We start from the raw sequence: 72,089 nt of genomic DNA on the forward strand, positions 1-72,089 counted from the left end.
TCCTGAGCAATCACACTGCAGAGATGTGCCCAAAGATGTGGTACCACAAGGGAGCAGGTACTATGGAGGAGCAGAAGAACTGAGCTGCTTTCTACTGCTTTCAGGAAAGCTGTCCAGTATCAGTAGGAGCTTAAAACTAAATCTTATTATTAACAGGCAGTGGTGTCACCAAGAACAAGATAAGTGAGGAGGTTGCTCAGAACATTGGGCAGCCCAGATAGAAAAGAACCCAGCTTTATGAACCTTGAAACTTAATGTGCATAAAATGGCAGAGGGTCTGCTGGTGAGGACACAGACATAGCAGCCTCCGTTCAGCCATTGACAACAGATAATATAGTCTTCAGAGACTTGCTGTTCTTTTAGGCACATCACAATGCCTGCTAGACCCTGAGAATCAACGTTTGGGTCCTGTGTAGTGTCTGCAGTGTGCTTCAGCACATTACAGGATAGGTGTCTTGTGGTTTCATAGTTTTTCACTGGTATTACACAACATAACATCACACAATGCAGACGTATTCAGGGTAGTTCATATCCACCAGCTCAGATACCATTCACAGTTTGATGGCTTTAATGTGGCTGTACTGTTTGTTTTGAGCCATGGATGTCAGCTCGAGTATAAGCTGCTAGAGGGACCTAGACAGGGACCCTCAAAGCTCTCCAAGATCACAGAGGAAAGTACTGAGGATGCATGCATAGAATCACCAGGAAAACTGGCCATGAACACAGAGGTTTATTCTCCAGCATCACTGTGAATGGTGTTGCTTCACCCAGTTGCTCAGAGGGACTTATTCTGCCTTCAGAAAACCCTCAAGCTCTCCAATCAACCAGTTTTACCAAGTTGGAGGATGGTACCTGAAGTCTTTTCCCCACTTTCAGATGCAGAGTTAAAACTGGCACTACTGTTAACTCTTATCTGTTATCCTTTGCCTTATCCAGTAATCCACTTTTCCTGGAGCTCCATTTGAGTTAAATCATGTCCATGTTCCTGCTTTGGGAAAAGGGTTTACCAACTCTATGAGAGGACAAAAACACAGAAAAAGCCAAAGGGAAGATGTAGATCAAAATTAGCAGTCAGATTAACAGATTTTAGAGTTTCTATTTCGTTCTGGAATATATGGGGGAAGTAATAACTTGTTTTATAATACAGGATGCAGAATTCAAGATTATAATACAGGAAATCCCATATTAAATAGCATGTCTGGCAACCATAATGCTATTCTAGGAAAAGCAAATTTTATGCCTGAGCATGCCACCGAATTCTGTGATGCTGTGTAACAGTCAAAGCAGATTTTCACTCATTCTGTGTTCCTCGATTTTGCATCCTTCCCATTCCCCTCAGGTTGCCTCCATCTCTTCATTGCTAGGGCACCAGAAGGAAGAACAGCAGGAGCAGAGGATATTAGACTTGCTATTAGATGCTGTGCCATAACTGTACATGCTAACAGGCAGAGAAATTACAGGGAAAGTCATGTTTGTCTCCTGTAGCCTTGGGAAAAAGATGCCCAGTACAGATGGCATCTTCAGAACCTTAAGTGCCAATTGAACCAGCTCACTGCTGAGCAAATAAGAACTAAAGTTTCAAGAAACACATAACAGCCAAATCTGGGCACCTCCTTGCAGATAGGGAAAAAAAAACTGTATGCCATTAATGATTGAGTTTCAAACAGACCTCAGACAGAAGTCCCTACCCTACATGGAAAATATAAGTATGCTCAGGCCATTTGACATAAGTAGCTGAAAAATGGGTTCTTGTAATGGAAAACGTTAAACCAAAGAGGCTTTTACTTGCCTTGTTTACAATAATTATATTAAAATATAGGCCTTATACAGTACTTCTTATTTGTAGTTGAGACTGTGGTCAATTTTTAAGCATCATTAGACTGAGATTAAAGGGTGGGGGGAAAAGCTGCTGGATGAAGTAGTGAAGTAATTTACCCAAGATTTCGTGTGAGGTTGATGGCAAAACCAGACATAGAAATGATAAATGGAATTGTGCATTACGGAAAGCAAAAGGAAATTTTGCCACTGATTTCCACAGGATCAACCTGTCTGTACATGCTGAACCACTAATATCCCAGGTTCATTTTGCCATTCCATAAAGGACTGCTGAGTCTTACATGGAATGCCAAGGGTTTATTTGGTAGTACTTCTCAATTTAGGACAGGTGGAGATAAATAATGTATGTGTTTTTTTAACTGAAATGGCAAAGGATATTCAAACTGAAATGCAGCCAGCTTGCTATGGTTAGTGTCCCTCTGCTATTATGCAAAAACATTTCTCCCCTTTTAATGCTGGATTTGTCAACTCTAAATCAGAGGTACTAATTAAGTTATTAAGGAAGTAGAAATCAAAAACCTCAGAAACTAGATTTTCCTGAATTTCCTTTATAAAAAGGAACCTGCAGTGTTTTCAATACATCCAAATGTTTTTCTTGCATTCAGAGGGATAATATTCTTTTTATTTATGGAATTTGTAAGAGGTTCTAAAACAAATGCTCCATGCATGGGAAATGCATATGGTATGATTACTTTGGCATGGAACCAGAAGGTTTTTTTGGTTTGATCTTTACCTTCTCCTGAGCCTATCAAATGACTATTAAATTCTATTTCTAGCTAGTTTAACTCCTCTACTGGGTTAGAACCTATTTCTCACAATGAGAAATAAAACATCAGATAATAACTCATAATGGGCAGGTAATGAAATACTACTCTTCCACTACTGGAATTTGTGAGTACCTCCAAAATATTTGGCTGACAACCAAATCTGAGTAATATCTTATATGTTCAAAATGTTGAAAACTGTAGCCAAGACTGCTTTGAGATGAGTATTTTGAGTGCAAAAAAAACTTTCACAAAAAGTAAATAAATAAATAAATAAAACAATACACCCCCCCCCTCTAGACCATACAGACCTTTTTGATCTATTCTGCTGCTGCCACAAAGCCAGAAAGCTGAGCCTGGCCCCTGCCTATGTGGGAAGGTAAAGACCTCAGTACAGAGCTCTGGGAACTGCTATGTTGAAATATCTGGTTATCTGTAATCTCCGCTCAGTGCCAGGGACATGCCCAGGAAGAGGGGGTGGCTGGCACAAGGCTGTGCTCCTGCAACATCACTCCAGTGTAAAAACTGCCAAAAGTATTTGCTAGCTGGGGAGGAGCAGGAAGGCCCTAAGCCAACCTCCATCCTGCCAGGTGCCCTAAATCTGCGAGAGCAACAGTATCCTACAGCCTTCTTCACCCAGGAAATGTTGCAGGCATCATGACCTTCAACTGAGGAGCTTTCCTAGCACATTAAAGACAGAAAGCTTAAAGAACTGACTGTCATGAATCTAAGATTGTTTAGAAAAGCCTACCAAAAAAAAATCTATTCCTAAAGGCACTGAAGTGAAATTAGATGGATTTTCTCCCTTTTAAAAGATGAAGATCTGGCAAATGATTTACTCATACTCCTGAGAGGAACTTGAATTATTCCTTCATGTTATAGGTGAGGAACACCATGGATTTATTAATATTAACATATTAACACTATAATAGTTAAAGAAGAGATAATAGTATGAAAAACAAAAAATAAAAAAAATAGAAAGAAAAGAACAATAAATATTAAGAATGGCAAATTTACAATTTATTCTTGTCTCTCTTGTAGAAGTATTTCTTCACTGTGTTACGGATTCTATATAAAATAATAATAATTTTGCTACATCAGCTCTTAGTTACTCTGTACTTAAACTTGAAAATGACAGAATCAAGGAAAAGTATTATCCCTTCTTACTCCAGGTAAGACGAAAGGAAGCAGTGCTCTGAAGAATAGATTTGAAGAGAAAATGGCTTATTTGAGGTGAACATATCTGACACTGTCTGGAAGAGACTGTTGCTGCTTTAGCTGGAAGGTTTTTCTCCATCTTTACCGAAGAGCCAAATGAGAATTTTCATGGCCCACAATACAAACCCTTTATAGCTTGTAATGTTTCAAGGAAATCCACTCCATCATTTCACACTGCTAAGCTGACCTGCACTCTTTGCATACCAAAGCCCTTTCTGGGTCCATGGAGATAATCTCCTTGACTGATTTTATTACAAGCAGAACTTTCATTCAGGAAAGACATAATTGGCACACAACGATCAAACATTTTAAAACTATTTGCAGGGAAAGAAAAACTCCATATAGAAACTATGGGAAGATTATGTAAATAATTTATTTTAAGACGAGTCAGCGAATGTTATGGCTGAGATCAATAGAGGAAATATGATTCCAGGAAAGCAAGATGACTAGAACCAAGAGGGGAAAAGTATATTCTTTTTTCTCTATATAAAATGAACAGTAAAGTTGAATCAAAGTTGAGTTAATCGTGATAATAACACAGCAGATCTGGCAAGTAGCATATGATATTTTTTAATGCTAAAAGGCCATGCCACATTGCCTTTTATTGCTCAAAGAAGATTGTAGATTTGTTCAGGTTGGAGTGGATTTGGAAGATTTCTAGTCCAATTTCCTGATCAAAGCAGGATAAAGTCTGAATTCAGACCAGACTGCTCAGGAGTTTTTCCAAATCTTGTTAACCACCAAAGATGGAGATTTCTCAACTTCACAGTGAAGCTTGCTCCTGACTGTCCTGACTGTCCTCATTTATCTTTTTCCATTGCATACAGAACAATACTTCTTTCAAGTTATATTTCAGTTTCCTCTAAAGTCACTTCTGCTCCAGGCTGAACCACTTCAGCTCCCTCAGTCTCTTCTCACAGAGCAAGTGCTCAATATCCAAATAGGTAAAAAGAAAAGCATCTTGGGTGAAATCCTCAGTGCCTCTTTTTCTTTCCCTCAGCCTTCAGTATCAATAACTACTTTTAAAATGGAATGAATGGGTTACACACATCCACATAAATATGTAGCGTAGAAGCTTTCTAACTGTTGGATAAAATAGCAAAATAAGATACAAAACTTCATAGTTCATAGTAAGGTTCATTACATCACTGCTATGCCTGCCTTCTTCTTCATAACTGTTCTGATCACAAACATGTTGGTGCTGCAAAATATTTATGAGATTTCTTTTTAGGTAAAAGATACAGGGGAGAATAATGGGGGAGATTTATTTTAGATATAAAGAGAAAGCTTTTTACAATAAGGGTAGTGAGGCACCGGCACAAGTTGCCCAGAGAGGTGGTAGATGCCCCATCCCTGGAGACATTCAAGGTCAGGCTGGACAGGGTTTTGAGCAACTTGATCGAGATGTAGGTGTCTCTGTTCCCCTGTTCATTGTAGGGCAGTTGGACCAAATGACCTATATGAGTCCCATCCAACTCAAACAGTTCTAAAAGGCTCTCACACAATTCAGTGGTTCTATACATAGCAGAAGTACGCCTGCAGACAAACATTCGTTTCAAATGTGGAAAGCAATGTCTCAGTTTTATATCATTTTTCAGTCGGTCTCCTGTAGACAGTACAAAATGGGATGTATCAATCCATTTCCAAAGGAAAGGGAAGAAAAGGGAAGGAAAGGGAAGGAAAGGGAAGGAAAGGGAAAGAAAGGGAAGGAAAGGGAAGGAAAGGGAAGGAAAGGGAAGGAAGGAAAGGAAGGAAAGAAAAGGAAAGGAAGGAAGAAGGAAAGAAAGGAAAGGAAAGGAAAGGAAAGAGAAAGGAAAGGAAAGGAAAAGGAAAGGAAAGGAAGAAGGAAAGGAAAGAGAAAGGAAAGGAAAGGAAAGGAAAGGAAAGGAAAGGAAAGGAAAGGAAAGGAAAGGAAAGGAAGGAAAGGAAGGAAAGGAAAGGAAAGGAAAGGAAAGGAAAGGAAGGAAAGGAAGGACAAGAAAAGAAAAGAAAAGAAAAGAAAAGAAAAGAAAAGAAAAGAAAAGAAAAGAAAAGAAAAGAAAAGAAAAGAAAAGAAAAGAAAAGAAAAAAGAAAAAAGAAAAGAAAGGAAAAAAGCAATCATAACAACTATCACATTTCACTGAAACATTCAAAAATATGGATCAGCGGCTTTCTCTGCACAAAACAGAAGTGGTCTGAATCAAGATGGCCTTTTTATGATAAAATATATATTTCAAGAGTAAGAAATGTCTATTCAGAAATCTTTTTCTTCAGTCCACTTGGCTTTTTGCAAAAGACGGACTCCATAAAAATCAGCATTATATCATAGTTGTTCCTGATAGCCAAGTCTGCACTGTATACAAGGTGTTTTGGACACACTTTTTTTTCTCATCCTCACTTGAAATGGAATCTCATTATAGTTTATGATCTGTGATTTACAAGTTTGAACTGAGTTAACATCAATTTCAGCCTATCATTTCTGATCCAGTATAGGTACTCTGGTTCATATACGTCCCTGCTGACATGGGGCCAAGATATGCAATCATTCGTTACCTATGCCATCACCACATTGACTGATTACTACAAAAAAAGTTGGCTCCAGGGATCTTAAAGAGGCTCCTTTTGGTCAGGGCACTGTGGGAGTCAGGGGCTTGAAGGGGCTGCAAGCTGCGGGGGATTGCAATGGCAGCAAGGCAGGGCCTGGTATCCAAGGCCTGTCCCACCTTACCAGCCAGGAGCAGCCAGGGGCAGCCACAGCCTGGCACACTGGCACCTCTCTGGTGATGGGGATGTGCTGGCAGCCTGTAGGTGGCTCTGGCTAAGTCGGGCCCATGGCCAGGCAGGTCAGGGATTATAAAAATGTCCCTCTGTATTGCCTCAGTTCACATTCTAATTGATGAAAGGATGTGATGTCTGACACTGGATTTTCAAATGTTTGGGACTGTTTGCTTGTCCTTTGATTACTCCACTTTCTGGTGGATTCTATTCCTGAACTACAACTCCCATGGCTGACACAGAACTTCCCTTGCCAACTCTTAAGTGAAAACCCTCTTGCATAGATTTTACTTGGGCTTTTTCTTCCTTATGTTCTCCTATGTCACACCTATACGATATACAACTTGTTTATTTTCCCCTTTTTGCATGTTCCCAACAGATGTGGCAGGATATAGGTGACCATCTGAGCTGCTCCCTGCTGGTGTATCAGCAGTACAAGACAGTTTCCAGAAACACTATCATTAGTTGGTTCTTTTCTTCAGTTCGGCACAGAACATGTCTGGGGAGGTAAAGGAATGGTAAATGCAGGTTTTTTTATTCTCCAAAAAATTAGAATGTAGAATCGTTCCTGTACTGGATGTACTTGCCATGATACTTTTGAGCTGATACAGTGGATCTAATAGCTGCTCAAACATCTTTGCAGGAAACATGGTAGGAAACCCTTCAGAGATGTCACTAGCCTGCTTCTGTTTTAATCAAGACACAGACCTAAAAGAAAAGAATTACTAAATTCCCACTATCCATTCATCCTTGGTTGAATCGTCACCAAAAGAAAATTTTCCCACTAGAGACTCTAGTAGACTAGTAGACTACTAGAGTCCAAAGGGCTGAATCTTGCCACCATTCCTACACCATCACCCACAGTAGCTACCTGAATCCAGAATGGTGTTTTTTACCCAATTCTCTCTTGATTAAAAGCAGACATCACAGTGATGGAGAGGAACAATTTCTAGCTATCATGTCAAAAGCAAGTTAAAAGACTAATTGATTCAGCAAGAAAGTTATACTTCCATAGACCAGAGCCGCTCCATTCTTACAGCTAAGCTCCCCCTCAAGATGTTAAAAATGCCAAGAGAACTAAATGAATACTACCAGAATTAAAGGAAGTACAAGTCCTAGCAATATTTAACTCCACTGTCCATAATGACTGGATACGTGCTTCTGAATGACCACAAAATGCAATCATTTATCACTGGGAAAAAAACATAAGAATATGACTTAACATCAAAATAAAGGAAGAATGGAATGTTCTTTGAAAGAATGCAGTAAAAAATGCCACAAAACATCAAAATAAAAAATCACTGAGCCTAGTATCTGCTCCTCAAATATGCTAATGTGAAGCAGGAATATGTCTGTCGGGCCAGAGGTAATTATTAACAGTCACCACACAAAGGCTTTTAGTGAATATAACTGGGCTGGTACTACATGCACAGAGTTCATCTGTCTCTGCATTAGAAACTTTGGATAATGGAACTAGCAAGGACTGGCGTTGTGTGAAATAAAGTGGGGCAGGAAGAGGACAGAGTTTGAACTTTGTCGAGTTATACCATTTCTATTAATTTTCTACAAAAATTGATATTCTTGATCTTGCAAGTTCCTCAGTTGAGTGTTACAATAATCAAAATCATAAATGTTTATATCTATGCTCCAATTTGTCCAAACACCTGATTTAAGGGGAATTTGATATGCATGTCTTTGTCTTTTGGTTTTATTTGCATGTAATCTGCAGCATTCAAATCTATAATATGTATACACAACAGTTCCTACAGTAATTTTTCAAGTTAAAAAAGATCTCTGCTGTCCACGTATCTACACTACAAAACTCCATCACAAGACTTTCACTGAAGTTCAGATCAGTCACTTTTTAGGCCCCACACCTTCCAGATGAACCAGACCTTGTGGAATTTCAGGGCTCAAGATTTGAATATTTCTCTTTGATTTTCTTGATTCTTCAGGACTCTTCTTCCTCTTAGAGTAATCTTGCAGCAGATGAAACTTGAAGACTAGTATGGGTTAAGCCAGTACACTGTTCTAAATGATTCATTCCATAATTCATTAGCTTCCATGTACCCCTCTTGCATGTGATAAGCTGGGAAGACCATTAGATCCTTTTGAGCTTTCACAGTTCACAGATCTTCAACCAGTTACTTCCCTGATGAGTTTAGTATCTTGACTAATGTCTATCTTTCTGAAAAGCATCTAATTTCAAACCCACATAGTCTGCTTTTCTTTGATCTCAGTTTCCAGGTGAGGGTCCTTGTCTTCACTTCACTGAGAAGCAGACAGAATTTTCCTCCTTTGAGGGTGCTAACACACCGAAATCAGGCATCTCACAAAATACATTTTGGAAAATGCATTGATTTTAGTCTCTCACTAGAAGGTCTTGTTCCCCATCCCTCTTCACTCCAGCCTCTGCAGTCTTCCTATTTTGAACATGTACATTACAAGACTGCACAAGTTATGCAGTTAGTGGTATCTGTTAACACATACGGAAATAAAATAACCTCCTTTTTCCTACTTAATCATCACTTCATTATTCATATAGGCAAATACACCATGCCTTTTCATCATACCACATTGCAAAGAGTGGTGTGGCCCAGAAATTATTGGTCAGATTTTCAGCTTGTCAGGTTATAGTCTACTTCCTGCATATAGTGCCTGCCATCTTTGTTGCCTTACTCTTGACTACATCAAAGCACTTCTGACTGAATTTCCTACTGGATTCAAGTCTATGTGACTGCAGTCTGGAGTAATTAAGACTCCCACAACTTTTAGCAGGAATTTGGAGTCCTGACTAATTGTGTTAGTGACAACAGATTTTCATTCAACAAGATGATTGTTACAATCGTTTAGTGGTCTGACACACTACATAAAAACACAGGCCATGAAATCTCACTCAATAATTCTTGCATTAGACTTCACATTTCAGATTTACTTCTTCTTCAAAATTTAATCTCACTTGAAAGCTTTCAGTGAAGGAGCATCTGCCATGTCCTTTGCTGAGTTGTTACACTGTTTTGTTAGACTCATTCTACTTGATTCATATTTTCTTAGGCTGATGCTAAAAATATATTTTACCACCATTTTGGATTTGCCTATCTACACCTCTGAGCTGTTTGACATAATTCAGTGTTCACTGTGCGCCCTTGCATTTCATTTTACAAACACCATGTAATATTAAAGTCCATAAATGAACACAGAATAGGGAGAAAGAATATAGAGCACTGTATTATGACTGTTACTGACAGAAACATTCATGAAGGAAAAAAAAACAATTAGTATATATTTACCATGATATGAAATCAAAAGGCTAGGCAAAGGCCTTTCTTTTTATGTCATATTTTAACCAAAACCTGTAGCTCAATTGGCAAAAACAACATGCTTCTTTTTTAACTGCAAATAATGATGCTTGCCTTTTAGAGTATTTTTAAATGAAAAAAAGAGAAATGTCTGAGATTTGGAATATAAGCACATGTTTCTTAATTTCATGCATCGGTCTCAAGCCAAGAGAGCTGTCAGAATATTGTGGAAACATTCCCGCAAAACGAAAAGTGGAAGTTTTTGTCTTTGATTTACATGTGCTCAGGATCAGACTTCTCATGTAAAATTAAGACAGCAGTTGCTATTCCTGATCAACCAAGAAAAGAAAGATCTGAATTTAGAGCCTGGAAACCTTACCATTCTGGCACTTTGACATCAATACATCAACTAGAAAGAAATCTTATACCAGCTTACTGAAAAAAACATATGGACTAAAGCCTTGATGCAGGATGCATTTATTTAAGTTCATTGTTGAAGTGCATGCTTAATTTGAAACACTAGCCACAGGCTCTGTAGGCTGTGATAGGATTTAATTAGCTACTTAAGTGTCACTTAAAACCTGATTTAAAATAAGGTTGTGGCTCAGAACAAAAACTGTAAGAGGAGCAAGTCTTCTCTTCAGAAGTAGTTTAAGAGTTGTCCTGCCTTGACCATGAGAATCAGACATGGGGAGATTTAAAAGTATTACTCTTAAAGATAGAAATGTTTAGTTAAACCTCAAGCAACAAACAAGGTCTGAAGCATGTGACAGATAACACAAAACAAGAGCTTTGAGAACAGTTTCACAGACGTGTCCCCACCAGGCTCACAGCAATGTTCTTCTCTGGACATTCTTATCTTTCTAGTCTCCCCACAGACACAAACACACCAACCTCCCACGGAGATCCTCAGAGTGCCAGCGTAGGGAATATTTCCAGGCACTGCTGACAGGGAAGAGCTATTTGCAAGGATGTGCTGGTGGGCTGTGGATAAGCAGTGTAGGGGCCATGTTGGAGGGCATGTGGGCAGAGTCAGCGGGCTCTTGTATTCCAGCCTGAGGAGGTGGAGGCAGCAGAAGGACCCTCCTTGAGGGAGCAGTGAGGAGCAGGGCTTTTTAGGTATGTTTTGTAATAGCAAGGAGAGGAGATGGCTCTAATTTCAACAGCTAGATATCCCAGCTCTCCCAACACTTCATGTCCACTAACAAAGTGCATTTACTTCATTAAGTCTGAGGACCTACCTGCATCATGAGGCCTGTCACACATATGCAGAGGTGTTTATTTTGCATCACTATTGTCATGAAATAAGGCCTTAAAAAAGGAATTAAACCATGTAATGAAGAGGTTAATTACTTCCTCTGAAAGCCCCTTTTACATTGCCAGTTTCTGTTAAAGACCTTTCCTATAAACACCAGTCTCATTTTGAAGAAAGGGTCAGACTTGTAAAAATAATATAAATGAATTTCAAACCAGGTAAGTATAACCATCAGTCATTACTACTTCACTATGTAGTCTGTGTCCCTTATCCTATTCTTAAAGAAAGAATTAGAAATATACCTTTTACCAGATCTTTTTGAAAACTTCCCGTTTCAGAATAAGGATGATTCTGAACCTCTTATTCAAATCTAACCTATAATTCAGTGCTCCTACATTTTCTCTTGAGCCCTTCAGTTGGCTTTGTGGTAGGGGAATACTGTGATCATGGAATCGGATGTGACCATAATTTCAGGGAAATAAAAAAGAAAAAGAAAAGATATTGGAAGTTCGTTAGTTGTCTCTGTGATCTTTACAAATGCTCTTTGTGCTACAGCAATAAATCACGCGTAAATATCAATCATTATAAATAAATATGTATGTACTGGATAATACTTTCTCACTGTCACCTACTGAAACTAGTTCTTTTTTAGCAAATGGTATTAATTCCTGCTGTGGGTTAACCCCAGTAGATAGCTGAGCATCACACAGCTACTCACAGACTCAGTCCCACTGGGATGAAGAAAATAATCAGAAGGGTAAAAGTAAGAATACCAGAAAACTGGTGTGTTATCAACACTCTTTTGATTAGAAAACCAAAATAAAGCAACATACAAATAACAGTAAAGGGAATTAATTATCACAAACAGAAAATCTCCAATACTAAATATTTCTATATTGCAGCTCTCAGTTAATCAGGCCACGTATGTCATATTAGAATAACACAAAGATCTATCTGACTTTACTCATTAGAAATATAATGCATTTTCTGCCACTACCTTGCAATTTTAACTATTCAGCATTATGATCAAACAGATACCTTGTGTATAATATGAATTTCTCTGAAGGCTTTTTATCTTCACATTTACATTATCCACAATGTAACCATCTTTTTTTAAAGAACCTATTCATTGCTGGTGAGAACTGTACTTTAAGATTTCGTTAACTGTTCTCCATCTACTGGACGTGTGATCAGTTCCGTTACAGACACCTACAGGTATTTGTACTGGATGAGTCCACCCTTCTGTGCATGTGGAGACAAAGTTCAAAAACATACTGAATAAAGGAACAAAGACATGATTTGCCATAGACTTTAATACTACGGGTATTTGACAGGTTCCTGGACAGCATACTCCTCTCTCCTGCCTAGGAAAGGTTCTGTGCTGCTACTGTATTTCTCACTGTACCAGAGTGATGAAGTTCTTAATTACAGTCCTTACCCTCTGTCATTTGCTTTTTGGATGAGAGGAACTAAGCCCATCAAACCTTTTGAAAGCACAACCGAGACCTTTGCCTTAACCTACTGTTGTACAGAGTAGGAAATGGATCAGTCAGAGGTTCACAGTGGGGAAGAAACACACTCCTGTGTTTCAGGCTTCCTTTGAGCTGATATATTCCAAACAAGGAGGACTAGTGAAAGATAATAGTTGTTTATATTCTTCACTTCATAATTTAGTTTTATTGTTACTAGTTTACTTTATTAGTGGCCATCTTAGTTTGACCTACAGGGAATTAGTGGACCATTGATTATTTTGCAGTCTCCAGTGTTTTTCTACTGCAAATGTAGTTAATAGATACATGCTGTAAAGAGGGCAAACCTAAAATCTCCTCTCTCTTGCTGCTGGACTGCTTGTGGGTGGACTGCCATTATACCAGACTGTTGCCAGCAACAAGGAATTCCACCAACATGCTTGAAATGTTCTGAATGTCCAATCTGTTTAAGCGGAAAAAATACCACAGGAGGGATAAGAGGAAGAATTTGACAATATTTAATGGGCCATGATAACTATTCTTCATGTGGATATAAGATCTTTATTTTCTGTCTGCTGTAACCAGAGTCAAATAGTGGTAAATTCTGCAGCTTATATAACTGGTACACAGCAAACTCCAGAGAAATTGTTTGCTTCCAAATAAAGTGACACATTAAGTAGCACATGCATTTTTGGAAAATACTTCTGAGATTAAATGGACAGAGTAGTAATTTAATAGGCTTGAATTAATGCTTTCAGAAACAGTAAAGGTTTCTGACCTTTTGTTCTCAACAAAAGGAAAAGGCAATTGTGACACGCAGTAACCAAGAGTAACTATCCATGACTTGACTGTGGTGACTGCCCATCACTACACCTGAAAGATGAGCAGCCATTTTAAGCTGTACCCAAAATCAAAAGTGAAAAATTACTTTTATGGCCAAATCTGAAAATTAACGCTGAATTTCTTCTCAACCTGCAGTACGGTTTATTCTTTTTCTTCTTTAGCTGGTGATGGAAACAGGGCAAACTAGTACATGACCAAGCCTGTCCTCAGGTAAAAACTTTCATGAGAACCAGCTTGTTTCTTCTTCAGGATATTACTGTCTGGTAAGAAAAATAGAAAGTATGGTGTTTCCCATGGTGTTTTGGCACTATTGCTTGTAGTCTCAGCTGCAAGTCACAAGTGTACAAGCAGATGGAAGTGGAAATTAAAAAAACAAACAAACATGCACACAGTAGTAGAAAGTTTCTCAAGCCTCAAGAAAGGATTTGATTAAAATGAAATGATCGTTTTGTTTTCTTCCTTATCTTGTCTCTTCCCTTCTCTGTGCTTGCGAGATCCTTGGAAGCAACTGACCCATAGCTGTGGCTAGAAAATCCTCTTGTTGAAGTTTCTTGCAAAACCAAGCTGCTTTGCTTCTTGGAAAAGTGACCATGTTGACTTGTGGAGATTTCTAAGACTGGAGGGAAAGAGAAAGAAAGAGCGAACAGAAATTTGATATTTTGATCCAAGAGTATATTTTCCTTTTCAAATACATTCTCAGAAAATGCTCAGAAGGTTTTGTTTTCATTCCAATATAGAATAAAAATCAATTCTGAAACCTTCAAAGTTATCATGAAGTGGAACTGCTGTTCTCTAGCCAGCTCCAAATGCGTCATTACTGGACTTGGTTTTGATCTTGCTGCACAGGTGCTAAATTGGCAAGGTTCCATTGTCATTAGTGAGTTACCCCAGGCTAACACCTGGCTGAAACGCGATTAAGGCTCACTAACCTTAGACTTTCTCCAATGCACTGCATATATTAGAGCACATAGTGCCTCACTCTTGTCTGCAAAGTAGAAATTGAATATATTTTGCAACTGCACGTCACCACCTGACTTGTACCTAAAGTTTAGGTGTATTACTAACCTGTCCTCCGAAAGAAAGTGTCAGATATCCTATATTGTTAGTAGAGAGAAGGAGGTGTTTGTGTCTGCTTCCAGAAGGCAAATGTGTCTGTCTCTGCCTGGAAATTTTACAGGATTTCGGGCTCTCTCCCTTGACCCATAAGAGAAATCAAGCAGTAAACTTTAGGATGATTGCTTCATTGGGTACATAAAAATTGGGTACATAAAAAAATCAGGTCTTCCTTTCAATGAATTGGACTCCATCTACTGTGACGCTGAAAGTATCAGTACCTTTGTACTATATCTCCTTTGTTAACACTACCATTAAAATTGTCACTGAAGCAAACAGCATAAAAGAAGTGTAAAATAATATAATTCTAAAGCCTGCTTAACTTCAGAAGTTTCTGTATGCTTTGAACCTGTTTCAAAGCTTTTGAAATTCATGGTATTATACCCATGCCCATTTCCTTGCCTGGTGTGGATTACGCTGTTACTGAATAGACATCAAGTTCAGTATAATGCTGAAAAGTCTGTGCACTTAATAAAGGGGTGTCCTTTGATACACGCTGATGAAGAAGTTTCTATCATCTATACCACAAATACCAGAAGAAAATCTCTAAAGAAATAGCAATTCCATGTTCTTGAATCTGATCAAAGGAAACTCTCATTTCAGATGTGGGCTCAATAATCAATAGTTATCTCCTCCGGTACATTGTTTATTTCTTGACCATCATAAATCTTCTAGAATTACTTGTCCAGTAAAAATACTACTAGAAAAAAGGAATGTTTGAAAATATTGAAGTCCATCACCTGAAAAATATGAAAAATCCCTTTGTTACATATTTGCCTGTAAGCCAAGTCCACCTGGTGCTCAGCAGCTGCATGATGCATTCTGTCTTCCAGGAGACTGGACTGTTTTGTAAAAAGTGTACATGCATCATTTGGCTGGCCTGACTGCTGATGCTTGTCAAAGGTACTCTGCAGTGGCTGAGGATGATGATTCCTCTCTTACAGCCTTCCATCACCATAAATCATCACAAACATTTTCTCCATCCCCAGTACCATGTAACTTCATCAAACCTCTTCTAGAAGAATCATATTAATCTTCAAGTAAAGTTACGTGTAACTTAAGTAGTCTTTGAATGCATTTGCTTCTCATCTTTTTTTCTTGCATCATCTCAGCTTCAGCCAGCACTGTCTTTATTTAATCTGACATAGAATTAAAAATAAATAAATAAATAAATAAATAAATAAATAAATGTTAAAAGGTTAAAAGAAAGCTAATACTAATTTATCACATTTAAGTGTAATCGACCTCAAGTCTGTGTTAAACCAACATCAACTGTTTGGTAAATGTGGCATGCTGAATTACAAAGCAGTAGTATTATCTAAATACTTACTCCTTATTAACAACTACTTGGAGTCAGAGTCCTACTGGAAAATCAGCCTATTGAAGACTTTGATAAAGGATACCCAGAAAGAGTATGAGTAGAAATTCCATTGACAGTACTCATTTCTCTATTTCATAAGTTCTGGACACTTGACTTAGCAATGTTATTTTTTTCTTCACAGATTTCATAGAATCACAGTATCATAGAAAGGCAAGGCTTGAGTTGGAAGGTACCTTAAAGCCCATTCAGTTCCAACCCCCCTGCCATGAGCTGAGCTGCCATCCATCACATTAGGCTGCCCAGGGCCCCGTTCAACCTGTCCTTGAACACCTCCAGCTACAAGCCCTGTTTGTGGGGTATTTGGTTTTGACTCTGATCCCTGATGTACCATATTCCCCTCACATGCATACCCCACTACCACCACAACATGCCCCTCCTCGTCCTGGGGAGGCTTCTCTTCACAATCACAGTGTTCAAAGCAGCAGCAGCAGATGGATTCCTGGGCAAGATCTTTGTCTCCTGACCTCTGTTTTTATATTCTTGTTGCCACTGAAAACAGAAGCACATAAATAAGTGAGGTTACACACCCATTAAGTGTGTATAAAATGTAGTTTTGCTACTTCATACTACATTGGGAGGGCATTTCAAGTGTGGTCCTACCAGGTTCTGTAATGTTTAGTCTATCTGATATTTTTGTTAATGATTTGGATAATGGAAAAGAGAGAAAATGTGTAGAATTTGCAGATGATGTCAAGCTGGAGGGAGCCGAAAGCTTTTAAGAGGTTAGGATAAGAATTCAAAATGACCTTGATAAATTGGAGGCATTGTCTAAAATTAACTAAAAGAAATTTAGTAAAGACAAATACAACGTTCTATGCTTAGGAAAGAGACATAAAATGCTAATAAAAATAGAAGAAAATAAGCAGGCAATGATACCAAAGAGAAGATTACAGTTCATGGCAAATTGAATGTGCATTTATAATGTGATGCTGATATTAAAAAAAGGCAAATTTCATTCTGGGTCAGACTGGAAGGAATGTGTGGGAAGCAGGAGATGTGGTTATTCTGCTTTACTGCTATTGTGTCCAGTTTTGGGTGCTGTAAAGTAAAAAAAGATGTAGATATACTGGAAAGCAGCCAGAGGGGGAGTAATGAGAATGATAAGAGGTTTAGAAAACATGACCTATGAGGAAAGGTTGAAGGAATTGGGTTTGTTTAGTCTAGAAAAGAGAAGGCTGAGCAGGGACATGATAACAGCCTTCAAATACATAAAAGGTTATTCTGAAGAGGACAGTGATCAGTTGTTCTTTGTGTCCACTCAGTATGGCAGAAGAGGAATTTAGCTTATTTTGCAGCAAGGAAGATTTTAGTTAGATATTAGGAAAGCCTCTTTCACTCTAGCGAGAGCTAAGTACTAAGACAGGCTACTTTAGGAGGCTGCAGAGTAGCAGCAGAGGTTTTTAACTAAAGGTTAGGCAAACATCTGTGACCTTGTGATTTGCAGGGGCTCCAAACTGAGCCAAATTTGAACAAATTTTCTCAGAGATAGCATAAGGCACACCCCTGGCAGCAGTGCATGTTTCCTGACAGAGTCCTGGTCTCTGGCACAAAGCGGGAAAATGCAAGCAATTGTCAGCAAAAGCAATTCAACTGTTCTCGTGCAAATGGTTTTCATGTGAGTTATTTGTTGCATTTTTTTTTTCCCATGTATTTTGTTTTGAGACTCATTTAAACATTTTTGATGAAAAAATTATCCATCCCAGGCAAGCACCTGAGTAATTTCAGACTAAATTGTTAATCTGGCAAATTATATGCAACAAAAACAGGATCTTAAAATACAGAGGGTTAGGAAACCTTAATTATAGGTGATGTTACCAGGCTCCACACATCATTTTTATTACAGTATCAAACTAAAGATCTGGCCAGGGTCACCATCTGGAGAACTCATCTTAAGGAAACAGATGAAGGAGATTAAATAGGCACATGTGTTTAAGTATCAGTCAATAATCTCACAACTCTTTGTCAGAAAATAAGTAGACTGTTCTATCTCTTGGTATGGTCAGCCTTTAGCCTTCATCTGAAAGCAGTCTTACTTCATAAACTTAGTTCAAAATCCTTTTTTACTATTTTTTTTTCTTTTTCCTTTTCTTTTTCTTTTTGCTTTTCTTTTTCCTCTTGATACCACTGGATTACTTGGCTTAAATTTGAAGGTTTTCTTTACAAATTTAGGAGCTCGTAACACACCTTTGAAAGGAAAAGAAGTTTTGTTTTTGTTTTTTTAAAGAAATGAGAGAAAAAGAGAAAAATGAAAGAAAGAAAGAAAGGGAAAAGGAAAAAAGGAAAAGAAAGAAAAGAAAGAAAAACAGAAAGGAAAAAAGAAAAAGAAAGAAAATAAGGTGGAACTTTTGCCCAAGCGCTGTCTTTGAATAGTCAGTACTTCAAGAAAAATGCCACGAGACTCATAATAATAAAACAAGAGCTGGCAAACCTACTTCAGGATGGAAATTCCATTTCTTCTATGCCGCCTTTATATAAGAAGACTAGTCTCCTAATATTAGGACTGATCTAGCACTTTTGCATTGAAAAGTAAACTTCTTGATAGTTCAATCTTGAGAATGGAATTAAAGGGTGTCTGCAATCAGTGAAAAGATTCCATATGATCTTCCTTTAGATATCAGGTGCAGAGGCTGTCATCTGTGGAAACATATTTCTGTACACTATGGAAAGGAAAAGGCCATATTTTTCTTACATGCTACATTAAAAAGACTGTAATAAGGCAGGGGAGCGATACAGGGTAGAAAAATGTCTGAATACATGAGGCACACTTCATTCTGTATGTTTGAGCTCTGGCCATGAAAAGCCAGTAAGTGCTTGAGACTTGTTAGAGCTTGACCCACAGAAAGACAATAAGTACAGGTAAGTGCATACCCCATGGAGCCAACATGGGCAAGGTCTCTAAGGGGCATTTTGGTGCTTTGTAACTGGGTATTTAAAGAAACTTGTGTGTCATGCTCATTGACTGCTGGCTTAGGAAATCTTTACCCATTTTTAGATGGAAATTACCGTAGAACAGAGCTGATATGAAGGATGGTTCCAGAATCTAGAAGCAGTGTCTAATTTGAGTCATATAAATCTAAATCTTCATTATAGCAGATTTAATGTTAAAATGAGCTTTAAATCAACATCTTAGGACATGGTTAGTGGGCATGGTGGTGGTGGGTTGATGGTTGGACTAGATCTTACAGGTCTTTTCCAATCTTAATGATTCTATGATCTTGAAAACAAATGTTTTCATCTTTTTTGGTCAAGTTCTTGAGGCCATGTATTATTCATCTCAAATGGAAAATTTTCTTTCACATAGAATCATCAAATTTTAGGTTTATCAAGTCCAACAACCCTGCTAAAGCCTGTTCTCTGCAGTAGATATATATAAAATAAAATTTAATATAAAATAAACCCTGTAAGGTTTATTTTAAGTACTCAGCATCTAAGTAGGGTGTCGCTGTTGGGAAGGATAATGTAATATCTTCCAGCTCTAAATATTCTCTGTGACTGCAAGCTATGAAATTACTACTGAAATTTTCAACCTAACTATTATCTTTGCTGGATGAGCAATTATTCTTCTTTTCCTGTGAAGAGACCTGGAAGATTGTAAGATTTCATAGCACTCTTCTGACATTCTTTCTCAACTCAGTGTTGTGCTTCATCTCCATGCAGATGTTTTGAGATCTGGTCCTTCTACACACATAACTGAGTTTAATTCCTGATAGCATGCAGCTGTATTTTATTTTAAGGCTATATGTCTTTACCGCTATATTAATGTTGTCTGATACCTATTGGTTATTTGCATCATGACAAATTCATTTTTGATGGAAGATGAAATTCATTTGGAAGGACCTGCTCCTGCTATTTCAACACAACATGTACTCGTATTACTGTCAACACTTGCCTCAGAACACCCCCTCTTCCACTTGTGTTTCACTTGTGCAAGACTTTCAGGACATCATGCACTGAGGTTTCTGTTCTGTATGTAACTCAGTGCACATCCCTTGGCATTTTGCAAGCATGAAACTTTTCTGATGTTAAATATCACGTTATACACGTAAGTCTATCTTCTGGAAATAAACAATTCCAAAGCAATCCCCACAAGGTCCATTGAGATTTTTCAGTGCTTTTAGATCACGTCTATCTTCTCTGTAAATAAGCCACACTATTTCTTGAAATGTTTTGTTTTGGAAAATGATTTTCACTAACACAGAAGGAAACCACTATGAAACCGTAGATCCCTTCTTAAAGGAAACTTTACAGATTCAACTAAAAATACTGAAAAAGGAGAATTTCTCCTTCACAGTTTTCTATTTCAGCAAGAATTTTTTCCTTGTCCTTGAGCACAAGCAAGATATGAATCTAAATGAGAAGAATCACCTTCCAGGTTTCAAAACTGTTAGAAATTGCATATGTAATTCATTCAGGAACTTCAGAGACGTAAAATATTTAACATTCAGAAGCAAAACATGAAAGTTTATCATAAATTCTCGGATTCTTATAACCTGCTGTACGTTTATTGAATAGGGCTGAAATCATTTCTAGTCCTGTGCTTGTTTCTACTTCCTCAGCTCACACACTGCAAGGAAGCATGGAGATGTGCTGTAAGATGAGACAGAGAACACTGCTGATAAGTTATGATGAATTCTTTGTGCCTTCTTTGGGCTGCTTGAAGCACGGGAGAGATTTGGAATCAAGGCTTCAAGTGGTGGAAGATCCCCAATAGGGATATAGAATCCTAGAGTTAGAAGGGGTAAGGATAGAATCCTTTGAGTTGGAAGGGGCCACTGAAGCCCATCTAGTCCAACTACCCTGCGAGGAACAGGGGCGTGCACAGCTTAGTCATGTTGCCCATGGCTGCTCCAGCCTGGCCTTGAAAGTCTCCAGGGCTGAGGCATCAACTGCAATACAAGCACTGTTCCAGTGTTTCAGCACCCTCACTGTAAAAGATTTTCTCCTTATACCTAACCTAAATCTCTGCTCTATAAACTTGAAACCATCTTCGCTGTCCTATCACAACAGACCCTGCTATAGAGTCTGTCCCCTTCTTTTCTATAGCTCCCCTTCAGATACTCTCAGGTCACCCTGCAGCCTTCTCTTCTGCAGGCTGAACAGCCCCAGCACTCTCAGCCTCCCCTCGTAGGAAAGATGTTACATTCCATGGATCATTTCTTTGGCCCTTCTCTAGACACACTCCAACAGCTCCATGTCTCTCCTGTACTGAGGACTCCACCTTTGGATGTAGTACTGCAGGTAAATACTCAGCAGTGCAGAGCAGAGGGGCAGGATCGCCTCTTTCGATCTGCTGGCCATGCTTCTTTTGATGCAGCCCAAGATACAGTTGACTTTCTGTGCTGTGAGGGCACATTGCTGACTCATGTCCAGCTTCCCATCTACCAGTAACCCCAGGTAATTTTGGCAGGGCTGTACTCAATCATTTCATCCCCCAGTTTGTATTGGTAGTGAGGGTTGCCTCAACCCAGGTGCAAGATCTTGCATTTGGATTTGTTGAACCTCATGAGGTTCACCTGGGCCCACTGCTCAAACCTGTCTAAGTCCCTCTGGATGGTAACCCATGTGTGTGTTGACAACACCCTGCAGCTTGGATTTCTTAAGAAGCAGGAGACACATATTGAAGGAAAAATAGATGTGTAAAATTTACCTTAGAGAACAAGCAGTTTAATAAATCATGCTGACTGTGCTGACTGTTCCAAGCCATGTGGGTTTGCTTACATTTAAAATAATGAGTTTTTCTAACCTACAGCACTTGAACATCTTTAATGCTCATAGAGGATTACAGTAATCATTACCTATCCAAGCATATAGCTGCTGTGTGAGTCTTGGACCCGCAGCATAGGGATTATCTTGCTTCACAACACAAAGAGCTGCAACATGGTGCTCATTGAGCACAAGAGTTAACAAGTTTATCCAGTTAGCTGGATACAAAATTATCAACGGAAGTGAAGGATCTTTCTCTTTCCTTCAGAAGCTTTTTCTCCTGAATTACTTTCCCTTGCTTGTTTTTATACTGCCATTTTAGATAAGATCTACAAAGCTGATTTCTCACTGACTGCCACCCAGAAATACTACCTGCAACATGGGATCTGGCCTCACCCTAGCTGCCTCTAAAATTACTAGGATTTACTTTCATTTACTTTGCATTAACTCCCTCTAGTTTCCTTCTAGCATGGGAATATGTCTTAGAATTACTTCACTAACTAATAACAGGAAATAAAATACCCAATGCTGGTGACACACCTGGGCAAGGTGATTCCTTTCTCATCCTTACAGCAAGCAGAAGCCATGAAGAAAGAATGGGTAGGCTTTTAAATTCCTGCCCTTCCCCTTAATACAACATACAGTGAAAATATCAGACGGGCACACAGACTCCTACAAAGTTCCGACTACTCTGTCCTCTGCAAAGCTCCTGGGACATTTCTCTAACTAGGGGGAAAAAAGAAAAAGAAAAAAGAAAAACAAGAAAAGGAATGGAGAAAGGAAGGAAATATATATCCTACTGCTGTACTGCCATCTTTCCTGGCAGCAGCACTCTGTTTCTGAGAAAGTATTAAGTCTTGCTTCTGCCTCCTCAAGAACTGGCTCTCCCTGCTCTCTCCTTGTATTTTGCATTAATGAACATGCCCTTCTGTTCCTCTCCCTTGTTGCAACCTTTCAACTCATCCATCTGTCACTTGGCAGTGGCTTCTGGAGTGTTCTTCCCAGGGACATTCCATGTTTATTCAAGTGTTGCTGTGCTCTGAGACTACAGAAGCAGATCTGTTGTTTCCAGCTAGATCTGCTTATATCCCAACATCACTGAACCACATATTCTCATACCAGAGGCAGGAATACAGATGCCACACTTAAGCAAGTCAGAGGACTATTTTCCTTTCTCATGTTCCCTATATTTGCACATGGTCCTTTCTCTTCAGATAGTTCATAGTAAATTCTACCAGGGTTTGCAGAATCCTTGTGAAAACAGCCTCTTTTCCTCCATGCTATTGTAGTTAATTTGCTGAGCATAATGTATGGCAAGAAAGTGCAAATGTACAGGGCCAGCCCTTCATCATAAAATGGGACCTGGGGATTCCATTTTATAAGCTGGATTTGCTGCTCACCAATAAGCTTAAATGAGGTCCAGACAGAGTATGAAGAGCTGTCTATACATTGTGTGGATACAGTGGGATTGAGGTAGGAGAGTTCTTTCTCCTTTGTTAAATGTTGGTGGTGGTTGCTGCTGCACAACCAGAGATAGGACACAGGTGTTTTGTTCTGTGGCCTGGCTTGTCCTATTTCCCATGCTAGAAATGAAGCCTACCTAAGGAACCTTCTTTGAAATGATTTGTTATTCTAGCCCAAAAGGAGACAAAATGAGTCTGCAGATAAATGAAGAAACTGATCAAGAGTTCTTGTTTCTTCAGGAGGCTTTGCAGAGGAACATAACCAGCCTCCACTGGCTAACTGATACCATGGCAGATATGCTAAGGGACATGCATAGGCTGCTTTGGGCTGAAGTACCAACACAGTAATCTCAAAGACTACATCAAAACATATCTATGTCTAGACAAGTAAAAACTGGAGATCAGCTTTAAAATTCGAGACCATGAAACGTGATTGCTGACACTCTCTTGTTGACTACAGAATTCATATTAAGAAAAAAGTATGCTTGATTCAAAGATGGGTCAGCTGGCTGTGAACTGATTATCATGAGCTCTAGCCAACAAAGGGGTTAGCTAAACATTGTCTTCCCCTATGTTTCATTAACATGAATACTAACTTTGAGGATGCAAATGTACAGAAGTAACAGTACAGGGAAACTCACAGGGCACATTTCCTACCCCAGTATCAACTAAAGGAGCTCTGCATATTAGATATGGTTTTGTGTACAGGTTACAGAACAGAAAATTTGCTATTGTAGTAGAAAAGTGCATTAAATCCTTCATGCTCACACACAAAATCAACAGGAATCTCTCAAATATTAGAAAATAATAAATGATATTTTAAATTGGCCCAAACAAATCGTGATGTGGGAAAACTGGCACGTTGCAGACATAAAAAGTATGGTCAAGTCAGTGGAAAGAAACAATTTTAGGATCACAGGAAGAGATGTTTTGTAGAAGAAATTCAGCAGAGGTTAGCTAACAGGAAAAGATATGTGATCTTTCTGCATTGCAATTCTTTCCTCCTAAATGGATTATCTTCAGATAAAACCACAGATACATAAATGGAGATGCATGCAAATTGTTGTTATAAAAAAAACAACTGATAAACAAATGTCTGACAGGAACCCATAGGTTACAATGCACAAATTGAAGCTGCTGGTTTTGTAGTCTGCTACAAAGTTAGTATCTGGCCATTTCCAGGGGGTTTGTTTGCTGGACGAGCATCAAAATAAAGAACTTTTGGGGAAAGGCTGTAAATCAATATATTATCTGCATTTACAGTGATAAATTACAGATTGAAATAAATAACGATATTGATAAAATGAATGGCTACAATAGCTGGCTGTTAAGCTGGTCGCCAGGCAGTTATTTCAGAAAGCCATCAACAAATCCAGATAAACCCAGATAAATACAAATTTTCTGTGGTTTTCTTTTCATGCATAAGAACAGGCAGGGTATTATTTCTGAACCTGAATGTCTACAACTCACTTTAAATGAATAATTCTTCTTCCAGTGAGATGCCATAAAAATGTTGTTTGCTCCTACTGTTTCATTTACCAGGATAGCTATCGTATTGCACTCCTTACATTCTGCTTGTCCTGTTATCTGCAGTCCACTCCAGGATACCTAGCACTGCTCTGAGCTAAACAAAGCCAATGCTTTTTGTCATCTTCATTGGCAGGAAAACAAAGTGCAAACATGCAGCTACACAATGTAGGAACCGATGTGTTGATTCAAACCACAGGTCAGTCTAGCTCATTGTTCTTTCCCCAGCAACAGATTTGTAGGAAATACCATGAGAACAAAGAAGTATGAAGTGAGAATTCATTCTTGATAGACCTCAGAAACTTAAAGGTGGAATTTCCTTGCCTGGAAATATATCTATTTAATATCTCTTTATAAATCTTTTTCTTCTATGCAAAGAGTTCCATAGTGTTTTCTCAGTGAAGCCGTCTCCTTCTGTCTACTTTGAAGCTAATTTTATTTAATGACTCCTTGTATTTTATTGTGAAATGAAGCAAACAGCTGCTCCTTACCAATTGAACTATCTATGTTCTATCATCTCTTCCTCTGGTTCATATTTTCAACAATAATTAACTAAAAGATTCATAAGCAATTGTAGCAGATAGTTAGTTCAGGAAAGCTCTATAAGAGAAAGTTTAACACAAAGACTAAATCTGATTCTACTTAATCTCCACATAATCAAAGAAGAAATAGTACCTCTCACCATCTCCCTGTAGGGACCAATTCTAACTGAACTCAGCACCTTTCAAGACCAACCTTTGAGGTAATTAGTGTCTTCCACACAAGTCTCCACAAAGCCTTACATCTATTCAGGTACATCTCAGTCTGACCACAAGCTCCAAATCCTGGTCCCAGCAAACAGCAACAGTTTGGGTTTTCTGGTCTGTGAGTAAAATATTTTCCCATGTTTTTGCTGCAGTGATAGTAAAGAACCATGGAATTTTAAAGATATTTGTATGAGTGCCACATTAGATACCCTTTTGTATCATCTGATTTGCAATGAAAATACGTAAATGAGAAGAAAAAATCTTAATGGAAAAAATAGTTCTGTTGTCTAAAAATAATATTACACAAGTTTCTCTTTTTGGAATTTATCCATTCATTTTCTTCATAAACATTTACTAAGGAGAAAACTATTTTATGAACATATGGCACTTGTCTCTGTTTTGGATGTAAAAACGTCTGGTATTTTGCTGACTTCATTTCATTGTGAGTCACTGTGCAGCTTTGTATAAACACCAGGGTATTTTCATCAATTAGAAATAACTGAGATTTTCATCATAACATTCCCATATTTACTTGTGCTTGAATAGTTCTGCTAATATTCTAGCACACATAGGATTGCTGCTCCTATGTGTGCTAGACACATAGGATTGCTCTGACTGGAAAGTCAGAGAAATAATACCCAAGGAGCCATGACTTTGATCTGAAATCCCACTGTATCCACTGGCAAAAAAAAAAAATCCTACAGATTTTCTCTGAGACTCGTTATTTTTCATCATTTCGAATGACTGTGATGAGAAAAAAAGAAATAGTCTTCGAAAATCTCATTCCGATGGAACAAAAGACTACTGTCAAATAAGTGTGCTCTTTCTTAAGATAATAAGGGCATATACAGAATCTTATCTGATTGTTCCAGCAACCTTTAATTATAACACGCTTCTGCACGTTGTTGGCTAACTGGATACCCAGAGTGAGGAAAGTAATTGCTCTATCAGTACTTCAAGAATGAGACTGATCCTTTCCCCATTGTGGAGTATTACAGAAGACAGATGACACTGTAAGTGCTGCCCACCTCAAGAAGCTTGTACAGCATTCACTATAATCATGCTTCCAATTGCTGGCACAGTGGAGAACTCAGACAGCAATCCAGGTCACTGCAGCAGCATCTGTGGAAGTGGCAAAGCTATGACTGTGTGTGGCAGGCCATGCATTTGAGAAATGTTAGAAATGGGAAGCGATTATCTATCATTGAAGGAACTTACGGGAGACAGATGTATTCAAATCCCTTTAGGAGGAAAGGTAGTCTATAGACCAAGTACCTGGTTAACTGCTCCAGTCATTGGACTAGAAGGCAAAATGAGATAAGAGCCGTATGAAGCAAGCCAGCCCTATGGCTGAAATCACACTTTCTTGTCAGTTTACTTTACAAGGCCAAACAGAAGCAACCTCCAATCTCACCATGGTGAAAACAGCTGCAAGGCCTGCTGTTCGTCCTCCCACGGGGTGACACTAGATGGCAGCAATTAAAATGGCAGCAGGAACTTCAGATCTCTCTGGCTCTAGGAGTAACTTTGGCAAGCAGCTGGCCTGGTGTTGGTGACTCCAGTTGGCTGTCACCTCTTCTCTGTCTGCCATAGTGCCACAGAGGTTGCTGCAGTGCTCAGGCAGCTTGTGAGCTGGGTGCAGGCATGCAAATGAAATCACCCACACTGTAGCTGTTACATTCACTCATGCTTTTCTCTAAATTGACTTGCCCATATCTGGTAAGCCAGGTTTACACCTGAGGCCTCTTCGTAAGCATTTCCCAAACTAGTATGATAGAATCTATTAACTATCCTGGTGTTCTGATTGCTGCTTTGGAGATGAGCAGATTGGCTTCTGCACAGCATTTTAGAGATGTTGATAGTAAAGACCTTGGTAATATCAATTACAGAATCAACAAGCACAATAGATTAATAATATCAAACCCACTACTTGGAGATTTTGTTGCACAGCCTCCCATTTTTGAAGAAATATGATGAAGGAAAATAATGAGACTCTCCAAAAAACGAGTAGTACCAGTGTAGGATACTCTATTCTTGTTCTAGTATAACAAGCCAACAAAATCACAGACTGTTCACAGTTTAACAATGATATGTCAAGAAACAATGAGTAGCAATCAAGACAAATATTTCCTTGGAATATTCATGTGCCTCATTCTCTCTTCACACTGGTTTTGCTCAATAGCTCTGCCACAGTTTGAGTCTCACTGCTGTTATACCTGTAACAACAGGGGAGTAATTACCAAGTTCTGAAAATATGTTTGGGTATTAAATCTGGAATTCAAGCTTTCAACTGGGGGGGGAAAAAAAAAAAAGAAAAAAAAATCAACCTTTACAAATTAACTCGGATGCTGACTTTGAGTTACCAAAGATGAAATCCAGTGCTTAGTCATTGATGAGAACTACAATCATTTTATTTAGGACATTAGGACTCAATTGTTTGATGCAACTTCTGGTGCTGCAATGTAAGGTAGTTACCTAAAGATAAGTGCCTTATATGACAGCCAAAGCAGTGACTTCTTTGGTTGAGCAATTCTGGCAGTGGCCACGCTATCTGTCTGCCAAGCCACAAGGAAGTAGAAAGGAGGGGCAGAGATATTAATTGTCATTGTGCATAAGAATACAAGAGGTGAGAGCAGGGACAGGTGACCTAGGAGGAACAGACACACTGCTGAAGCACAAGATTTGGGAAATTGAAATCCTCCAGGAGTTTAATCAAGGAAAGGACACAAAAGGCAGCAAGAAAGTCTTCTTTGAGCATAAGAGCAGAATAAAAAAAGGAAGTCTGATAAAAATATGGGCCAGCTGCTAAATGGGAGAGGAGACTTGGAGAGAAAGGAAATGGAGAAAGCCAAACTTCTCAATATTTCTTTCATCTTAGTCTTTACTGGTCAGAGCAAGCTTCAGCAATCCCAGGCCCTGAGACAGAGGAAAAATCTGAAGCAAAGGAAACTTACACTCAGTAGAAAAGTATCAGATTAGGGAACATGTAAGCAAAGTGGACAAAAAGAAGTTCATGGGATGCATAAACAAACATTGAGGGAGTGGGCCAACATCATGGCTAAGCCAATCTCGATTTCCTTTGAAAGATTATGGCAATCAGAAGAAACTCCTGACAGCAAATACCACTCCTACCTTCAAGAAGGACAGGAGGGAAGATCTGTGAAACTACAGGACAGTCAGTCCCTAGGAAAGGCAGAGGATCAAGACCTTGTGGAGCCTCTTTACATCCATGAAGGACAGGAAGATAATTGGAAGAAGCCAGTGTGGATTTACAGAGTAGAACTAATATCCAATCAACCTGATAGCTATACATGATGAAATGACTAGCTTGGATAAGGGGAAAGCAGAAGATGTGGTATCTTGATTTTGGCAAGAGTTTCAACACCATCTCCTGTGACACTATCATTGAAAAACCAAAGTATGGGCTAGATAAGTGGATAGTGAAATGGAAAACTGGCTGAACTGCCGGGTCTAAAGGACTGTGATCATTGCCATGAAGTCCAGTCACTGATGGATTAACTCAAGGGTTGGCTCTGGGGCCATTACTGTTTATCATCATTAATGGTGATAACGACAGGACAGTGAACCCTCAGCAAGTTTCCACATGGTACATTGGAAGATGATACTTTCATCTGACACAGATGGGTGTCTACCACCCAGAGGGACCTTAGCAAGGGGTAGAAATTGGCCAACAGGTGTTTCATGCTTAACAGGGGAAATGACAAATACTGTAGCTCTAATCCCAGGCAGCAGGACAGGATGGTGGCTAACTGGATGGAAATCAGTTTTGCTGAAAAAGACCTGGGGTTCATGGTGAGACAGCAGTGTTTATTACCCATACTGAATGCAGGCTCTAGAAAGGAGCATCTCAGCATGTTGTGTTCATAGAAAGTGTTTTTAGGATTCCTTCATAGTAATGCCTCATGGGCATTTCCTTGCTAACCTGCAAGTGCTGGAGGTGACCCCACTTAAGCTCCTTTTGTTGATTTTTATTATCTCTCTGTGTCACATAATCCCATGTCCTTTGTTCATCGACCCTGTGCATCACTCCTTCACAAGGCTACTGGTTACCATCTCCTTCCTCCTTTCTAGTTTAAAGTCATTCTCATAAGGTCACCTATTCTATTGGCGCCTTGTCTGCCCTGCTTAGTGAGACAAATCCTGTCTCCCAGCCAGACATCAATCCTCAAACAGGGTCCCATAGTCACATAATGTGCCCTGTACCTCTACATCACAAAAAGCCAGTGGTGTTCTTGGCTGCATTAGGAAAAGCATTACCTGCATACTGACAGAGGGAACCTTTTCCTTCCTCTCAGCGCTAATGAGACACATCCAGAGAGCTGGGTTTAGGTCTGGGCTCCTTGACACAAGAGATGGGCATACTGGAGTGACTTCAAGGAAGGACAACAGAGATGATTAACGCACCAGAGCATTTGTCATGCAAGGACAGGATGGAAGAAATTTCATACAAGCATGAAAAAAAATCTTTTTTTATGTGTGAGTTGTCGAATTCTTACTTGCCAGGTATAATTGCCCAGAAATGTTGATGACTGCCCACTTCTGTAGGTATGCAAAACCCAACTGGACACAGACCTGGGCAGTCTGCTCTACATGACCTTGCTTTGAACAGAGGCATTGGAGTAAGTGACCTCCAGAGGTCCCATCCAACCTGAATCCTTCTGTGTGTGTGTGGATATGTGATTCTGTGTCCAGCTTAGCCTTTAGATGTCCTTCATTGCCTTCTACACAGCAGAGACCTCACACCCTTGTCCAGAGGAGTGCTGCAGGGCTAGTACGTGTGTATACTGTAAGTATACATAGCTGTCTATACCTTACAGTCATGCCTGATTTCTTCAAGCTGTGATCACTGTACCAAACAGAGAAGATGCCACAAGAACTCCGTGCAGAGATATCATTTTTTAACAGTAGCAGGAAATGAAAAATCATCTTCACAGCCCAGGGACAAAGCATCTTTTCTGGCAGCTCTCTAGGGAGCTGGCTTTGGCTCACAGTCTCGTTTCCTCAGCAGAACAAGAGACTGTAGGATCAAGAAAATAACAGGAAAAGATTAGCAAGCACCTTCTGGAGTCCTGTCTGTAAGATATCTGGTGTTCTGTTTGAGTTGTACATATATGACATTTTAAAGGAATAATTGTGGTTATGAGGAAACAATTATTCAAACCTTACTAAAATGGAAGAAAATTGAGATTAGTCTGAAATTGATGCTCTCTGCCATTAAAACACCTTTCAGGATGAATAAACATTTGCTAAACTGACAGTACCTGTGTTCAAAACTAATTATCACCTGTACTTTGAAATTAAAGGCAGAAAATATCTTGGTTGTGACACTGTGACAGTTAAGGCTGACTGTGCCCGTTTGCACCAAATAAACACTTTCATCAGAAATACTATATTTGATAGTTGTTTTTGTTGGGTTTTTTTCTCAAAGTTACTGCAGCCCTGCTATTGTAGGGCCCAGTCATCTGTGCAAGGCCACTTTTTTGCCTTCTTTTTGGAGAGTCCGGTAATGAGTGTTCTTGCAGAGAAAGATGAAATTTATAGTCTCCATGAAAAGAGGGGACCAAGAGGTCTAAGAACCTCTTCTTAACATAGCCCAATAGTTTATTTCTTTCTTGAATCATATCCTGCTGTCACTCACTAACTGTATAAACATCATTATTTTTATTAATAAATACCCCATAAAATTTAGCAGCAGCTCCAGTGGCTCCATGTGTTACAGCTCAGATTTTCAACTTACTGTCAACTCTCAACTTTTTACTCATCATACCAAGTTGAACATATTAAAGTTTAAATAAAAATCACCATGAGATAAAAGTATTCTTATTTTTCAGATGGTGTTTTTAAAATGTTGTGATTGAGCTCTTAAATAGAATATGTTTGTTCCATTTTTTTTCCCTTTTACAAAAAGAAGTATGCTACTGAGATATTTTGAGAGCACTTTTGACTGCCGATGCACTATGAACAACAGGAGACCTTACCGACCCCACCAGAGATTAATGGATCAGAATCTGTGTCTTCCTGGAGAATGGAAGACGTCAACACTAAAAGCTCCCTTACCCCACAGATAGCTGACCCCAGTCCTGTTGTTTTTTCCAGTTTTCAGAAAAATCCTTGGCAAGAACTATCATTTTTTCCAGTCATCAGATTTCCAAGAATCTTTCTTTCACATCTCTCTTTTTCTTTTGATGGACTCTCATGTCATAGTAAACGCAGACCTCCTACAGGAATGTGGGCCAGACATGACTGTAAGCCAAATGGCGAATGCCTAGAACAACAGCAATGAGCAATGAAGTCCAGCAGCTAGAAGGAGAAAAAAAAAAATTACAAGGATCTCTTTTTTTTTTCCCATGAATGTTTCTCCATGTTTTATTTGATTTGACCTAACTGTGCAGTTAGCTGTGGCCCACTGCATGGCCATCTAATCCTGTGGGGACACCATGAGCTCTGCCTCTTTACAAAAATTTCAAATTGACTTTTCAAAACTGGCAGCACTGTAGACATTTTTTCACACTTTAAATGAAGGTAGAACAGGCAGGAGATATATTTCTTTTTGCTTTTCGTCTGAGTTCAGATACACCCAAAAAAGCTTGTTTCTTCTCATAGATGACGTGAATTTCTGCAGACAAGTGAGCGTGCTGTTGCTCGCGACTGACTGACCCATAAATACTGGAAATGACCTATTAGTAAGTCATTTCAAAAGTATCGTTTCTGTTAAAATGACAGTTTTGATTTTTTTGGCTCTTCTTTTTCAGGTGTGAGGCTCTGATTTGTACAATTAGATGCACAGGTTTTTTTCTTCCAAAGTCTTGATCCAACAAAATGTTTTAGTAAGTGTTTAATTTTAAATCAGGTGCACTGAACAAACTTTTAAACCTAAACACAGATAAAACTACTTAAATAGTTAGTCTCCTCATTTGGAGTGTATAGTTTTAAGCAATGGTAATCTAGCTTCCAGATATTCTAATGGAATTTGTCTTAGACAAATTCTTCACAATTTTTACCACTCCTCTGATGCTGCCTGGCCTCTAATAAGTTAAGAAGCAGAACATTCTTTGTCTTCTAGATATGGTTGCGTCTTGCTGCACGCATACAAAAATGCCATTATTTAGGTAAAGAGAGAAACTCTAAGGAACAGATAATTGATCCCTTAAGAGCCCTCTTATTTACATCTTAGTCCATGCTACTAAAATTAATTGTTCCCATATACGGAGAACATGATAATCTGGCAACACTAACGTTAAAAAAAAAAAAAAAAAAAAGAGAGGGAACTGCAAAATGGTCAGCATCACTGTAGACCCTGTAAAGAATGTGCAACAAGTCCTTACAGAAGCCATTTTCAGGAAGCAGAAGGTGGTGACTGCAAACAACCAGAACAGATTTACCAAGAACAAACTGGGCTGACCAACCCAGTTGCCCTCTGTAATAAGATACTTGATTCTATGGACAAGTGGAGAGCAGAAAATGCCACTTGCCCAAACTTTAGCTGGGTTTTTTATGTCATTTTCCATAGCCATGGTCCAAGTCCTCTCTGAAGCCAGACTGGGGGTCTTGGACCACAGACATATTCAAAGGGGAGTGGAAAACTTGCCTAGACTGTTGGTCTTAGAGGTCAATAGTCAGTGTCTTTAAGGAATGACTTGTTTAGAATGGAATCATAGAATCATAGAGTTGCTCAGATTGGAAAAGATCTTAAAGATCATCGAGTTCAACCACAACATTATACACAGTTGTTTATTATCAGTCTCTGTCAACAACAGATCCCGGGGCTGATAATGTCATCATCAGCAACTTCAGTAGTGCCATGGATTGCACCCTCAGCAGACTGACATTACCATGTGGGGAAGTGAGATTTTCCAGCCTGAAGAAGATCAAGGATGGGTCTGTTTGCTGTCTTCATCTGCCTAGAAGGAAGTTTTAGTGAGGTATTAGAAGGGCATAGTAAAGGACAAGAGGCATCAATCACATTCTGCAGCAAGGGAAAACCTGACCAGATCTGGCAAGGGTGGTGCAAATCTGAACAGGGACTCAGAGGGGTGGTGGCATCTCCACTCCTTCATGCATTCAAAATATATCCGGGCAAGGCTCTGAGTGATTGGATCTGGCTTTAATCTTTGCGCAGGAGTTTTGTCTGGATGACCTCCAAGGTTCCTTATGACCTGTTATCCTGTGTCTCTAGCTCTAAGGATATTTTAGGTACTGTTTCCCATAGCGAAGTATGGAGCAGCAGTAGTCACACCCAGGAGACCAAACAGTGTTAAGATACAGGACTTAACATCCTTCCTATCTATAGAAATGTTAGGAACCCATGGCAGCAGGGTTGGAAATAGAACTTTACACTTCTTGGGGGGAAAAAAGACAAAATGCATTTTAAAAGCCTGACTGCGATGTGCTGGAAGGAAGAATTCACCGAGGAAGAGAAAGGATGCTGTGATGCTGCTAAGCCAGTAAAATGACATTTTGCTCTTTCCCAATCTACTACCAAGATGGGACAAATCTAGAGAAGGATGACCAGGAAGCCAGGATGACCAGTAGCCCTCTTCTGTGAGGCCATTTTGTGTCACACCACCCATGGCCACGAGCAGGTGATTTGAGTCAACCCAACCCCTTTCTACCGTCACCATGCTTGCTCCCAATGCAATAAATAGAAAGGCTATTTTGTCGAGCCCAGCTGTTTTTATTCAGGAACTTCTCAGAGGAAGCCGGCATGCATAAACAGGAAAGCAGGGGCTGTTTTTACCTCACCCATCTATAGCCAGCACATGCGGGCTGACATCAGGCGAGGGCCAGCTGCACTGAGCGCACCCAATAATTTGCTCCCAAGGCAGCGGTGCCAGCACCAGAGGGAAACACAGACAGACAAGCAGACCCTCCAGGCATCCCTCCCACCTCTCCAGTCACCCCCAGTGCACTCAGAGGAGCACCCTTCCTCCTCAGTTGTTCTCTCCTACGTGAGACCCAGCCCCTCAGAGGAGCTTGCTGATGGTGAGGGGCCTCATCATGGGCCCCCAGCACCCATTTCCATGCTTGTTTGATGTTGAGTGAGCTAGGAGCACCGGACACCTAATTTTAGCCCCCATGGGCTGGAACTGCAGTCTGCACAATAGAAACATTGGTGGGAAGGAAAAGCAACACCACACTGTAATTTTGTCTCCAGTGATGGGGTTTTCTTTCTAAAACCTGAGTATCGGTTACATTCACTGCTCCAGGCTACAAGAAATATGCTTTGCCTGCAGCCATAACATCTCCTCTCCTGCCTATATGTCACTGTATAATAAAATGTGAACAGTTTTACAGTCACTACAGAGTTATTATATGACATATGTGTATAAAGCACACTGGCTTATATGACCACCCAAGCGATTAATAAAACCGGTTGCCTGCTAGAAGTGATCTTTAACTAAAGGTTCAACAAAATTGGTTTGGAAGCCTTGGGAGTAATTTGAAGTGGTTGCTTAAATCACGGAGACACAAAGCCTGCAGGAGATAGATCTTCACACAGCCCTTGTCGTTGGTGTTCTCCTCCCTAAAGACTCAACACCTTTAAATAGAACCCTGTTCCAAATAATATTGATGTTAATTTGTTTGTTTGCTACCATAGAAAAAAAGAAACAACCACAACAACACTGTTAAGGGAATCAGCATGAATAGTAGTGAAGAAATGCCTTGGCTATGAGTAATTTCTGCCTCTATTTTAAACATAGTGAGTAAATTCTGCCCTCATCTACACCAGCCAAAATTGGATAAAGGTGAATTCTGTGAGAACTGAGGATGAGATTTAGTCTGCAAGTTCAAATCTCACTTCAGAAAGTAGTCAAATTGAGCAATTAACTGTATTAATCATTGTCATCTTATTTTATGTCTTCCTTCCAGTGAGTTGCATGCTGGAATACATAAACTGAACATAAAACTAATTTCCTCTCACGTTTTACAACATGCTATTAACTTGAAAGCCACAACAGTAGTGATCTTAATTTATATCAGAGAGTAGAAGAGCCATGAGCTCTGCAACTGAAAATGATGGGAAGTGTGGAACCAGCAAGCACTACTCTGCCACAGCTGCACCACCTCATTCTCAGTTTTGATGCACAAATCAGGCTAAAGAGTGAGCGCCCCCAGAAATAGACTTAACCCACCATTTTCTGGCTCTTCAATTCACAATAAAGAAAATCACACTGAGGCCTGTTGGGAGGCATCCATTTTTCTCCATTTATCCCAGCAGTTAAGTGTACTTGCTCATTTCCCACTCTGTCTTCAGCCTGGAAAGGATGTGAAATAAGGAAACAGCAAGTGCCTGTGTAGATTCTTCTCTGCTATTAACCAGCTGACTCCCAGTTAACATCACCTTCCTTTTCTAAACTCCCCTTCTGATTTAACTCTAAGCAGGAGTACATGCATTCCCAAAAGTCCCTGGATGGACTTCAGAACTTACAAATTTATTTAAACTCATCTGGGACCTCTACAAAGAGATGTACAGAACTGACAAATGTGTTGTCAACTCATTTGATCCTGAGTTTAATGTTACAGCTTCCAACAAACACACAAGTTTTGGTAGACTTTCTCTTACAATGAAAATGCAGAATTTTCTGGTTTTGCCAGTGAAAACTGAACATGTAACAACAAACGTTGGCTGTTTTGGCTGAGTTTCACAGAATCATAATATCACAGAACCACAGAATGGTTTGGGTTGAAAGGGACTCTTAAGATCATCTAGTTCCAACCTCCCATAGGCAGGACACCTCTCACCTGACCAGGTTGCTCACAGCCTCATCCAGCATGGCCTTGAACGCCACCAGGGAGCAACATGGTCCAGCGTCTCACCACTGTTACAGAAAGAATTTCTTCATAATATCTATGCTAAATCTACCCTCTTCCAGTTTAAAACCATCTCCTTTCATCCTGTCTCTACATGTCCTTATGAAAAGTCCCTCCCCAGCTTTCCTGTGGGCCCTCTTCAGGTACCTGGAAGGCCTCTATAAGGTCTCCTTGGAACCTTGTTTTTTCCAGTCTGAAGAGCCCCAGCTCTCTCAGCCTGTTCTCACAGGGGAGGTGCTCCAGCCCTCAGTTTGGATTAGTTGAACTTATATTATGTAAATAAGGGACCTGAGACTACTCCTCCTAGATATTCAAGCAGCATAAATCAAGTACAAGCCACATAAAATTAATGGAGTTCCTTTCATGCAAATGAGGGTAGAGCCAGACTCGAGACAGGGAGACAGGGAGCACAGCTGTGATTTCTGAAGGAGATGGTGCTGTCCATTCATATGGACTTCTTGTGAGTCCCTACTAGATGATTTTAAGAGCAACTGCTATTTCACAGCTATTCCCAGTCAGGATAGAGCAATTTAGCAGGTTCCTCTTTAGCCGTGTTCATAAGTCAGAGTGCCAATAGAGAGGTAAGTGAACTTCTGTCTGGACAGCCTCCTTTCCTATTTCCTTCTGTCCTAGCCTTTCAAGAAGTACAGTTGTTGAGCCTTTCCTCATCCTAACACAAGCAGACATTATGCTTGTGTCCAAATTCATTTTCACATCTTCACAGATAACTTAATGCAACATTTCAACAGGCTCTGCTTCTCCCCCAGACCTCTGAAAGTCCAAGACAGGACTTTCACCTATACATGGAAGGAAGTCACCTTTTTCCCTGGCACTACTATGTGGCAGCTCATCGCCAGCAGATTTCTATCTGGATGATCCTGAAACCAACAGCATTTCAGTGCCTTATTTTGTAGAATTGCCTAGGCTAGAAGGAACCTTAAAGATAACCCAGTTCAGATCCCCCTGCTGTGGGCTGGATGCCACCCACTAGATCAGGCAAGCCAGGGCCCCATCTAAACTGGCCTTGAGTGCCTCCAGGGATGGGGCACCCACAGCTTCTCTGGGCAGCTGTGACAGTACCTTGCCACCCTCTAAGTAAATGATTGCCTCCTAACAACTAATCTAAATCTCTACTCTTTTAGTTTTAAACCATTCCCCCTTTTCCTATCACTATGATTCTGTGATTATTATTATGACCATATAGAAAGCTGGTCTCCCTCCTCTTCATAAGCTCCCTTTTGTTTCCCCCAGGGAGGCAGGAAGTTCCATTTTATCATGAAAAATCAATTTTTCAATTTGAAAACAAAAACAGCAAGGTAGATCAATAGATCTTGACTATTACACATATATGAACGACATCCATTTTTGAATGAGATGTTGGGAGGCTGGAAGGTGAAGCCTCAGAGTAAGCTGGAGAATTCAGGATGGAGCTGCTCGCTGCCCCCAACTTTAGATTTTGTAAACTCCTGCCCCTCCCCCAAAAGCACCTCACACGCATGTGGAAGAGCACAGAGATACATAATGGGATGGAGGATGAGCTACATACACACAGGCAGGAATCTGGAGCAGCTCAGTTGTTGGTTCATTCAAAAGAAAATGTAGTCACCTAGCATCTCCATGTCTGGGAATAAGAGAGTTGCCATTGTGAAAACAAAGGAAGGCATGGTAAAAAGCTAGGAGCTGTCCAGAGAATCCTGAGGTACCTGTTTTCAAAAACCAACCACTTAGAATCATAGAAACATAGAATCACAAGGTTGGAAAAGACCTAGAAGATCATCTAATCCAACCATCCTCCCATTACCACTGCTACCACAAACCACTAAACCATATCTCGTAGCTCCTTGGGCAGGCCATTCTAGTGCCTGACCACTCTCTCTCTGAGGAAAAAGGTTTTCTTTACGTCTAATCTAAATCTCCTCTGATACATCTGGTGGCCATTTCCTCAGGTCCTGTTTGTTGCCTGAGAGAAGAGGCCAAACACCCCCTCATCACAACCTCCCTTCAGGAAGCTGTAGAGTGAAATGAGGTCTCCCCTGAGCCTCCTATTCTCCAGACTAAACAACCCCAGCTCCCTCAGCCACTCTTCATACGACTTGTACTCCAGACCCCTCACCAGATTCCTTGCCCTTCTCTGGACACATTCCAGGGCCTCCATGTCTTTCTTGTAGTGAGGGACCCAAAACTGAACACAATACTCGAGGTGTGGCCTCACCAGAGCTGATTACAGGGGGATGATAACTTCTCTGCTGCTGCTGGCCACACTATTTCTTATACAGGCCAGGATGGCATTGTCCCTCTTAGTCACCTGGGCACGCTGTTGGCTCATGTTCAGCCAAGCATCAACCAACACCCCCAGGTCCCTTTCCTCTTCACAGTCATCCAGCCACTCAGCCCCAAGCCTATTGCGCTGCATGGGGTTATTGTGGCCAAAGTGCAGGACCTGGCACTTGGCCTTGTTGAACCTCATTCCATTCACCTCAGCCCAGCAATCCAGATTATCCAGATCCTTCTTAAGGGCCTCCCCACCCTCAGGCAGATCGACACCAACTCCCAACTTAATGTCATCTGGGAACTTACTGAGGGTACACTCAATCCCCTCATCTAGGTCATCAGTAAAAATATTAAACACTTCTGGGATACAAGGAAAAATAGAGAAGAAAAAAATTCCTGGAGATCCACTGCAGCATTCAGTACTGTACTCCATTGTAGGCAGAACAAATAAAATGTGAACTCAGTAGGTCCACACAAAGCATTTCTGAATAGCTTGCTTTTCCTTTTCCTTCTAGACTTCCCTTTCAAGTCTTTTTTTCTTGATTTCTGAATGAAATTTCTGCCTTGCCTTTGTGGTCAATCATGTCAGCCATCTAAAAGTCTTGAGTGGGATATTCTTTTTAAGAGTTAGTAAACATGCGTGAAGAATTTTCTTCATAAAAACTTCAGGGATATTGTCAAGAATATGATGCATCAGAAATAGTCAAGTTTAAAAAAGAAAAAAAACAGGAAAATTCAGAGGGTCACAGTAATTTCTTCTTCTACAATAAGCTGCTGGGCATATCCTCAAGAAACTCAAATCTTCCTATGTATTTTAACACATGTACAACCCATCTTTTATGAAATATCATCATTGCCAAGGGTAAACATCAACGAAATTTAAGAGCAACCATCTAGCAAACGCCACTGGCTTAAGCCTACAATCATAGTTTCTGAAATTACTAAATGATTTCTCTGTCTGCACTGATAAGGACTTGGTAGACAGCAGCAATGGTATGCCTAGAAAAACAATAGGAAAAGCACTTGTTGAGGCTGCCTTTGCTGGTAGTCTGGTGGTCTGCGCCTCACACACCAGTATGAATCATATAATCATAGCATCGTTTGAGATAGAAGGGACACCTAAAGGCCATCTAGTCCAAGTTCCCTGCCATGAACAGGGACACCTACAGTTCCGTCAGGTGCTCAGAGCCATATCCAGCTTGTCCCTTGAGTATCTCCAGGGACAGGGCATTCACCACCTCTCTGGGCAACCTGTGCCAGCACCTCACTATCCTTATTGTAAAAAATCTCTTCTTCATATCTAGTCTAAACCTCTCCTCTTTTAGTTTGGAACCATTTTCCTTTGTCCTATCACAGCAGACCCTGCTAAAGAGTCGGTCCCCTTCTTTCTTATAAGTCCCTTTTAGATACCAAAAAGAATGCCAAATGCATCCTTAAGACATCACTTCTCCTCTGCCAAAGTTGTTGCAGGGCTCCATGTCATCCTGCAGCCCGTGTGGCCCTTCCTAGTGAAAGCACAGTGTGATCAGGAAGAAGGACCTCCGTGGGAGCTGTCAGCCTTGCTGCAGTCCAGCAAAGTTCCAGCCAGAAGCCAAAAGCAGAGAGATGTTACATCTTGTTTAATGCTTGTCATCCATTAAAGAGCACTTTTTTAACAGCAGAGGTTCCTTAGGAAGGAGAAGTCAGTCTCTGAAGTCTTCTAAGAAAATCTTCCACATTGCTTGCCACAATGCAGGTCTCCTTTTCTGGACAGGTAGTACTTCATTTCTGAACTCTGCTGGATTTCTGCTTTGTATTAGTTTACAGAAACTCCCAAAGTAATTTCTGAGTAAAGGGCTTATATGAATCTCTCTGTTACAAGTGCTGTGCCTATCATTAATAGATGAGGCGGAGATTGTTCCCTCAGTTTGTTCATTAGGCCTGATGTTCTCGCTAAATAACATGTCATATAATAAAGCAGTCTGGTGCCCTCCCTCCTCCTCTCCTTTTCTTTTTAAACTATCATTATGAGAGAACAGAAGTTCATCACCTGACAAAGCTTCAGTGATTTCATGATGACTTAAGTCAGGTGGAAGAGAGAAAGGGCACTTACTGTTAAGGAGCACCTGCACACAGAAGTGTAGTTTGCACCTTGTCTCTGCCATGAGAGTCAATATTTAGAGGACAGAGCTCCTTCCCAGCAACCAGGGGTACCAAGTGAACTGAGATTCCCTTAAGCCTCTAAAGAAATAGACACATTTAATGATCAGAATATCCTTGCTTGCAGACTGGGAGGCCAAGTGAGAGTCAAAGTCCAGGAGACACATTTACAACATCCAATGCATTCCCAGTGAATCTGGTTCATACATCACAATGTGAAGGCAGAGCAAAGCACTTAGCAACTACTGCTCCGCTCAAAGTAACAAATGACTTTTCTCAAGGTTTGGACAAATAAATAGATGTTCTTATTACATGTTTATATGAATCATTTGAAATGATTTATTGGTTTGTTTTGTCATTAAAACTACAGGCTCCGAGTATCGTTCAACTTCTGTTGTGTGTGTTCAATTTTATCAGTCACATGTGCTTTAATTTGGCTCTATTAATGGCTCCGGCTTCTTGAGTTTGAAGAGACCATGGGGAATAATGCAAGGACCTATTTTAAGTCTGTAGCTATTTTCTCTGTTGGCAAGAAATAACTGACAGTAAATAAATATCGTGCCATCATTTAGATACACGTAGATGATTCTGGATGACCTTATGCAGCCCAACAAAATAGGAAGCAAAGAAAAGTCAGCAGCCAACATAAGGAATGTGCAAAGATGAGCATAATACCATTAAACAGTTAGCAAGTTGAAGCTTAACTGTACTGAACTAATTTGAACACTTCTTCCTGTATCCCCTTTTCAGACTTGAGTCTGAAATGAGTAGTTACTGCCGGACTCACTGCAGCTCTAAGGTCTACTTCTTGAAAGAAAACACTTGTGACATTTTATTCACAGTGCCTTAATTAGGCCACTTCTATAGTTTTTCTCATGCCTCAGTTTCTAACATCTAAAGTTGATAGGGATATATACGGAAAACTGCATCTTTGTGCACCACAGTACAGCTCTCACATTGGCTTACCTTTTCAAACTAAAGCTGCACACTGCTTCCATTTTCACTCTGATAGAAAGAGCAGCCACCTGATAACTCTTTAGCTACTTATCTTTTGTGCTGCTTCATAAGATATTAAAAACAGCTGCAGTAGTTCAGGCAGGCTTCTGGCAGTGCCCAGAAGTAAATACTTGGGGAACAAGAGTGGAATGCCTTTACAAATGATTCCCCTAAATTTTCAATTCACCTCCTCCTTAGAGACATCAATCAGGAGGTGACATTAGGTTCTCATGTTATTAGAAATGCCAACAGATATTCCATATTCACTTTCTCCTGCCATTCAAGATTTCCTCAGACCAGTGGGATTCTGTAATTAGCAGTCCTCAAATTGCAGAAAGCAGCTTCCACAATGAAGCAAATCCAGCATATGCCATACCTTCCTTCTTTCTCTTCACATATCAGCCCTTTGGTCCCATAATACAGTACGGCAACATAACATTGCTATGCCAACCCAGTGTGGGTGATTGTGATGAGTGCCTTTTTAAGACCACACTGTAAACTGCATCAGCTGTGGCTGATCACAGAGCAATCTGTGATTAAAATGTCTTTTTCTCAAAACCCCTGTTTGGTTACGCTCAATCTAGCAACTGAGAGGTTAGACCCTGGTCTATAAGAACCATGATAAGTATCAGTCTGTGTGCCATTCTGGCTGAAGATTTCTCAGAGCTATCCTTTTTCTGATTAAAACATCCTATGGTCATCACATAAGAGTAACTGTATGGGTTAAAGTGCTTCTTTAATATTTGAAAGTCTACTTCTGAAGGAGTACTTTATTTCCCTTCAGTTCATTCAGCTCCCTATACTTACTTCCCAAATATCCAGTAGCCTTGAAAGCATAGGAGGTCATGAAGCTCTGGATGAGTATCTTCTTCTTCACATCATGTATGTTTGGGTACTAGGAATTTTTGTTTTCCCAGAAAGAGTCATGATGCATTGGAACAGGCTCCCTAGGGTGGTGGTGGAGTCATCATCCCTGAAGGTTTTCAAGAGACATGTGGATGTGTTGTCACTGAGGGACATGGCTTAATGGGTATGGTGGTAATAGCTCAACAGTCCTAGTTGACTTTTCCAACCTTAATGGTTCTATGTTTCTATGTAAAGGCAACTGAACCAAAGTCATGTATTTTCTCTTCAAACTTTTCTTCATCTGTAGGGAAAGCAAAAGTAGTTGCAAACCAAAAGTTTTACCTCTTTCTAGGCCACTTTAATAACCCATTAGTAGAGCAATGACTGCTTTTAACATACTCTCATTTAAGAGTGGATATAACAAAGGAGCCCCTTAGATGGGAGTTGAATTTATCCTGCTGTGCAGATTCTCCATCTCTCATTTTCTAGCTTGTCCTTATCACCACTGACATTACAGATGTCCTTCCCCCCACTAGGAACTGGGCTTGCTTTAGCTGGTAGTGCTCCAACTAATGTTATCTTTATCACTAGAATTGCTAGAATTCCTTAGAAATCCTATGTGGGATGATAATCACTTATTTGGCTAATAGTTTTAGAATATTTGTTTGTTTTCTCTCAGATGAAAATATTCAGGCCATTACACTGTCTAGTACATTAGCGCTGAGCTCACTGCCTCTGCTGCAGGGCACGTCAGGACTGGCGAGGGCTACCCACGGGACAAACCTTCTCCCTTTCTGTGCTGGTGATATGCCTAGCACAGCTATCACTGCTGCCTCATCAGAACAAGTTCTAGAGTTGCCTGACACAACCAAGATCAGCTCTCAGTTACATGAGAAAGTTCAATGATAAAGTCAGTAACATTTGCTTGCAGGGTGAGGGAAGCGATCGCTCCTTTTGCACTGCCCTTGTAAGGCCCCATCTGCAGGCACCCAGGACTGGGGTCCCCAGCACAAGAGCACCCCCCTACGAAGACAAACTAAGAGAACTGGGCTTGTTCAGATGGAGAAGAGAAGGCTGCAGGGTGACCTCATTTCAGCCTTTCAGTACCTAAAAGGAGCCTATAAGCAGGAGGGGAGTCAACTCTTTGAAAGGGTAGATAACAGCAGGACAAGGGGAAATGGCTTTAAGTTGAAGGAGGGAAAATTTAGGTTGGATGTCAGGGGGAAGTACTTTACTATAAGTGTGGTGAGGTGCTGGAACAGGCTGCCGAGAGAGGCTGTGGATGCCCCATCCCTGGAGGTGTTCAAGGTCGGGTTGGATGGGGCCCTGGGTAGCCTGGTCTAGTATTAAATGGGGAGGCTGGTGGCCCTGCATGTGGTGGGGGAGTTGGAGATTCAAGATCCTTGAGGTCTCTTCCAACCCAGGCCAATCTGTGATCTTTGAGGTCTCTTCCAACCTAAGTCATTCTATGATTCTATGATTCTAGAATTTTACACATTTGTTACTGTGCTCTCTCCCACATCTTCTTTGAGCTGTTTCTCTACCTAAAGGTATTCTACTATGCCATACCACAGAGAAAACCAGAATGTTTAGCAGTAGCCCTAAGAGATAAAGCTCTTGAACACAAATCAAGAGTTAAACCTGTTGTAGGTACAAACTGATCTATTTCCATTGATTCCTTTGGGTCTAGAACATTATGGTTTTCATTTGGTTATCTTGTAGATAATTTTTTCTGTTTGGTTGTTTATTTAATACTAAGACACAACAAATTTGTCTGACCGCAGTTCTCCTCCATGGAATGGTCTCCATTGTGAAACACAAATCATCAGCTTGCTGTTAAAAAAGGAATAAAAGAGCCTCTAAGTTCACTCACAGGTTGCTTTCTTTTGCTGCTGAGGTTTTGGGTCATTGGGTTGTTTTTTGTTTGTGGAAGTTTTTTTTAGAAAACTCATCACTCATCCATATCCACACCTTTCAAAAATCACTTTGTTGTTCTTAAGGAACTTGCTTTCAAAATAAAGAACTCATCCACATGTCCTGGTGCTGGAGCTGCTGGAGTGGAAATCGGAGCTGCAGCCAGTACACTGCAAAGCTTTATTCACTTAGCAGACTGCTTCGTTTACACAAATTGCATACTTGCTGGTTTCACCTGTCCAAATTGCAAAAACAACCATGTACAAAAATGTCAAAGTAAAATCTGAGCACACATTCAGAAGATGAATGACACTGAAATTGAACTTTTTGTGGCCGGAGAGCATTTACACTTGCATTCAGTGCAGAGTTATCAACATGACAGCTTCCTTTTGTTCCTGCTATGCATTGGCTTCTATTACAAACCACCGCAGAGCTGAGGAAAAAGCAAAACTTTTGCATTTCCCAAATTATTTCTGGAACATATGAAGGTCAGAAGGGCGAATTCTGCTCTACACCACACCCGCCAGGCTGACATCAGGGAACAGCTCTGCAGAGGGAGAGCAGCAGCACTGAGAGACCTTAGAGGAAACTGTGATAGCCGGGTTACACCAGTTCATCTAAGAAGCTACAGGGAAGTAAAAAAAAAGATTAAAATTCTGCTTCTACTGGGTCATGTCTCTCAGTTCAGTGGTTATGGGCTTGTCTGCCCATTGATCTTTTTAATAATAAGGCATGTTGCTTTTTTTTCCCTACTGTCAATCTCTGTGCTTCCACAATTCTGTATCTCCTTCCCAATCTCAGAGGACTACATGTTCTTCTTCTCTAGCCTCCCCCACCTCATTTCAGATATTTCTCTCCTGCTGTAACCATGGCTATCAAAGCAATGCCACAGCAGGCATGCAGTCAGCATCCAGGGTAATACTGCAGCTCTGGATCTCCTGCTAACACTACACAGGCACTTCTGTCAATCCCACTGTGGATTTTTTTGCATCTTTCTCCTCTCTACTTTTCCCCAGGCACTGTTGCTTCGTACCCATTGCAAGACACCAAATTTTCTATAATACTACAGGACGAAAACTGAGTTCCTCACTAAATGCAAGCACTGGCTTTATTTCTTCAGCCACTGGATGCCATATGCGTCTTGCATTTCACACTCTCATGTAATGGAGGGTTCAGGTGTTTCTGATGTTGCTGCCAGGCACTAAAAGCAAAGTGATACAAATGTGAGCTAAAAGGATCCTTCGATCCCAAATTGCAGTCACGGATAAAGCTGGGAATTCTCCAGCACACGCCGAGCAGCTGCTGCCGTGAACAGGCTCCAGGGATGTACTTTGGTGCATTCCTGGCCTGACTTAGTGCCTCGTGCTAACTCCGTTCTGAACCACAGTCATTCTTGAACTGACTCATTATTATAGCACTGTAAAAATAAAATGTTTGGACAGAACCTCCTCCTTGTTTCTGCTCTCATTTGCATAGCAGGCTGTTATTCGGCATAATTGGGTGGCAGCTGTTTCCATCAGAGCACTTCTGTAATTTTTCTATCAGATTATGTCTCCAGCTTTTGTACACCTCTGGTACAATTAACAGGATGCATAGTTCATTCATCAGGACAAGTATAATATCTTCTGGACTCGATCTTGTTAACTGACTTGTTAACTGGAGATAATACTGAATGTCACTATTAATGATGTTCTGAAGCACTGTCTTTCATTTTTAAGTTTGTTAAAAAAAAAAAAAATCATTATATTGTAACCGTTGGGAAAATATGTTTTCTAGTTATTAACAACTTTGTATGTATATAAGCAGCTACATGGAATGAATTTGACCTGTGTTTTAATTTGTATGATAGTAGGCTTTTCAGCATTTGGTGGAGCAAGTTCTATCCACTCTTGAGACAAATGATTGTACAGTGTCATATTTTTTTGATGTTGTTTCAACTTCTGACTAAAATTTATGGGAAAAAAGAAACGTCTACATTCAGGACATTGCGGTTCTCACAGCTGTAAATCTCTCTCAAGCAAATATTGGTTCCTCAATCTTGAACTTGCTCAGCAAAACACTTCCAAAGTATGTTTATCTTCAAGACGCTCTAGTCACTCCATTGAGGGTCTTCAGACTAAAATATTAAGGAAAATGTATTTCTTCATCTTCATCTTTCTGCCAGTCTACTCCACTCTTATGAGTACTCCCTGTTCCCATAAAAAGGGCATGGACCTGCTGGAGTGGATCCAGAGACTATAAGACTGACAGACTCTATCCCAGCAAAAAAAATTTCATTTTAATGATTATTGTAGGATATGTCCAAACTGGGGGAGGCAGTACCTCTTCTGAGCTGAGTCTGACCTTCTGGATGGAATTTGACCTACATCAAGGTGAATCTAAGGTATGCACAAATATCTAAGTTATGCCCTACTTGGGTGTTCAGTTGCCAAAGGACACTTGCAAACAGTCCCACCACCCTACTGTGACCAGGCCTGAACAACTGAGACAAAGACATGTAAATAGGCTATCTTATCTCCTGGAAAATATTTCGGGCAATGTCTTCACTAGCATCATAGCATTAATCCTACAGAGATGCTGCATACAGTAGAATTTAACATTGTGATTCTTACTGTTCCGTAACAAAAGACATTTTATATATTATCTGTATTGCCTTGGGCAGTCTATATCTACAAATAAAGAAAACCAATGCAGATGCTTACAAAAACAATGCTGGTAAGATTAGAAATGAGTCAGCCTTCTTTATGCCCACAACACTACCATAATTGACAGTATTTAATAAGAGAAGAATCAGTAAAAAATCAAGCTTGATATGTGTTTGCATCCCAGAGCAGGTGAGGAATGGGAATGTAGAGAAGAATGATCAAATTTCATCAGAGAAAGTACTGAGGAATAAAAGCAGCCATTACATTAATCCCCATCTTCAGGCAAATGCTACTTCATGTCAGAAGTGGGGGAGAGGAGTGGCCGAAAGGTGACAATGGGTAATCTGCTCTTTCCATGTTCTTAAGCTTCTTGGCAACTCCACTTCCTCCACAAGAGCTGGACTTTTAACCCTTCAGATAATGGATGGAAGTTGCATGCTTTTTCAAACAGAGAGAAAAAATATGTTTTCCACATCTGAAAGCTGCCTTGGCACTCAGTTAACATCCTGACAAACGTGTGTCAATAATTGTGTTCACCTTCACTTGACTTGCAGATAAAGCCTCTAAGTATCAGCACAGAACCAATTATTTCCTGTCTTGGTGGGAAGATCTCAGTCAGACATCAGAAGTCAAGCACCTCATCCAAACTGGTGGCCTGGGCATATGTGATGGGTTCATCCCACCCCAACCTCTTTCCACAGAGCAGAACAGACCACTGGCTTAAACCAGACCTGTAGCTTTTTAGCTTGTGCTAAACTGAATAAACTTGCCTCCCTGAATTTTTTGGTCTTTGGACAACTTCCAATTTCTCTAGCTCCATGCTGTCTTCAGTGTCCTGACCACCCCATACCAGGAGCAGGTTATACCCAAAGTTTAAAGTGTTTTTTTACAGACTGACATGGAAGCAGTATCATGTGCCTGTTGAACAGGTCCTGGGGCAATTTACTCCTGACCTCTTTTAGTAAAAGAAGCTTAAAGCCAACAAATTTTTGAAAGAGAAGCTAAGTAGAGCTTGTTTGCATGCAAGTCATATCTGTAAAATGTCCACTAAAAACAGAACGCTCACTGACTTAAAAGTCATATGATTCTTAAATAGCATCAAAATCCAAACAAACTGATCTTTAAATTGAACTTGTAACTCCTTTAACAGAATCAGCCCTACTGTTGAGGTACCTCTGTTGAGCCTGGAGGCAGATCATTTTTTCTATGCATGAGTATTTCAGTAAGTTTGCTGATGAACTCTGTGAGCTTTGGTGCATAGTAAGGCTGTACACTGAATGTTCTCTTTTCAGCTCCTGCCAAACTCCAGCTGACTGCAGGATTAACACGTAGCATTACAGCTGTGGGATGTGTCTGAAAGGACAATTCAGCATGATCCTCAGACTACAGCAGTGCCATAACATACCTTCTAGTCACATAAAAACCACACCAACCTTATCCACAATTAGGCACAACTGAACTAAGACTAGTGAGTGAGAGGGCTGGTGACCTCCTTGTCTAGATATTCTTTAGAGATAATATAGAAGGTAAGGAGTACTGCTTCAGTAGAATGCATGTTGTAAAGGCATGGGATGGCATGTCATGGCATGGGATAGCATGGCATGGCATGGCATGGCATAGGATGGTGGGATGGGATCAGATGAGAGGGGATGAGGTTGGAGGAGTGGGTAGGATAGAAGGAACAAAGTGGGACTGGATGGAAAATATAGCCTCTCTGTAAATGTCTATCCCATGTCACTTATGCAGGGAGTCAAGACAATTATTTCAGGATAAATATCTGACTTCTATGTGGACAATCAGTTTAAATGAAAATTGTCCATCATCTCTGAACAGGAGAAGCTCACTCTTTCCTTATTTTAATCCAACTTGTTTGTCTTTACCCTGAAATGAACTCCCCTTAACATCAGAGTAGGTCATGCCTAAGAAGTAGTTTGTGAAGCTAGTTTTTATCTTCTTCACATTTCAGCTCTCATTTTCCAGATTCCAGCTCAGCCCAGATCCCTGACCATGACCATAGTCATGATGATAGGCAAGCCAGGTCTGTTCTCAGTATAGGGAGCTCAGCCACTGAGTTGCATAGGCACAGCCTTTATCATCTCACTAAAGAAAGGGCAATATAAACTTTGTGTTTCTAGAACTGCCTTCTATATTTAAAGAATACCTCAAATGTACTCATTTGCTTGTTCTTTTCTTCCTGGGAGTCAACACTCTTTTTTATTCAATCACAAGAAAGGGTCGAGTGACAGGACATGAAGTGTATGTAATTTAGAGAAGATTGTCTGAGTGCTAAGCTCAAGTGCTACTGGAGCCATAACATTTATTAGGCCTTATATCAAGCTCTATTTTCTCTGTATTATGTTCATTCTGGCTATTTATATCCTGTATGACACCCATATGACCAAATAAATCTGGCCACAATGGAGGACTCAGTGGAAGTGGTGTGGTTGCACTGTGTGTGGGCTGAGTTTATGAGGAGATTTTGAGGGAACTGTTCAAGGATTTCATTGCCCCCCAGGGATGCATCTTGCACAGGAGCTTTTGGGATAGAAAGAAGAGTAGAGGAGGAAAGTGAGACCCCCAGTGTGGGGGTGATACCTCTGGCTACTGCCAGCCCAGGACTAGTGCCCAAACTCCTTGTTTCTCCTCCTGATGAGTGAAAATTTCAGTCCTTTGTAATTTGACTTCATTTTTAAGCAGTTAAATAGTAAGACAAGATGGTACTTAAAATCTGGATATATGTTTATTCAGGCTTTCTCTCTTTCTAGTTTGTCTCCTAAAGACTAAGGGCAAATCAGTCTGCTAAGTCTAAAGGCTTGGATCATTAGGTTTTTATAATCACTATTCCTCACCAACAGAGTAGATGCCAAAGTGCTAATATATTCCTTAAAGCGATTAGAAAAAATAATAATAATAAAAATCTGCAATTAAGCAAGGCTTTTTTATTTTTCTTCTTTACTTAAAAAATCAGTAATGAAATTTTTAAACATCGTTTGCTTTGCCTCCCCCCGAGAGGCCTTGGCTAAGTGCTGGTTTAGATATGGCAGTACATACAAGTTACATGCTAAAGGGACTATCCCAGAGCTGAATTTACTGCAGAACAAACAGAAGTGACATAAGCAAACAGGTGAACTCCTGAAAAGGGGCTGGGCAGGGCAAAGATCCAAGTTATTTTTCAATGGTTTCTCTGATTCAAAAGGCTTAATTTCTCAGGAAAAAAGAAAAAAGAAAGAAATTGTAGTGTATGGCCAGGCAGTAGTAGTGAAGTGTGTTAATAAGCAATTTTAAACCATTCAGTAGAGCTAACCAATGCGAGTGGATAAAAAAGACATTTTTAAAAGATATTTCTTGCAGTTGAAGTATCTTTTTTCATTCCTCCAGATTCCAGGACGTGTCTTTGCACATCCACAAAATCTAGATAAAATCTCAAGGACTGAAATTCTCTACTGGGGGCTCAGGTAGAATGTGAGCGGTCATAAACTTTGAATCATCTGATACATGGGAGGAATTTCATTCACTGGATTCCTTTGGTATTCTACTAAGTATATTTTATTTACGTTTTGTAACTATATCCCCTGCCTGCACTACTGGAACCTCTTAGCAACTTTTTGGCAATGAATCTTCTGTGTAATGTGCTTTTTAAAGCTTCCTGAAATGAACTCTTCACACTGTATATACTAGAGAACTAATATTGTGCTAAAACTCACTTTTGACCACATTTTTTGAAGAGGCAGAGGAATTCATTCTTTCCATGCCTCTCAATGGTACGTATCTCAGAATCATCCATCATGCCCAGATCAGTAAGGTCGTCATCAGAATGAAGAAATAAGAGTTTTAAATTGCAGCACTACTACCTGAGATATCCCCAGCTTAAGATTTAGCAGAGTGCTTGCATTCCTGTCATGTAACCTTACACATCCATTTAAGGCTAAGGCTATGTCTGAAATATGGCATTCTCTGGGATTAGTTCTATGAATGACATCCTGGCTGATGTATGGATGAAGCGGTGCTTTCTTTGAACCTTTTATGTTAGAGGATGGAATTTTATCATCTGATGTGTGTTTTTCTGGAAGTTTAAATGAGAATTGCTCATGTCCTCTGAGAAACAAGTTGTCAGTAAGTAAAGGCAGAAGTATATGGCCTGTTATTCTGTGCATGTAGACTTGGTTGGACTGCCTGCATTTCCCCAATCAAACTGTGCTCATGGCCATATAAATGCAAAGAAGAAATGCAAAGAAATCAAACTAATTTTCCAATGAGATCAAAAGGCAGCCATTTCTCTGGCATAGATGTAATGTGAGATCTTGTGTAGAGATCTTTAGATCTTTAGATCTTGTGGCCTAAAAATTGCTACCTTCCAAGATATTTTATATGGGAAATGAAATGTACTAAAATATAGAGAAGGCACCAAGGAGACCTGAAAGCAGCCTTTTTGTATCTAAGGAGAGGCTGTAATAAAGAAGGGAACAGGTACTTTAGCAGGGTCTGTTGGGATAGGACAAGGGGAAATGAGTTCTATATTGGATAAAAGGAAAAATTTTTACAATAAGGGTGGTGAGGCACTGGCACAGGTTTCCCAGAGAGGTGATAGATGCCCCGTCCCTGAAGGCATTCAAGGTCAGGCTGGACAAGGCTCTGTGCACCTGGTGAAGCTATGCCAGACCGGAACGCAAAAATGTGCATTCAGATCTTTACCTGAATGAGAACATATAAACTCACTGAAAAAGTACAAAGAAGCCAACGTCCATGTACAAACTTTCCAGGGATAACCAGCCACTAGAAGCAGTCCTTTGATTTTATTCTGATTTGTATGGTAGGCCAAGCATAGATAAAGAATCACTAAGATACATCAGGTGGAAATATTCATACTGCAAAAGGAGAATAAATGAAAACACACCTGTAAAATGCTGCTTTTACCATGTGACATTTTTACTACCAGAGTATAAAGACTTGTTTATTCAGTTTTGGTGATAACATTGACTCACCTTCCGAGCAGCAAACCAAAGATTTCTCCTTTGTATTTGTTTTGCAGATGCAACTTGCAAAACAGGCAGTCCTTTTAGGAGCAATAACATTTTATAAACGCAGGAGGGCTATCATTTTGGGGGCTGGGAATATAAAATAGCACTTTATGTTTACTCTGCTCGTACTCATAAATCTAAGATAGTCCTTGTGGATCCCTTCCAACTCGGGATACTCTGTGTTTCTATGTTTCTAAGTACCCTGGAGTGGAAGACTTGAAAGGCACTGCATAAAAGCTGCCTTGCATGGAGTTTCCTGTGTTCCCTTTTTTTTTTATATAAACAGCTTCTGCTTTCCCCTGGGTTGTTCTTCCCTCTGCTGGGCTTCCTCCTCCCTGAGGCCAGAGGTGTACTGTGTTGAACTCTACGTGATCAGAGAGGTCAGTGTGGCCATTCAGAGATGCAGATGCTGGCTCTGCGTATGGGTCATGCTGTGAAGAACACAGCCTGTCCTTCAGCTTTTACTCAGTGTTCCCACCTGCTTCAGTGAGGCTTCTTGTCACCAGAAGAGACCTCAGGAAACATGCAAGTGGATCAGATCTGTTACCTCAGCTGAGACAACATCTCCTTACAGCAGTGAGATGTGGCCCTGCACTGCACAGAGATACGCTTTAGCTGTATAGTCACCACCTCAAAATAGTTTTGAGTAATAGTGGTCTTTAAATCTCTTCTACTTTTTGTAAGAAGCAGAAGAAAATGAATGCAACTAACAGACTTCTTTAACCCCTCTTAGATCAAATCTTTCTCCAACCATGGAAGAAAACATCCAGCCATACATAAATAAATCAAAGTTAGGAGACTGTAACGGCATAGGATTTTGTCTCATGCTGAGGGACAGCCCATGGGAAAGTCCAAGCACACAGAAAGCAGAGGCATAGTTTGGAGATACAGCCATCCTGAGACCAGGAGAGCTGGATTCAGTTCTGAGCTTAGCAACAGGCCCATTTCCTCCAGTTTCTAGATAGAACACCAGGATAATGCGTTAGCAGGTTCATGAGGAGAAGGAGAGATGTGGGCTGCTATCTCACATTAGCATCTTCTCTCTTGCTGCTCACACCTAACAAGTCATACACATGTGAAAAGCCCTGCTTTTATTTTTTTCTTGCACTGCCAGCAACAGGTTTGAAAAGGCATTGTCCAAAGTACCTAAAGGGGTGGATTCCTCATTAGGAAAATTGCAGCTACGAGTACTCAGTAGAGAAGAGTACATGCACAGCTTCAGCACAGGGTATGGGGCCTGGCTGGCAGCAGCACATCACCTGTGGGTATCTGAGAGTAAAACTCACTGTTTAACACCACAATTACTTCACTGAGTCAGAAAACCAGACTTCAGCCTGACTCACCTCACAGACCGCTTATGCGGAAAGTTTCAGCTTGTAATGGTGTCATTTTGGTTATGCGAATAAACACAGAAATGGAAAAGCTTGATTGAAAAAGCATTCAGCACCTGCAGCTCCTGTGGACTTCTGTGCGATTTCTGACTGCTTGACACTTCTGAAAATGAGACTGATCACTGAATGGTCAAAAAAAGGATTACGGGTTACCTAGATTTACCTATGCCCGTGACAGGGGAAAGCCACCCCGTAGGGCCCCCAGGGCCCGGAAAGGAGGGGGAAAAGGAAATGGGATAAAAACAGCAGCAATCTAAGGAGGAAAAAACTTATTTTACTAAATATGATATCGGAATACAAGATAACACAATATAACATAATTGAGGCTAATAAATCAAATGAAACTTAGAGAGCCCCTGAAAACCAAGAGGCCTACTGTGAACTCTAGGCGACATGGCTGGAACGCTTCCCACTCTCCGAGAGTCCGAGAGAGAGAGAAATCCAGCCTGGGAACAAGATTATATAGTGTCCTGGTCCCGTGACTTATCCCTGACCATGATGTTCTCTGGGATACGTAGTCTTCTTCTGTGGACTGCACATTCGATAAAAGTATCCATGCTTTACATAATGTTATGATGTGGAATACTGATAGCAAAATTACAAAATTACAAAACCATGACAGTTAAATAAAGGATTACTTTTTTCTTCATTGCAACCCAATACTGGTGTGTAAATTTAATACCAACTTGGGGGAAAAGGAGATCTTTTAGGATTGAAACCACACAGGAAATATTCATCCCAAAAATGCAGTTATCAGTGTGTAGAGACATAGGTATTCATAGAATTCCCTGGTGATGTGCAATGTAGTGTTCTGCAACAATATAAAAAAATGAATAAAATAAACTGAGTATGATTACTAGAGTTGTACCAAGTGATTACAGCAGTCACCAGACTCATTTTAGCTTCATGTCCTCACTTGTTTCCCTGGGATTTTTTGTTTTGTTTTGTTTTGTTTTCAAGTGAGTACAAACTGTTTTTTGCCTTTTGCAGGCTCTAATGTTCTAACTCCATTTTTATATATCTCAAAAACAGCAACTTCTGATTTAAATGGCTCTGAGCACGCTCACTACAATTTTTTGAACGACACCACAGATAGGTTGTTTGTTTTTTCAAGCTAAAATTAGTCATAGCCATCAATACAAATGTGCTACATACCTGCAAGTCTGTGTCCCTGGCTGCCCACAGCACCCGCATGGTGCCAGGTACAAACCTAAACTAGCAATTTGGAAGGATTTCAACATCAGCCTTCCTGATTTTTCTGTCTAGGGACTTTCTGCATAATTAAAGATTTCCAGGCTCTTGCTGGAAGCTACCAGGGTATTAGCAAGTGTCAACACTGGGATCTGGTGAACTGTCACCACCTGGACTTAGCACTGCATAAGTGACAGTACTTCTGAGAGAGGGCATCTGCTTGGGAAGAAGCAGTGGTTGCACACAAATTGCTATAAGCCAGGATTTCCAAGGGATGATCTGGAGCAAACTGGGAAAACACTAAAGAAAGCTATCTCAGTAAGATGCTTTCAAGGCTTAGAGGAAATGGTGCCTTTGGAAAGCATTTTTCAGTTATATTCTTTCAGAACAGAAGGACATTAAAAAGCATAGCTTTTCAGGACTGGTACTGCTCCATATTTTCAGTGGACAACTATAATGCATGTTTATTGTTTGCAGATCATAGAATCATAGAATGAACATGTAAGACCATAGGAGCAGAGAACCACAGAATGACTTAGGTTGGAAGGGACCTCAGAGATCATCTAGTTCCAATCTTTTGCTATGGGCAGGGTTCCCACCCACTAGCTGAGGCAGTCCAGAGCCCCCAGCCTGGCCTTGAACACCTCTAGGGATGGCGCACCCACAGCTTCTTTGGGCAGCCTGTGCCAGTGCCTCACCACCCTCTGAATAAACATCCAACCTAAATTTTCCCTCTTTTATTTTAAAGTCATTTCCCCTTCTCCCATCAATATCACACTGTGTAAAAAGTCAGTACCTCTTGTGCTTATAAGCTCCCTTCATGTACTGGAAGGCCACAGCGAGGTCTCCCCAGAGCACACACTGCTGGCTTGTGTTAATAGATGATATCAAATAGAGAGGCTTTGGGTCTGTGGAAGGAATGGAGAAGTGTCATGAAAAATAGGAAAGAAATAGTCTAAAAATGGCAGAAGACAGTTCTAGAATGTACAAAGTCAAAGAGTTAGGGAGCAATAACAAAGCCTCAAGTATGAGAGTATGAAGAACAATAGTGGTTTAGTCAGAAGTTCCTCGGTTAGCCTGCAGTAGATGAGCACTAGTGACCAGTATCTTGCGGACGTAAAGAAATAAATGCACTGAAATACATAATCAAATTCACTGTAAATCTTTAATTAATTTTCCTGCAGTACCCAAGGAAAATAAATAAATAAATAAACTTAGCAGGAATGTTCTGTACAGCTCTCAGACAGAAAGTTCAAGGAAAACAAGGAGGAGTAGAAAGAGATCAAAGAAAAGCAGTAAGAATCCCCAGAGGCAAGTGGTCTGTGATGGACAGCTGAAGGAAACAAAACATTTAGTGAGGAGAAGAAGGGAGGGAGATCTAATAATCATCTTTAAAAAACAAAAAGGTAATTACAGAGAAGAATCAAATAAATGAATCTTCTAATTCAGTGTGCAAAAATTAGAAAGAAAAGCTGTAGAAAGTCAGAAAAAAAGAAAAAAAAAAAAAAAAAAGCATTTTCTAGGAATAAGGTGGATACCACATTGGATGAGGGACAGAACTCTTCACTGTGTCTGCTTGGTTTCCATGGATGTCCAAGGCATTCCCAGACAGCTGACAACGTATAAGGAAGAATCTTGGCTTCCAGTGACTTTTAACTGTACACTACTCTCTAGAACCAGGCAGTAACCCCTAAAATTGAATCCTACTACAAGACAATGTACTGCTCAGCATTCCACTACCATCTAGTGTGGACTTTTTCCATCACTGTGACTTTGCAATGCAGCTGTTGTACAAATGTCCATGAGAAATGTGTTTCTGTTTGAAGATCTTAGAATTATAGAACGGCTTGGATTATAAGGGACTTCAAGGATCATTCCAACCTCCCTGCCACAGGCAGGTTGCCAACCACTAGATCAAGTACTAGATCAGGTTGCCCAGGGCTTCATCCAGCCTGTCCTTAAACACCTCCAGGGACAACCTCTCAGGGCAACCAGTTCCATCACCTCAGCACTCTCTCAGTAAAAAACTTACCTCTGACATCAAATAGAAATCTCTCCTCCTTTAGTTTGCAACTATTTTCCCTTGTCCTGTCACTATCTAGCCATGAAAAAAGTTGATTTCTCTCATGTTTATAAACTCCTTTTAAATATTGGAAGGCTGCAATGAGGTCTCCCCACAGCCTTTTCTTCTCCAAGCTGAATAAGCCCTGCTTCCTCAGCCTGTCTTAATAAGAAAGGTGCTTCAGCCCTTGGATCATCTTCGTGACCTTCCTGTGGACCCTCTCCAAAAGCTCTATGCCTTTCCTGTGTTGGGGCCTCAGACCTGGGTGCAATATTCAATATGGGGCTTCATTAAGACAGAGGAGAGGGGCACAATGACATCCCTCACCCTGCTGGCTACTCCTTTTTTGATGGAATCAGGATATCATAGGCCTTCTGGGCTGCAAGCAGACACTGCTGGCTCACATTAAGTTTTTTGTCAACCAGGACCTTTAAGGGCTGCACTCAAAGAGTTCCCAGTTTGTATATGGACCTGGGATTACTTCAACCCAAGTGCAAAATCTTGCACTTTGCTTTGTTGAGCCTTGTTAATATAATCTTATATGTTTGCACGGATGGATGGAGTAATATTTGTGAATATATTTTCCTTCACCATTGTATGGTTTTCTTTATATTCATATGTATATATTATATATAAATTATATATATAATATAATAAATATTTTTTATATATTATATTTATATATATAATATTACTGTAATAGTTTCTAACATGACAATTGAAAGCATAGGTCCTAGGATGGAAATCTGTATAGTTATCCTTACAGAGCCTTCATAACTTCAAGAATTCTGATGGAAAAATGCTTTTCCATGGACTCAAATGCTTTCATAGTGAAGTAAGATGATGCTATCATGACAAGAAAGAGAGATGAAAAATAAGCTGTGCAGGAAGGAGATTACTTGGACCTACTGTACCACTTGTGCTGGAGGAAGCCAACTGTAGAATAGCATCCTGCTTCAGATCTACAATGAAGAGGAGAGAAGAGGGTAAAGAGAGCCTACATAGTCAGCAGAAAGATGAGAACACATGAAAGCTGAAATTAGACCATTAATATTTATTACAGACATGTTTCCCTTACACAACAAAAATACCAACTTCTTAGAAATGACCTGAGAATGAACAGTAGTGCCTGCGGCCCTGAGGCTGAGAAAAAGAGGTGATGAGGAAGGGCACAGGGCTGGGGTCAGATAATTCATAAGCTGAGAAGTTACGAGCAAGTTTTCATGAAAAGATCCTCATACAATTTGAGCAGTGCTTACAGGACATGCTTCGCATTGGAAACACATTTAGCATTGCATTTAGTAGGTGATCTGTTCTGCCATGTGCCTGTCCAAACAGCAAGTTCTTCAGGGGCAGTTGTATTTAACCTCATTGTAAGAAGTTGCGAAGCAATACACCAATGAAAACATTTCTTCCTAACCATGATCACTTTCATACCACTTTAGAGACATATTAATAAGGAAATATAATCCTTGTACAATAGTAAATATTAGGTATTTAATGTTATGCAAAGGTGCTAGCATTCCAGGATGGTTTTAGAAGTACATAGAGTTGCTTACTTCATACTAGAGTCTACAGGATTTTTCCACAAGGAGATCTTTAAGCAAATTAATTCTAAAGTTCTAAGTCTATAACAAATGGCATAACAAACCAGTGCAGTATGTCTATGAGTTTGGTGCTGGCATAAAGAACAACACTGGCAAACACAGCTTTAATATTCTGGAAACCTCCTAAAGAAAGCAGATTTACTTTATAAATTTGCTAATATTTGCATAAAATTAACATTACTACTGAGATGATTGTTTTATTAATTCATTCCAACTTGCAAATGTAAATATTTGCCTATCCAAAAGTGCTTTTCCTTAGTCTCATTTCAGACTAAACTCCTTATTCAACTTCTGATGGTTAGTTACACAAACACAGGCAGCATACTGGAGCAACCAGCAAACTGCTCTGTTATACCAATACAGCGCAGCATAAAAACTTTAGAAAGGAGCCGTCAGGAGATACTTCACTGCATCTGCGTGATGGTCTTTAACCAGTTTTCATACATTCCCATTTCATGTAAATATAGCCATGTAGAGCTAATTCTGTGGTACAGGCAATCGTTTGAGGCTCAGCAAAGATTAAAGGGGGTACTGTTAACCTCACTCTTGCCTCTAGCTGGAATATTTCCTGAATTTTTTGAAGCTTTCATGTATTTCTTCCATAATCTAAGACCAAAAATAATTAAAATGGCTCTTTATTTTTCTGTCAATTCCTTGTAGTTGGAATGCCAGAAGCCACAAACTTCTTATAGGAACCTAGTAGCCTTGACGTGGTGATACTATGAGTCTTAAAATAAAGGAGAAAGGAATAAAATAACCCCTTGAACTTAATTTCAATTCAAAAGGAAAAAAAAAAAAAAATCCCAGGCTTGTTAACATAAATAGTATGTGCAAATATGCATAAGACAACAGCCCCTTGGTAACATTTTTCCCACAGGAGGGAATTCCAGAAAAAATTGAAGGCTATGTACAGATACTTTATTTTCCAAACAGAAATTGCATTATGCCAAAAGACACATACATTTCATCTACTATTAGAGTGTAATTAAATTATGTTAGTTATCTTTGTTTGTAATACAAGGAACAAGATTCCTGTTGAAAGCACAAGGCGCTCCTGAGTTAATATCCTTTCATCTCACTAAGTGTCACACTGTAGGTGGTCTGCATTGCTTTCTTTTATACAGAACTTTTCACGGGATTTGCTTGATTCAATGCTACTTTTTAGCTTCTGGGTCAAGTGAAAAAAAATAGCAGGAAAGCCACAAGAGGACAAATTCTCCTTTCAGTGACACCGTGTAAATCCTGTTGAATGGGGAAAGCGGAACAAAGACTAAATACTGTGCCTTTGACATAAGGGGGAATACAAATATTCCATGAACAGGCAACAAATATCTTTGAAATGTTCTACAAAGTACCAATTTCTGTAAAACTGCAGGCCCTATTATTTCCTATTCATTAAAAACATATGTTGATGCTGTTGCCAATCAGAAACAATCAGAAGTCATTTTATTTCTTATTTCAAAGACTAAAACAGTAGCTTATTTTTAATTCATAACCAATTGTTACAAAACATCTGGTGAGCTCTACCTTTCATAGTTTATGGACAAATTCTTTCTTTAAAAGCAAATTGGAAAAATTTATGCTTTCTTTCCCTATAAATGCAGTATTCCCTCAGCCCCTGTAGAACTCCTTTGCCCTCCTTACTCACTATTTCCACACAGCCAGTGGACATGAATATTGCACGTATACCTTTAAAAAGAAAAAATAGATTTTCTAGGACAAACTCTTGCCTTTTCACTTCCCACCTTCCTCTTTTCCTTGCACCTAACTGTGTCACATTTTACTCCGTGCACTCCTTGTTCCACACTGATTTGCAACAGCCTACAGCCTTGAATGGTATAGCTGTTAGCACAAAGCTTCCATGCATTAAAGAAAAAAACATCATGCCAAACATTGCCAGTGCAAAATACAAAAAATCACTTTCCCTTAAGAAGGAAGCTGCTAAATTTTACGTACTCCAAGGCCACAAATGCTAAGACATGTTACACCAATCTCTTTTAATATATTAGATCTTTAAAACTTTTCATCAGGATAGAATCATTTGAGTTAGAACGGACCTTTGAAGGTCACCTAGTCCAACTCTCCAGCAATGAACAGCACTCAGTTCAGTGCCCCATGAACTGACCTTGAATGTCTTCAGGGATAGGGCATCCACCACCTCTCTGGACAGCCTGCGCCAGTGCCTCACCACCCTTATTTTGAAAAGAATCTCCCTTAAATCCAATCTATATCTCCTCTCCTTAAGTTTGAAACTATATTTCCCCTTGTCCTATCCCAACAGAACCTGCTAACGAGTTTGTCTCCTTCCATCTTACAGCCCCCCCTTCAGATACTGAAAGGCTGCTCTCAGGTCTCCCTGGAGCCATCTCTTCTCTGAACAGCCCTAGCTATCTGTGTTGTATTGACCTCATAAATCTTACCTAAGAATTAAGGATTCTCATAGCAGATAATCTCACCGTAATTCCAAAACTCTCCTACCATACAGAAAATCAGTTTCTGTGAAGTTTGCATACTGTGCTGAGATCAGATGTGCTAAGTATCAGCCTCCAGACATACAGAGCAACCTTTTTGATTGCTAACCATGACACTGCAATAGATTATCAAGTGATAATCCAAGAGCCACAGCCATGCCTTTAAACCTGTCAAGGCCAGGAGGACCATGGGGTATGGAAGTGTACAAAATGGACAAGGGGCTGCCATTACATATCACTGCAGCAGGAGGGACATATGGTGCATGTAAGGAGCATTAGGATGATACATAATCCAGCAAAGAGAGGTGAAAGGCAGATCTGAAACATGGAAAGAATGGTCTCAGTAACCGTCCAACAGCAAAAAGAAAAAAAATCCCAAAGAGAGAAGGATGTTGAAAATGATTCCTAAATGGGAAAGTGCACCAGATCCATGTTTAGTTGTAACATGAGCAACAAGAGGATGTGGTTTTAGTGAAGACAGACGTTACGCAGAAGGATGAGGCAATGGTTATCTAAATACAGCAAAAGCACTTACGTTTCCCAAGGGCTCAACATACACAAGTTTGCACCATAATCCAGAATTTTAGCAGTTAGCTACCATCTCCCAGAGCTCTGGGTGCCACATGCAGTAGGTATATATCAAGTAATATTAGTTATAGGTTAGGGGCAATAGCAATCTAATCTAGCACCCAAGCACATATCACAGTTCCTAAAAAATACAGGCAAATTTGAAAGCTGTAGGAATATGTGTTTGATGGATTTGAATGTGAAAACAAGGGGAAAAAACAAGAAATTATTAGTTCCTAAGTATAATAGGAAAATTGAGGAAGGAAGGAAGGAAGGAAGGAAGGAAGGAAGGAAGGAAGGAAGGAAGGAAGAAGGAAAGGAAAAAGAAAGAAAGGAAGAAGGAAGAAGGAAGGAAGGAGGAAGGAAGGAAGGAAGAAGGAAGAAGGAAGAAGGAATGTAGGAAGGAAGAAGGAAGGAAGGAAAGGAAGGAAGGAAGGAAGCGCGAAGATCCTAGTCACCGGAAGGACGCAACAAGTAGCAAGGAAGAGAAGAGACTAGAGGCCTATAGCCACGTATGGCCAGGAAGAAAGCGCCAAGACACGCAAGGAGTGAGTTATAAACACACTGGACGGAGTACGGCCCTCATTATGCCAAGCGAAAGGTTCTAAAGTTCTCATAGCTAAACAAGTAGCGACAGATGGTCAAACATGTAGACTATGCGCGACACCAAGCTCATAAGGGGATGATAACTGCCGAGGGAAAGCCTTTCACCATCGTTAATGGTGAAGCCCTCGTGCTGGACTCTTTAACCAGGAGAGAGGTAGCGCCATAGGTCGGTGTATATTGATATAGCTAAGGAAGGGGGAAGGACCCGAGAATTGACACAGGTAAGGTAACACGCGAGACTAAGGCCAAAACCAAGGAGGGCAAGGAAGAAGAGGGAGAGGGAAACCGGCACACGCTCGAGGCGCATAGGCTGAGAGGAGACAAGTGCTGAGATTTGTAATGAAAATAGGAGCAACCACGAAGGAAGAATGACACGGATATAGGAGAGACTTGTATAGGAAGTGGCTACAAAAGGGCACACTGAGCGGGAACGTGGAGACAGTAGTCAAGGTAAGCGATATCGTACCACCAGGAACAGCCCAGGTCACACGGTAGCGAGTCGAGCAGAGCTTGCAACACGTAACCGGAAGGACACAGAGCACAAGGTAACTGGTCTTACAGCCGACTAGGTAACAACAACACTAACTTCGGTAAAACGTTGTAATAAGGATAGGAAGGAGAGGCAATTTGATTACATAGCCTAGAGATGTCCAAGGGGAAGTCCAGGAACATACCAGTATACAGGCTGAGCTTAGGTAAGTATGTAAAGCGCTAAACAAGGTACAAGTTAGCATCTAGGACCTAGGCCCCACCGGCAAACGAGAAGGAAGGAAAGGAAAGGAAAGGAAGGATGCCGTGAAGAAGGAAGGAAGGAAAGAAGGAAGGAAGGAAGGAAGGAAAAGGAAAGGAAGGCAAGAACAGCGTCAATCCAAGCAGCTGTCCAGTCTAACGCTGAATATGGCAGAGAAACAGCCTTAGAGCGATGTCAGCCAAATGTGCGCTAACCCAACTTCGCTGTCATCACAAACAATTGCTGAGGGATAGAGTCACGGATATCAGGCCCAATCAAGGTCGTTAGAAGTGTAAAGAATGTGAACAAGAGCTGAGAGACCCAAGTAAGCGAAGACCGCCCTGAGGGGACGCCGCATAAGTGTACAGGCCTCGCAGCCAGACAGGCCGCACAACCAGAGACCGACAACCCTCTGCACTCTGCCAGTAACCAACATTCTCGAGGAAGGCTGAAGGAAGGAAGGAGAAAGGAAAGAAAAGAAAGGAAGAAAGGAAAGGATCCACACTTGTAAAGACTCGCGAAATGGAAGAAAGATCAGCATATCCACATAAACTATTGACCTACATAGCTTATAGAAATTATATGAAGAGAATGTCATGGGGAGACAGAGTATACCAAAAAGCCGTTAACTGAAAAATGCAGGATAAGAGCCTAAAAGTCTACCTAGAACCGCTCCCCCTGTTCCACAAACCAGCTAGTATGAACATCTCAATAAATAGGAGCCAACCAGGATTGGATGAAACGAAGTGAAGACAGACGTAAAAGCACCTATAGGGTGGAACCCATGAGAAGAGAGAGGATAATAGAACCTGAATAAGACTAACACTTAATCACCACAGAGTTAAAAAGCGCAACAATACTAAACGCCAAAATATAAAAGTCAATTAGCAAGCGAAAGAAACGGAAACACATGCAATTATGACAAGAGAAAACGCAAAACTACTCAACCAGCCTAAGCATAAAAGAAACAGTACAAACAAAGAGAGAAAAGATGATGGGGGAGTAGAGCAGAAGTGAAATTTGGCAAACAATCCCCTGACCATCAAGTGCGCCGAGCAGTGAAGCAATTCAGTTTTTGTGAAACCCCAGTGCACAACAGCCTCATATCACACACAACCAAAATGGTCTCTCTAATCTTGAGAATTGGCAGCCACTGCTCACCATAACCAGACTCGAATGTCCATCCTTCTTAACAGAAATACAAAAATGATCTGGTATCCTAACATTATTATTGAATCTTTGTGATCTTTCGCCAAGTTTTTTTATTTAAAAAAAAGCGAACTAAAACTAAATTGTATTACTGCATATAATATACCCATATATATAAATGATGTTGTATTAATAATGGATCAGAGAAATAAATTCCCGCCCCCTATAGACCCCACATCAAATTGAATATGACTAACTGTTAAACTAACCACTTTAAGACTGTTGTGCGAGTTTAATGCCTAGTGAGTACACCTACCTTCCCCGCTTTCAAGTCAGCAAAAGTGCATTGGTCCCTTTTCCATTTATTATGGGGTCCTTTCNAAAGAAAGAAAGAAAGAAAGAAAGAAAGAAAGAAAGAAAGAAAGAAAGAAAGAAAGAAAGAAAGAAAGAAAGAAAGAAAGAAAGAAAGAAAGAAACAGAGGATGTCAAGAAAAGCCAACTTTTAATAGCTCTCTCCTTTCTCTTGTCACTAAAATGACAGCTAACAACTATGATGGTTGACAAAGGCAAGAAAATAGCCAAAATGATGAATAACAAGTGCATAGGTAATATGTACAATGGTGGGCCCTGTGAAAGATACCAAGGGTTGTCTAGAGAACTAGCTTGCACAGTTTCTGAGACATGATCAGTTGTCTTTGGAAAGCTGCAGAGGATTATGACATTCCATCTGACTGGAAAAGGGCAAACATAGACATAATTCTTCAAACAGATGCAAAATTAGCTAGGAAATAATAGGTCAATTCATCTTTTAAGTCTCCTACAGTAACAGAACAAATAATTTCTCCTTCAACAAAAAAGAAAAAAAATGAGACACACACACAAAAAAAGTGGTAGTAGTAGGAAATGTATCTGTAAACTTCTTCAGACCCTCCAAAACCAATCTGATGTCCTGCAGTGACCAATACACCTGCTTTGCAGATGAGGGGAGGAGCGTCAGGAGAGAAGACAAATAGTAATGTAGCTTAACATTAGTTAACATACAGCTTTACCTTACTAAATCTTCTGGCGCTGCCTGACATTCTTGTAAGCTTGATCAGAAATGGCTGACTGCAAGTGTTACAGGTGGAGTTGAAAACCATACACAAAAACAAAGACAGGGATCATCATTTAAATAAAAAATAAATAAATAATTTTTAAAAGTGTATTGAATAATTCAGGTTTAGTAATATCCAGTATCTTCCTGAATGGCATGGACGATGGAGTAAATATCCATTGATAGATATATATATATAAGCACAGAAAGATGCAGATACATTGATATACGAATATATATCATGTATCTGAATTAACTGCAGTCAACAGTCATTGCTGGAAGTTCAGTCAAGAGAAAAATTAAAATCCACAATTTTTTCAGAAGCTAGATACAAATTGCAAAAGATCAAGATGTGATTAAATAAGGACAATTACAAAACGTTACAGGTAAGTAGAAATAACTGATTACATAAGTACAAATAGAGAATCAAAGGAAAACATGGTTACAGGAAAGCAAAACCAGACCATGACTCACCATGTTGTTTTACTCACAAAACCCAAGCCTCACTCTGGAGATAATGGCAGAATGAATTGCTCTCGGGAATCTGAGATAGTTCTTCCACCTTGCTAGGCTCTGGAAAAGCAGAGTATGAGTTTCTGTCCAGACTGGGGCACAATGAGTCCAAAAGGTTCTTTTAGATAGGTTATAATTAGAGATTTGACCACAGAAGTTGTAGGACTAGTACTATTCATCTGTGAAAGCACACAAGACATCATACATTTCTGCAGAGAAAATCCTGAAGAAAAAAAAAAAAAACTGTAATGTAATTATTAATAAGTAGGGTAGTCTAGGATAGAAGTTACATTTATCCTATCGCTAGAATTACTCATTTTGTTGGACAAATATTAAAGCAAAATGGTGTTGCCATCATGGAAAGGAATGAGCTAGCCAAGTTCTTGAGTTCCATTCTAACCCAACCAGATATTTTTATACCAAGTTTTGGTAGTTACTACCTACCTGGAATTGATATTTACTTTGAATTGATTGTGAACAGGTTGCCCAGTGAGGTTGTGAATGCACCCACCCTGGAGGCATTCAAGACCAGTGGGGTTTTGAGCAATCTGGTATTGAGGGAGGTATCCCTGCCTATAGCAGGGGCTTGGACTTAGGTGATCTTAAAGGTCCCTTCCAAACAAACCATTCTAGGATTCTGTTATTCTATGGTATCTTCTGTCACACTTCCAACTAGACGTCTAATCTCACTTGACAGGTAATAGGCCCAGTTCTTTTTTATTAGTAACACTTCAGCAAATTCTTCTCTGACATGTTCATGGTGTTCCTTGCTCATAGAGGAGTAACTCCTGCCTTTTTCAGTTCTGAAAAACAAACCATGTAATCCAAAGCAGTGCCCACCAATTCCTGCACAGTCTCCAGCCTTCACAAGGGCAGGCAGCCCATTCATTCTCTGACGCATCTTAAGGACAGCCAATGGCCTTGTGGTCAGTGCCCACCACTGCCACATTTCTTCCCACCTTCTGCTGTTGTTCCAGCAGCTCTGTTCCCTTCTGACATGCAGTGGGTCCTGTGGGTGGAGCTGTCCTTTCTGCTCTTTGTTCACACAGGACACCTTCTCAAAGAAAGTCTCAGGAGCTACAATTAATTCATGATTACTGATTATAGCAGTATTAATGCCTTCTGTTTACAATTCCACACATACATTCTTTTATTCTGTTTGTACTAAATACATGGTGAAAGAGAGAGAGAAAGAGAGGTGATATTTAATGTTTTCTGAATAATCTACTTCCAAGATTATTTCAGATTTTCAGATATGAAATATCATGTTCCTTCTATATGAAGTACAACACAGTGATTTGGGGAAGGCAGAGATAAGGAAGGGGATGAGGCTTGTTTTCCTTCTTAAGTTTTCAGTGAACTCTCCTAGGGAAATATTGCTCTGCTTGTTATTCTTATAGCAGACAAATATTAATTCTTATCTTGCATCCACCTGCTTATCTACCACATTACAGAGGGGTCCTGCCTACATTTAATCTACTGGTTAAATGCCAGTTTAATTCTTCTATGCTGTAGGCCACAAGAAATGCGTTCAAAGGACAGCCCTTCACATACACACCACAGTATAAACATTTTAATGAAAGAGAATTTTTTGTAGGAGGAAAATAGTTCCTTTGAAAATAATGAATAAGCTCTCATTGAAATGAACCCTTTATGTATATCTTTATGTTTCTGATCTGGCAGCTTTGAAGAGCTGATATCATCAGTTTTAGATCCTGGAGTCTGGCCTCTTTTTTCTGAAAAATGCTTTACAATGGAAAAGACCATTTGAAAGCAAGTAAAACAATACAGAGCAAAAAATGCAGGTACTTTTCAAAGCTTACAAACTTTTTATTACTCTTTAGACCTTTTTCCCTAGCTTCTGAACCACTCTGTGTATCTCATTTATCCACACTACTACCCTGCTTTGCTGCTGCATTTGAGATGCTAGAGGTACCAATGGCAGTTTAACCACAATATTACTTTTCCATTGGAAACTTATCGTGTAATTCCCATTGTGTGATGCTGCACTGATGTTCTTGCCAGAGTGTACAATGGACTGGCCAAAGCAAGTAAATACTGCTTTCAATTCCTCTCATTTGTAAGCACAAAGACATAGTTGTGTGAGCCTGATTACACTGAAATCAGAAACAAACTCTCTTGTGAGCTTCAACAGAGGTGGGAAACTTGCTCTAATAGCACTCATCAGTTACACAGCATTTCCCACAGGAGTTACCAGAATTAAATTTAACTCTCTCCTCTGGACAGAGAAACTGAGGCAGGGGCCATTAACAATCAGCAAGAAGACTCAAGCAGTGACCTATTAAATGCCTCTGAAGGGCAGCTTTTCAGGCTTTCATCCCACCTCCTGTGCTGATATTCTTGGCAGGTCCCTGTGCTGCAGTGCTCCTACTGCGGAGGAGCTCCCCATCATATCACTAAAGGGCTTCCAGCCATTCCTCATTCCAAAACTACCCCAGAAGAAAGTGAGGGCTCAGACTGTAAGCGTATTTTCAAACCACCCAAAAATGCATCAAAAGTTGAGCTGCCACAGCATTTTAAACTATCCAAATATAATCAGGCTTTTAGCTTAGAATGAAAAATTTAAAAAACAATTATTCCCTTCTCCTTTTATAATCATCTCACAGCATTCCAGAAGAGTTGAATCTGTATCAAAATGTGCTCTGGATGTTCTTGCAAGAGGAATTCATTCTGAGCATCCCAAGTCTTGGAGGCACAGCTCATATCCTGTGCATGCTGGTCAGATACATGTCAGAAGACAAAGAGAAGATTGCAATAGAAGCCTTTGAATCTTCTGTGGAGCCAACAGGAGACAGCAGTTGGATAGAATGTCTGGAGTAATCCGAGGTGAAAACATCAACTCCAGCAACCAGTGTTCTCCAGTGAACCTCAGTGTTCCCCGCAACATCGACTGTCCACCTTTCCTTGAGAACTACTTAGTCACAGCAGAAGTCAAAAGTGTTGAAGGGCTTCACTATATCCCAAAAATTAGCCTTATCCAATTGGAGCTTGTGCTGGTGAAGGGTCAGGCAGTGTGGAGCGCAGCTCTTATGAGCTCACTTGCTAATTATCCTGCTATCAGCATATCCCCTCCTCCCACTTGCACCAAGAGGGAGGGAGCAGCAGGCAGAGAAGGTGGCTCCATAAATTTGGTAAATCAGAGTATCAGTCCCCATGAATTCTCTGGATTTACATGTATAACAGCAACTAGCCTTGGGACCATCAGAATTAGTCTGTGGGCTCTGCAGTCCCCAAATTTCAAAAGTTTCTTAAGTTCATGTGAATGTTTAGCATAAGGAGATATCTGCAAGTCATTAAATATGTTTCTCTTCCCTAGAAATAAAATCAACACTCACATGTAGACAACAGCATTTGACCATTTGAACCCCCCACACTCTCTCACTGTCCTGACTCCTTCAAGGACCTCTTTTTCTCTCCCTCTTTATGCTTCCTCTTCATCCTATAGAAGAATTGGGACTAGAAGTAAATACTGCATCATGGATAACTCAAGACATTTTCTTCTACTTGCATGGGAAATTCATGGCAGAGTAACTCTGTACTTTGTTCAGCTCCATATGCTCCATGTTGTTCCTTGCATGAGGGTTTGTGACCATTGCCTGTAGCTCACTTCCTATATACATCTCTGCATAGGGTGGCTGACATGCTCCAAGCAAGAAATAAGATAGCCTGTAGTACATCAAGGGCTGCTGGGCACCCCCCAGTTTTTTGCTTCAGCCAAATTTCTGATTGAATCTTAAGAACTTCTTCACAGAAAGCATGGTGAAGCAGTGGCACAGGTTGCCCAGGGAGCTGGGGGAGTCACTGTCCCTGAGGGTGTTCAAGACATGTGGAGATGTGACAATGAGGGCTGTAGTTAGTTGGCATGGTGGGGATGGGTTGATGGTTGGACTGGTTGATCTTGGAGGACTTTTCCAACCTTAAAGATTCTATGATTATAAGTTCATTTATCTGAATATCCATTCAACATAAACAAGTAAGATCTAATTATCCTCTCAGTTTTAGTAGTGGAAATCATGACAGAAATGGACCTGCACAGAAGAAGATGATCTGTTCCATAGTTCCTGTCGAACAATCGTCTTGCTGGCCACACTCAGACTCCCTACAAACAGGCAGGCCCAGAGGTGGCACCCGATAGCAGGCACAAGCTGGCACAGTCCTTCTCTCAGAAGTAAACTAAATGCACACAGACAGGTAGGGTAGCACTCATGCAGGTAGGACATATCTGAGAAACTGGAAGGATCTGCACAAAAATACGTGACATGCTGAACTGCCACAAAATTATTTCTGTGATTTTCCACAGCAAGAAATGAAAAAATAAAATAATAATAATAATAAAAAAAGAAAGTACATTATGTTTCTGGTCAGTTATTGGATTTATTTCCATTATTCCTTCGGCCTCAAACACTTTCCTCTCCCAGATCTCAACTGAAACAGCTCAACTGTGTTTTCCCTTTAATAATACTTACTTCTTTCTTCATTATTATATTTTTCAGACCAAAAGTCTGCTCTTTTTACACTTGCTTTATAAGGCAAATTTCACTTAGAGTTCACTTGCATATCCTAATGTGGGCTTATTGAAGGCAGGTGCACACTTTAATATATATGGGCAAAGAGACCCCCTTCCAGACCATAAAAGAATACTGGACATGTCCTCATGTGGAATATCTCTGGGGCTTTTTTTATCATAAACCTAAAAATATGAGCTATTCTTTTGCCTGTACATGTTACAAGTGAGTATGAAAGAGAGGCACTGTATTTCTGCATTACACAGGGACTGTGTTAAAATGGCCACGTTAGTGGTTTTCTAGCATGTTGTCTTTATGTGACAGTAATGACAGAGGGAAATGTTACTGCAATATCAGACTTTGATTGTTTCTCTCTAACAACACAGAAGCACATAAGAAAACAGGGTAAAGGAGCTTCAGCTAGCCATCGTTTTGTTTAGTCTGGAAAGAGGTGATATGGTGTGCTGTCAAACCAAAATCCTTTACTTAGAAACTAGCAATCCAATTGCATTGATAATGCACAGTGGGTACTAAGGCAGGAAAACAATTACGCTGTCTGCAATGAAGGAATATGGCCCATGTGATGCTATCTGTCCTCCTAGACTGAGACTGTTCCAATATTAAAAAAACTTATAACTTTATCTTAACTTTTCTGAAAGCCAAAACGAGTAAGAGAGGTTACATGGCTCATTTAGTTTATAACCATTTCATTGTCCCTGTTCACTCAAACCGATGTAAAGTCAAATCTATATGACCTGCAACTCCACCCAGGTGGCATTATGGGCTGTGACACATGCCAGGCCATCTCCTGTTCACCTAGACCAGTGACATACTGGAAAAGGCAGCTCTTCCTCTCTAAAGCAGCTGCTTATGTTTCCTGTCCTGGGAAGCTACTCAGGTGTGGAGGAGAAGAGAATATAAGCACCTGCTCTTCTTTGCCAGGCACCCTTAGAACCAGAAAGCTTTAAGAAAGCCTTCTCAAAGTGGCTTTGTTACTCAACATTCATACCTATTTTATTCTAAGGATTTGTTTGGGATCTAGGGAGAATGTGCTTTTTCCCTCCACACAACAAAAGGTTGCAGTACCTATGGTGCTTCCCCTCTAAATTTGAGTTTGTCATATCAGCTGCTAAGATGCTTCCACTGCTTTATTCTCAGATCATGCTAAATAGAGAATCAGGCTTCTAAGTCACCTGTGCCTAAATGAAAATTGTATCTTTGATTCGTTCAAGCAGTTTGCTTCTGATAACATCAGTACCGCCCTGTGTTCTGGTTCAGATGGCCATTGCCTTTAACTACATTTAGGAGGTTATTTTCACTCCTTCTGAAATCCTGACCTACAAGACGTTTCTTTAAAATCACAGGTTGCAAGGGCAGCCCATCATAAAGTCACATACTTCAGAAAGCACAGGGCTCTGCACAGCAGACCAGCCTCAAGTCTGTGCCAAGGAGCAGCAGGGCCCTGATCTGGCCTAAAATTTGCACTCAAGCACAGACCTACACCCACGCAGCAAGGACAGGAGATGAACTTGGGCTCTAGCCAGAGCTCAGGCCCCAGCCGACTCCTCAGTTATACATTCTGTTTCTCTGTTAGTTTCTGGAGAATTTTAAAGACTCCTTGCATTGCCTCTTTACCCTTTGAAGTCCATGTTGTGAGGATAGGAAATTTCCTCTGACTTACAACCAAAATATACCATATTCCTTTGTGTATGTGTATGCATAATCATGTAAGTGAATGCTCACTGGTCACCCAGCACATGCATTCACACTTACATTATTTTCTGACTATTTTCCCCATTACATTAGATCAAAAACAATAAGCTTCAGCAGAAGAATTCCATTCCATCCATAAAAGGTCATCTATGGGCTGAAAATGGAGAAAAAAATTCTACTATGCAGCCTTCTTATCTCAAAATCAAACAGCAAGAATTGTTGCTGTACCATTTGGAAACATTGGGTGTGCAGCTGTGATGCTCTAGATCACATCCCCACTGCATCCCTTCTATGCTCAAACCTTGCTTACAACTCACAAGAATGATACTAGACTTCTGATAAAGTTTTGACAATGTCAGCTGTCAAAGAATGGGCTTTCTCAGAAACCTCTGTAATTCAATATTTGTTCTCCCACTGAAAGCTGCAGCAGTCCTGT

This window comes from Coturnix japonica, chromosome 1 (genome assembly GCF_001577835.2).
Source record: "Coturnix japonica isolate 7356 chromosome 1, Coturnix japonica 2.1, whole genome shotgun sequence".
Taxonomy (NCBI): Eukaryota; Metazoa; Chordata; class Aves; order Galliformes; family Phasianidae; genus Coturnix; species Coturnix japonica.